Genomic DNA, 68,585 nt, shown 5'->3' on the forward strand with positions numbered 1-68,585 from the left:
ATCTGAAGGATCCTAGCAGTCTTCGGTTTGCGCTTGTCCTGGTCTCCATTTTGTGTCCCGTGTCCAATCTTGCGCTAGTCACTTCAGCATGGAATGCCAAGTAGCCCGGTCTCACACCCTGCTTCAGTTCATTTCTAGTTCGTCGGGCTTTGTTGATTGCGTTAATCTTCATCCGTCTGTCCTTGTAACCTTGGTCGCAATCACTGTTTGCCGTGCCCGCATCTTGGGATACTGCAATCGCAACGAGAAGCTACGCGCAGACGTCCTAGCAGTCTTCGGTTTGCACTTGTCCTTGTCGCCTTTTTCTGTCCCTTGTCCTCTTGCGCTAGTCGCCCCTACAGCAAGCCGGTGGATTTTACTGTTTCTCTCGTAATTGCTTCAAACCTCATTGTACTTGTTTCAGCAATGTGATGTTGTATATTAGAACAAAGCACATTATGTAACTGACGTCTGGATGCCTATGGATGCCCAACTTCGTTAAGGTTATTAATAACCGATCGCGCTGCATAATACTCCCAGCCGCAAGCAGATACGAAAAAAATTGTATTTCTGCTGCTCTGAAGACAATCCACCTACTTCACTCAGAAGTATTGCCTTAGCTTTCATAAGCATTATATGTATACACGTGGGACACGTGCTTTGTGAAGCTGAAATAAAAACATTGCGAAGTGCTGTGGTGAGCGCCTGGGTATTACATGGTCATTAAATCCGAAAATTTTTGGGTACGGGCGTCTGGTCGGTTGACTCACGAAAAAAGGCAGTGAAGATCACCGGTTGATATCCTAAACTTGAAATGGACAAAACACAACTCATTAGGTTATACTTTTGCCTGCATTCTTTCCACAGTCCCTGAACACTGTCCGAAGCGCTGTCCTCCTCACCAAGAATGCGACGTGGACTCGCTGGTGGACGGATTGGGATGCTTCAAAGCCAACTGCAGATGCTGTAAGCGTTATTCTCAGATTGCGCCCCGCCCCCCGAACTTAGCTATTTCAAAGATGTATGGTAACTTGGCAATAATAAACGTCCTTGAAAACACAGCCCTCGATTTTTTTTAAATGCGCAGAAGTCCACTGGTTTTCTCTAACTATGTATAAGCATTGTGCCACTTGTTCATTTACACGCAGCCTGGTGACATTATCAGTCTTATAAAACTTGATGTGACCAGTATAAACAATCATCAACCCTTATCGGTCTTTATCGACCCTATGTGTCTAGATCCCACCCTTATCAACTCTTATCGACTGTAATCAACCTTATTGCACTCGAACCGACCGTTATCTACCCTTTACGGCCGTTATCTTCCTTAACGCAATTGATCCGAACATTATCAACATGTATTTATTTATTTATTTATTGGTACCTCAAATACCCCATTTGGGGTTTTACATGAGGGGTGGGCATATTTACATAATATTTTCAATAAATGCCTTGAACGATGAATGACTGGAGTGGTGCACCGCTTCAGAAGGTAGATGATTCCAGTCTTTCGCTGTTTGAACGAAGAAAGAGTTAAGATGAGCGGAGGTGCGAGCTGGAGGGGGATAAACAGCCTTTGAATGGCCATGACGGGATGAAGTGCGATGCGCAGGCGTGATGTCGGTCTGATGAAGTAGTGAGTGATAAAATTTGTAAAAGAGGCACAGTCTTGCTGTTTTGCGGCGCTGCTCGAGGGTTGGAAGTTTCAGAGATGATTTAAGTTTAGTAACGCTAGTGTGGTAAGAGTAGTCAGAATGAATGAACCTTGCTGCACGATTCTGTATGGATTCTAGTGCTGTTGCCAGATTAGATTGGTGTGGGTCCCATACTGAGCATGCGTATTCTAGTTTGGGTCGAACGATTGTTAAGTATGCGAGTAGTTTTACTGAGTGCGGGACAAGACGTAGATTACGGCGCAGGTAGCTTAGTACACGATTGGCATCATTGCTAATGTTGCAAATGTGTGAGGACCAACTGAGGTTATTGGACAAGTTAACGCCTAGGTATTTATATGATGTCACAGCACATATTTCCGAACCGGCGATAGTGTAATTAGCTGACATAAATGATTGGCGACGATGGAAAGTAAGTAGTGATGTTTTTTTTGACGTTCAGGGACATTAGCCAATTGTTACACCAAGTTTCAATGACGTTAAGGTCAGACTGGAGGGCGCGAGAATCAGCGTCGTTAGTAATAGGACGATAGATTACACAGTCATCGGCAAATAAACGAATTTTGGAAGAACAGCCTATAGGTAAGTCGTTAATGTATATTAAGAAGAGTAGTGGTCCCAGGACTGTGCCTTGTGGCACGCCAGAGATAACGGGTGATAAGGTAGACGAGCATTGGTTAGCGTAAACGAACTGTTGACGGTTAGTGAGAAAGTTGCGTATCCATTGGAGAACACGAGGGTTAAGATTAAGACATGATAGTTTTAGAAAGAGCCGTTCATGAGGAACCTTGTCGAAAGCTTTTTGGAAATCTAGGAAGAGGGCGTCTATGGGTATGTTTTGATCAAGATGCGAGCTGATGTCATTAACGAATAGGGCTAGTTGAGTCTCGCAGGACATGCCTTTCTGAAAACCGTGTTGATTTGGATTAGAAATTAGCGGATGTTAGGAAGTTTACAATATGAGAATAAATTATATGCTCCATTACTTTAGAACAAACACTGATGAGGGAAATTGGACGGTAATTGTGGCACGATGATGATGATCCTTTTTTTGGTACTGGAATTATGTTACCTATTTTCCAGTCTTGCGGCACCACTCCAGATGATAATGATTGCTGAAAGATATGACACAAAAATACACTAGAGATGTGCGCGGTGTTCTTAAGCATTTTGGAATTGATGCCGTCGATGCCAGCTGAGGATGTTAATTTGAGGGACTCAATTAGCTTGGTGATACCATGTGCTTCGATTGTTATGTCAGGCATCGTTGGGTTGTTGAGGTAAGGACAGTCTGGGAGGTCAGTGTTAGGTTCAGAAGTGAACACGGAAGAGAAGACAGAGTTTAGTACTTCAGATACTTTATGGTCTGGAACACGGTTATTATCGTTATCATATAATAGTAATGGTTTACGGTTATTTGGGTTAATGTATTTCCAGAATTGTTTGGGATTGTTTTGCAGCATGTTAGGGAGTGTAGTTGAGTAGAAGGTTCGTTTAGCTGTTGCGGCTAAGGAATCAAACTCCTTTTCAGTGACGTAATATTTTTCCCAGGCCGGAGCGGTATTGGAACGCTTGGCTTTACGAAACAATCTTTTCTTTTTATTGTTTAGTCGTTTTAATGTGTTATTGAACCATGGGGACGAAGGTCGCTCTGTTAAAATGATGGTTGGTATGTAAGTCGTAGTGAGTTCGATCATTTTATTTTTAAAAAGCGTCCAGTTGGCGTCTACTGTGCGCTTCGGGAAATCTATAATGAACCAGTTGTAAAACTCGGTTAGTGCATTGTTGATGCTGATGTAATCACCTTTATCGTAGAGTGTTATTTTCTTTTTTGATTTTTTGCAATGAGGTAGCTGCCAGGATAATTCTGCATGTAGTACCGAGTGATCACTTGGATCTGGTAGATGTGTTATAGAAGAAACACTGTCGGGATGGGATGTTAAGATAAGGTCGAGTATGTTAGAGCACGGTTCGTTTTTCCGCGTTGGGGTAGACACTAGCTGCGTCAAACCAAAGGTGAGGCATGTGTTAAGAAAATTACATTCAATGTTATTTTTAGACAGTGTTATGGCTGGTTCGGACCATGTTATATCAGGAAAGTTAAAGTCACCTAAGAGGAGTAGTTGCGCATGATTAAATGACTTCGTAACAGTTTGCAGTGCCTCGTGGAAGTGAATAGTGAAGGAAGCTAGTTAGTTAGTTTAGTTTAATGGGGTTTAATGGCGCAAAAGCAGCTAAGGCTATGCTGCGCCAAACACGAGGTGTTCTAAAATACAGTTTATAAAGTGAAAGCCTGTGTTAATAATCTATATTTTATGTAAAAATCCAGTGTCGTCTAAAAATTTACGGACGTCACATAATGGGACTAGCGGGTCATCACCTAAAATTAAAGCAGGGTGTAAAGGTATGTGTAGTTGATATAATTTGTGCAAAAGTGTTCGTCTGTGTGTTTCAGTCTGCGTACATGTGAGTAATATGTGCATAACTGTTAATGGCTGTTGACATTTCTCGCATGTTGGTGTGTCTTCTTTCGTAAGTAAGTAATTGTGTGTGAGGTGTGTGTGCCCAATGCGTAGCCGGCATAAAACTACTTCGATGAACCGCTCTTGATGATAACACGACTTCCACTCGCCAACTATGGGTTTCGTGAGATGTAGCTTGTTGTCAGCACAATGGTCCCATTCGCGTTGCCATTTTACCGTGAAGGCTTTTCTAATTGCACGGATGCTATCACTATATGGGAGTGTCGTGTTTGTAATATCTTTGTGCGCTGCCATCAATGCACATCTATCAGCTGCTTCGTTACCTGGTATCCCAACATGGCTCGGGACCCAGCAGAAACGAATTGACCTCCCGTATTCGTTAAGCACCAACATGTTTAAAATGTCTCCTATCAGGGGTTCACACTCAGATTTCAGATGTAGTGCCTTCAGTGTGCTTAAAGAATCTGTGTATATGACTGCATGTTTGTGTTTATCAGTTATAATCTTTTTAACAACAACCCAGATAGCGTAAACTTCAGCCGTGAAAACAGAAGCATGTTGTGGTAATCGAATACTTGTTTCCCAATTTTCCGCTACGACCCCCACACCCACGTGATCTTTTGTTTTAGAGCCATCAGTGTAATATTGCATGTTATTTTGATATTTGTCCTGAAGAGCATTGAATTCTTGTATAATGTGTTCGCGTGGAGTATCTCTTTTCTTTAAATGTGCCAATGTCCAGTCGCACAACTGTGTGAAATCGTACCACGGGGCCAGCCGTTGTGGTTTCTTGGCAACCTGGAGGACTTCATGGGGAATGTCATAATCCCGACAGTATTGCTCATACCGCAGGACAAGTGGCCTAATCATGTTCGGTTTATTCGTGTAGTGTAAGCGTGAGTTGCATTGTGTGAGGATGTTGTAGCATATGTGTTGCGGTGATGACTGAATTCTGAGTACGTAGGAAAGAGTGAGTAATGCTCTGCGCTGCTGTAAGGAGGGTTCATTACATTCGACGTATAAACTTTCAATGGGTGAAGTTCTGTAGGCACCACTCGCCAGTCGCAGTCCAAGGTTATGTACTGGATCAAGTCTTTGGATGTAGGATTGTCTGGCTGAGCCGTAAACAATGGAGCCGTAATCTAAAAGGCTACGAACAAGAGACCGGTAAATACGTAAAAGACACGTTCGGTCGGAACCCCAGTGCTTATGAAATAACACTTTGAGGATATTCAATGCTTTATTTGCCTTAATTTTTAGTGCTTTAATGTGGGCAAGAAAGTTTAGTTTTTTGTCAAAGGTTACTCCCAGGAATTTATATTCTTGTTTTACCGGCAGCGCGACATCATTCAATCTTAAAACCGGGTCTAAGTACATCCCTCGTTTTTGCGAAAATAGCACTGTAACAGTTTTCTGAGTAGAGAAGCGGAAGCCATTTTTCTCAGCCCACTCCATTAGTTTATTTATTGTTATCTGGAGTTGCCTTTCACATGTTCGTAAGTTAGAGCCGCGGCACGCTATTTGTAGATCATCGACATATATGGAGTGCATAACAGAGGTGGGAATTACATTGTTGACAGAGTTCATTTTTATTATAAAGAGTGTTGTGCTAAGTACGCAACCTTGTGGCACGCCGCTCTCCTGGATAAATGTGCGCGAGAGCACAGTGCCTAGACGGATTTGGAATGTTCTGTTGGACATAAAATCAGCGAGACAGTTTAGCATTTTGCCACGGATTCCTAACGCGGCGAGGTCACGTAAGATTCCAAATCTCCACGTGGTGTCGTACGCTTTCTCAAGGTCGAAGAACACCGCCAGGCAGTGCTGTTTGTGTAAAAATGCTTCACGTATTTCGTGTTCAAGTCGGACGAGGTGGTCTGTCGTTGAACACCCTTTCTTATAGCCACACTGGTGAAAATCAATGGAGTTCCGTTTATCAAGCGTGAAGGTTAACCTTGCATTTACGACACTCTCGTACGATTTTGACAAACAACTTGTCAGGGCAATGGGTCGAAAGCTGCTTGGGGATGTGGGGGATTTTCCTGTTTTTAAAAAAGGCACAACTATTGCATTTTTCCAACATTTTGGCATGCTTCCGGATTCAAATACTTTGTTAAAAAATTTAAGGAGAGCATCTACGGATGCTTGGGACAGGTGTGCGAGCATAGAATAATGGATCTGGTCAGGACCTACTGCAGTTTTTTTGCCAGCACAGAGAACCCTGTTAAGCTCTTGTAACGTAAATGGAGCGTTGTATTCGTCCCTTGACGTACAAGTAGTTGGTAGTTTTTCTTTTTCTGCGGATAGTTTGTAAGTTAAGAACCTGTTTGTATAATTAGCCGAGCTAGAGACGTCATAGAAATGTTCCCCAAGTATATTCGCTTGTTCTTGTAGTGTTGTCTGAGTGCCTGAAGGTGTGAGTATGGGTATCGTGTATGGTGTGTAGTCCCCCTTAAACTTCCTGACCTGTTCCCACATCCTTTTGGATGTGACGGTGCTATTAATTGTTGATACATATTTTTGCCATGAAGATTTTTCTGCCTGTCTCCGAATGTATCGAGCTTTCGCTTTGGCTTGTTTAAAATTTAGAAGGTTGTTATGTGTTGGGTACCTGCGTAAGATTCCCCAGGCCCTATTTTGCAGCTTTTTTGCTATGGTACACTCGTGTGTCCACCAAGGATTTAGCTTTTTGCGAACAACGCCAGAAGATTGTGGAATGGCCTTTTCAGCTGCAGAAATAATACAGTTAGTAAATTTTTCATTAATTTCGTCGATGCTTAAGTTTGTTAAAGTGAGCTCCTCCAGCCTGGCACTTTCTGTAAAAACAGCCCAGTCTGCCATTTGTAACCTCCATCGGCGTGGCCTGTAGGATATAATGGGTAGCGTTGAGGTGAGGTTGATTATGGCAGGTAGATGATCACTGCCATATGAAGTCTCGAGTACATCCCATTTAAAATCTGTAAAAATGTCCGGAGAGCAAAAGGCTAAATCGAGGCAGCTAAAATTGCGTGAACTTGGTGAAAAATAAGTTGGCGCACCTGAGTTTAAAAGACAGATATCGTTTGACAGAATAAAATCTTCAACGAGTTGCCCTCTTTGGTCAGTTTTGACACTGCCCCAAAGAGTACAATGAGCATTAAAATCGCCTACTAAAACAAATGGTTCCGGTAATTGTTCTGTTAAATTTTCTAACTGTTTAGTAGTGAAGTGGGTGTGAGGTGGAATATACAGTGAACAAATGGTGATGGTTTTATAAGATAGAATGGTGACAGCTACGGCTTCTAAGGATGTATTCAATTGGACATTTCGGGTAGGAGTGCCGCCCTGTACGACTATAGCCACTCCGCCTGACAAACGGGTGGAACATTCGCGGTCCCTTCGGACAACGGTGAAACCTTTGAGAATTTGACTATTTTTCGCGCCGAGATTCGTTTCCTGAAGACATACAGCAACTGGTGAAAAGGTGTTGATGATGTCTTTGATGTCACCTAAATTGTGTATGAGACCTCTACAATTCCAATGGATAATAAAAGCCATTTTGAAATTGAAGGGTAAGAATTGGCACTATGGAATGAATAAGAGGTGATATGTTAGGTGACATGGAATTTAAAAGGCTTATACAAATGAGCGATAACCTTTAGGTTATCGCTTTCTTAATCTGAGTTGTTATTGGGATTTTGTCCCGCTTACCGCGCTCAAGAGAGCGCTTGTCCTTTGGTGTCAATGACACCGGGGTTTTTGCGTCGACCTCCATCGCTCTCTCTGAGGCGCTGGAGGATCGAGAGTTAGGCGCCGAGACACGTGTCTCGGGCCTTGGGGTTCGCTTGATCTTAGGGCCCTGCGGGACTGGTGTCTGCAGGGCGTTTGAAGAGGATGGAGCAGCGTCGGCTGCTTCCACCACGGGGGCGGGAGGGGTCACTGCGGGACCACTGCGCGTGGGCTCGGAGGACTCCTGAGGCCTCTGTGACGCTGCCCCCATCTGCGTCACATCGGCGTAACTTCTTCGCGGAAGGTACGACAGCCGCTTTCTAGCTTCATAGAACGAGATTTTTTCTTTGACTGTTAAAGCAATTACTTCTTTTTCTTTTTTCCAGCAAGGGCAGGACCGCGAATAAGCGGGATGATCTCCCTTGCAGTTGACACAAAGTGGAGAAGAGGTGCAATTGTCAGTTTGGTGATCGTTCGAACTGCATTTAGCACAAGTATTTCGTCCTCGACATGCATGCGAAGCATGTCCAAACCTTTGGCATTTGAAACATCGTCTGGGGTTCGGAATATATGGTCTAACATTTACCTTTACATAACCTGCATCCAGCGAGGTAGGCATTACACTCGTTCCAAAGGTGAGTATTACATGTTTTGTGGGGATTTCTTGGTCGTTCCTGCGGATGACAATTCTTTGGACTTTGGTAACATTTTGTTCCTGGAAACCTTCCAGCAGTTCTTCGTCGCTTAAGCCAATAAAATCTTCCTCTGATATTACACCCCTGCTTGTATTTAATGTTCTGTGCGGTGAAATTGTCACTGTTGCGTTACCAATACTGGTAAGTTCTGTGAGCTTTTGCGCTTGGTCTTTGTCATTGAGTTCTAGGAGGAGGTCCCCGCTAGACATTTTTGAAGCTTTGTATGTAGGTCCGATTTTTTCTTTTAGACACTTGGCCACTAGGAATGGAGAGAGCTTTCTCACTGGTACGTTGTTTTCGCTGTGCAGTACATAGAATTTGGGAAATGATGGAACATTGCTCCGAAAAGAGAACTGGAACGTTGCTTCGGTGCGGCATCTTTTCAGACGCCGATCATAGAGAATAGAGGTTTGCGCTGCCATGAGAAAATTGTGTATGTTCGGCAACAGCGCCGACCGCCCACCACGGAGCCCAACGAGGGGACGCGGCAGAGCTTGTGTACAAGCCTGCACGACGCCAGCCGTACGCCGTCACTATAACCAAATATGGTGTACCCAAGGTAGGATATCCACACAAGGTTAACCCTTGCCGCCGTGGAGAAAGGAAGTAAATGGAAGAGAGAAGAAGACAGGAAAGATAAAAAAGTGAGAGATAAAGACTAAGATTTGGGGAGAAAGAGACAGGAAGAGGCGACTATCGATTTCCCCCGGGTGGGTCAGTCCGGGGGTGCCGTCTACGTGAAGCTGAGGCCAAAGGGGTGTGTTGCCGCCGCCAAGGGGCCGTAAAGGTCCAAACACCCGGCATTGGCTCAACCCCCAGGATCCCCTTTTCCCCGGACACGGCTAAGCCGCGCACGGCTACACGCGGGAGGGTCCAACCCTCGTGTGCTCGGGTACGTGGTGTCGCAACACACCAAACGCCTGCTTACGCAGACGCCCCTGCGGGGAGTGAAGGAAGCATCTGCATCGGGGGGTCGATAGCATACACCGATAATAGTTTGTAGGTATGAAGAACTGCACAATACGAATAAGATTTCTAGAGGTGAAGTGATATTGATAATGGAGCAACAAAGGCTGCGATGGGCAGCTATCAGAACACCTCCTCCACGTTTGCCTACACGATCCCGCCTAAATATGTCAAAATCAGGAAGGAAAGAATTAAGCTCTGTGTTATCGACGGTAGAATTCAGCCACGTTTCTGTTAGTACAAGAAGCTTACAATCAGCAGAATCGATAAGGCTACAGAGTGCTTCGCGTTTGGGCAATAAGCTTCTAATGTTAGTATAAACGAATGATACAGGGATGCTATATGGTTTTGCGATAGTGCGTGATGGTAGCTATGAAGTTGATATAACTCTGTTTGTAGTGTTATCGTACTTGTAACTTCTGTTATCCACGATTAGTTTGTCGTACCGGAGTTTGAAAGGTTTCTGTTGCGACTTGCCGAACTCGATTAGTTGTTTACGTGCATGCCGAGTGTTAGCTGAGTAGTCTTCCGATATGCTGCAGCTGGACCCTCTAAGTTGTTTAGCATTTGAAAGAATGTGTTGTTTTACTTTGAAATGAGCTAATTTGATAATTATGGGTCTGTTTCTATTAGAGCTGTATCTGCCAATTCTATGAGCGCGCTCAATATCTACGGGATCCAACTTGATATTAAGGTTAGAAGCACAAAGTTCCACAATTTTCTTCTCCGATTCTTGCCACGTTTCACGCTCAGTATCAGATACCCCAAAAAACACAAGGTTAGAACGACGAGCTCTATCTTCTGAATCGTTTAGTCTTGATGAAATGTCGGAAATGGCTTTAGTGTTTGTATCGACCACTGTCCTGATGCAATTAACTTCGGTTTTTAGTGCAGTTATGGCGGAAACATCACCTTCAATTTTTGTTAGTCGCCTTTTAATGTCGTCAAAAATTTTGTCGTTCTGAGATAGTTTATTTCGAATTGATTTCATTTCACTTAGAAGAGATGCCTGACCTGAGTTTATTTCCTCCAATGCAGCCATTATGTCACAGGATGCCTGCGTTGAAGTGGAACGGGTGTTAGGGCCGGGATTTAATTCTATGTCGCTAGAGAGAGCAAGAAGTTGTAAGATGACAGACGTGCAGTCGCGAACAATGGTAATGCAGCAGCCTGGGCTTGGCAGCACTAGCAAAGCGGCATAGCGGGAACGACGCGCATAAATAGCGTAATTGGTTGTTACCTGTAATGCGAAAAGGCGTCCGGCGTCAGTGAACCGCATCGTCGGAGTGCTGCCAAGCCCACTGATGAGAGCGAGGGGGTGACGTGTTTTATGCGTGAAGGTTGATGTCTGTTTCGATGCGTCGGCTGAGGCAAAGTTGTATGAGGACGATAGATGCGATGAATTTCCGTTCAGGGGCGGTGCGGCGCAGTTGTCAACGGCGCTTGCATCGTTTTCGGAGCACTGGAGGGTAGACGAGGTTGGCCCGTCTGTAACACCAGCGCGCTGAGGGTAGGGCGAGCCTACACCACGCACGAAGGCATACAGCTGACTGTAGACGTGAGGCGGCGCTGAGCGTCGGTCGGCATTGGCATTCCCGGGCAGACGATAGAGGATGCTCCGCCAGGTAAGTGTATCCCGCAAGCCAACACACCGTAAGCCGGGCGTGCCCGCAGGCCTCGTGGCGGCACCAGGAGAACAGCAGGTGCCAACGGTGAAGCAGAAGCCTGTGAGCACCTGTAATGCGAAAAGGCGTCCGGCGTCAGTGAACCGCATAGTCGGAGTGCTGCCAAGCCCACTCTATCTGTCTGTATCTGTCCTTATCAACCTAATCAGACATCATCCGACCCTTATCAACTATAACCGTTCCTTATCAACTCTTTTGGGCTCAATCGAACCCTTATCAGCTGTTATCACTCGTCATCAACCTTATCAGAAATAATTCGATCACTGTAAGCACCTTATCCAGCCGTGCCAAATATTTATCAACTTATCATCTACTTATCGTTCACTACTCATTGACTGATTATCTGTGAGTGTTGTGCGACGCGAAGCGCGTGGGCCTTCAGAGATCGGTGCTACGTCGGTCGCTGAAGGAACGCCGCAATAGAAGGTACATGCCGCGACGACCGAAACGCATCAGGGATGTGGCGTGTTTAGCATTTGGCTGCGCTGATCCTGGCATCATACAATATGCGGACGTGCTCAGCAAGGTGAGCTGCGGTGACCATAGGATGGTAAGATCTCGAAGTAGCATAGAGTTGAGGAGCGAACGGAAGAAGCTGGTACATAAGGAGCCGATCAATGAGTTAGCGGTAAGAGGGAAAATAGAGGAATTCCGGATCAAGCTACAGAACCGGTATTCGGCTTCAACTCAGGAAGAGGACTTTAGTGTTGAAGCAATGAACGACAATCTTATGGGCATCATTAGGGAGTGTGCAATGGAAGTCGGTGGTAACTTCGTTAGACAGGATACCGACAAGCTATCGCAGGAGACTAAAGATCAGATTAAGAAACGCTAATGTATGAAAGCCTCTAACCCTACAGCTAGAGTGGAACTGGCAGGTAGATGACATAAGGAAGTGTAATATAGAAAGAATTGAGCGTGCTCTCAGGAACGGAGGACGCCTAAAGAAGCTGTGAGGAAGAAACTAGGAATAGGCAAGAATCAGATGTATGCGTTAAGAGATTTCATCATCATCATCATCAGCCTGGTTACGCCCACTGCAGGGCAAAGGCCTCTCCCATACTTCTCCAACAACCCCGGTCATGTACTAATTGTGGCCATGCCGTCCCTGCAAACTTCTTAATCTCATCCGCCCACCTAACTTTCTGCCGCCCTCAGCTACGCTTCCCTTCCCTTGGGATCCAGTCCGTAACCCTTAATGACCATCGGTTATCTTCCCTCCTCATTACATGTCCTGCCCATGCCCATTTCTTTTTCTTGATTTCAACTAAGATGTCATTAACTCGCGTTTATTCCCTCACCCAATCTGCTCTTTTCTTATCCCTTAACGTTACACCTATCATTCTTCTTTCCATAACTCGTTGTGTCGTCCTCAATTTGAGTAGAACCCTTTTAGTAAGCCTCCAGGTTTCTGCCCCGTAAGTGAGTACTGGTAAGACACAGGTATTATACACTTTTCTCTTGAGGGATAATGGCAACCTGCTGTTCATGATTTGGGAATGCCTGCCAAACGCACCCCAGCCCATTCTTATTCTTCTGATTATTTCCGTCTCATGATCCGGATCCGCCGTCACTACCTGCCCTAAGTAGAGGTATTCCCTTACGACTTCCGGTGCCTCGCTGCCTATTGTAAATTGCTGTTCTCTCCCGAAACTGTTAAGCATTACTTTAGTTTTCTGCAGATTAATTTTTAGACCCACTCTTCTGCTTTGCCTCTCCAGGTCAGTGAGCATGCATTGCAATTGGTCCCCTGAGTTACTAAGCAAGGCAATATCATCAGCGAATCGCAAGTTACTAAGGTATTTTCCATTAACTTTTATCCCCAATTCTTCCCAATCCAGGTCTCTGAATACCTCCTGTAAACACGCTGTGAATAGCATTGGAGATATCGTATCTCCCTGCCTGACGCCTTTCTTTATTGGGATTTTGTTGCTTGCTTTATGGACGCCTACGGTGGCTGTGGAGCCGCTATAGATATCTTCCAGTATTTTTACATATGGCTCATCTACACCCTGATTCCGTAATGCCTCCATGACTGCTGAGGTTTCGACTGAATCAAACGCTTTCTCGTAATCAATGAAAGCTATATATAAGGGTTGGTTATATTCTGCACATTTCTCTATCACTTGATTGATAGTGTGAATATGGTCTATTGTTGAGTAGCCTTTACGGAATCCTGCCTGGTCCTTTGGTTGACAGAAGTCTAAGGTGTTCCTGATTCTATTTGCAATTACCTTAGTAAATACTTTGTAGGCAATGGACAGTAAGCTGATCGGTCTGTAATTTTTCAAGTCTTTGGCGTCCCCTTTCTTATGGATTAGGATTATGTTAGCGTTCTTCCAAGATTCCGGTACGCTCGACGTCATGAGGCATTGCGTATACAGGGTGGCCAGTTTCTCTAGAACAATCTGTCCACCATCCTTCAACAAATCTGCTGTTACCTGATCCTCCCCAGCTGCCTTAAGTTAAGAGATTTATGCAATACCAATGACACCCGTGAAGATAACGGAAGAGGGAATAGTCTAGAGGAATTTGACATCCCACAAGTAACGCCGGAAGAAGTAAAGAAAGCCTTGGGAGCTATGCAAAGGGGGAAGGCAGCTGGGGAGGATCAGGTAACAGCAAATTTGTTGAAGGATGGTGGGCAGATTATTCTAGAAAAACTGCCCACCCTGTATACGCAATGCCTCATGACTCGAGCGTACAGGAATCTTGGAAGAACGCCAAGATAATCTTAATCCATAAGAAAGCAGACGCCAAAGATTTGAAAAATTAGAGATCGGTCAGCTTACTGTCCGTTGTCTACAAAGTATTTACTAAGGTAATCGCAAATAGAATCACGAGCACCTTAGACTTTAGTCAACCAAAGGACCAGGCAGGATTTCGTAATGGCTACTCAACAGTAGACCATATTCACACTGTCAATCAGGTGATAGAGAAATGTGCGGAACGCTGAGGGATAAGAAAAGAGCAGATTGGGTGAGGGAACAAACGCGAGGTAATGACTTCTTAGTTGAAATCAAGAAAAAGAAATGGGGGGCATGGGCAGAACATGTAATGAGGAGGGACGATAACCGATGGTCATTAAGGGTTACGCACTGGATTCCAAGAGAATGGAAGCGTAGCAGGTGGTGGCAGAAAGTTAGATGGACGGATGAGATTAAGATGTTTTCAGGGACAACATGGCCACGATTAGTACATGACCGGGGTAGTTGGAGAAGTATGGGCCCTGCAGTGGGCGTAGCCAGGCTGATTATTATTATTATTATTATTATTATTATTATTATTATTTGGTACAAAGATGCTGAGTTGTTCTGCCTAACAGGGGATTTGAACATTGATATCTTGAGCTCAAACAAAATTTCTATTTCAGATTACCTATCCTCTCTTTCAGCCTATGGAATAGAAAACACAATCACTGCCCCCACGCGTGAAGATTTCTTGTGCGGTCGTCAAGTTAAGTCATGTCTTGACCACATCGCTGTTCGTGCGCCGAATCACACCTTGACCTCATGTATCATTTCTCAGCGACTGGCTGATCATTATTTAACCGCCTGTCGTTTTTCTCCTCAGTCTGGAACTGTTTCATCAAGGTTCAGTGATGTTAATAAGATACCCGTGTTAATAACAGATGAAAGAAAGTTGGATGCATTAGTGGCATCTTTTCACTGGACAAGTTTAATTGCGGACGATTCAGCAGAGGTAGTTTACTTAAATATGTGCCGTAAACTAGATGAGCTCAAAAATACTTGTACGCGACAAATTACGCGTAAAAAAAGGCGGAATCATGATTGGCTTAGTCCTGAAATTTTACGGGCCATCGCGAACAGAGACTGGCTTTGGAGACGTTCCAAGCAGGCTCCTAAAAACGCAGACCTTCGCTCAGATTACAGAGCCGCCAGAAACAAAGTTGTAGCACTTATTCGATCAGCTCGACGCCTGTACTTTCAACAGCAATTCAAACGAGCATTTAAAAATCCTGCAAAGATGTTGTCTCTGATTAACCATCTTCGTGGGCAAGACGGGAATGCGCCTAGTTTTAATATTTCAGTAGAAGAGCCTGTCTCAAAAGCTGATACTTTCAATAAGTATTTCACGCTCGCAGCAGAAACGGCAGCAGCTCGACAAGGCATTAAATGCACTTTAAAAGAATCTTTGCCAGCTTCTGCATATCTTCCTCAGTTATCAAAGGAAGATCTTGCCAGATTAGTGTTTAGCTTCAAGCGGAGTAAGGCTGCTGGAATAGATGGCATATCGGCGGCACTATTGCAACGAAATTTTGACGCTCTTTCGGACATTATGCTCTTTCTGTTTAACGACTTCTTAGAACATGCCGTCTTGCCAGAAAAGCTGAAGTCCGCTATTGTAAGACCACTATTCAAGGGAGGTCAAAAGAACGCAGTTGAGAACTATCGACCGATCTCTGTTTTGCCTATCCTTTCCCAAATACTGGAGAAATTTCTATTTGAACGCATGATGTCCTTCTTAAACAAATTTGCTGTCCTTTCAAACCGTCAATATGGTTTTATCCCAGGAAGGGGCACCATACATCTTCTAGAGGAATTTGCAGACCAATTGTACGCAGCATTTGAGGAAAACTCATTTAGCTGCGCCCTCTTTCTAGACGTAAAGAAAGCTTTTGATACTGTTAACCATACTATTCTTTTAGAAAAACTGTACTTACTAGGCTTTCGAGGTCCCTTTTATGCCATTCTCAAGAATTTTTTGAGTGGTCGTTCTCAAATTGTTAGTTTAAACAACCAATCAGAATATAGTAGCAAGCTGCCTGTGAAGGCTGGTGTACCACAAGGATCCATTCTGTCCCCACTACTCTTTAATTTATTCACTAATGACTTGAGCTTAATAACTTCCAAGTGTTCCATATTTCAGTACGCAGACGACACTGTTTTGCTCACAAGACATATAAACTACGAGACTGCAGTTAATACGTTGCAGGAAAACGTGATTCATGTAATGAAATGGTTCGCTGATAACGGAATTTCAGTTAACACACAGAAAACCAAAATAATATGTTTCAGAAATCCGCTAAAGACAGCCCTTATAGACAAACAAGTGTTTTTACATGATCATGATTCTCTCTCTTGTCGTTGCGAACCCGTTGAATATGTAAATTCGTTCAAATACCTCGGGGTGATTTTCGATAGCAGTTTATCATGGCATGATCACTTGGCTTACGTTTGTACCAGGCTGCGGAAGGTTTCATGGTTACTCTTTAATATCAGATCTTTGGCTCCAATGTATGTAAAAAAAAACTGTAATTTATGGACTTGCGTATAGTGTTCTTAGATACGGAATTACCTTATTTGCGTCATGTCCTTCCCGTTGGCATTGCCGAATTGATAGCATCTTAAAAAACATGTCAAAGAGCATTGCATATAATTGTCATATCCCTTCCGGGGCCGACATTTTCAGCTTCTTACGTCTTCCTTCATTCCATTCTCTTTTTGTACAAACAGTTGTTCATCGCCACTTTTGGAATTCAGAATTTTTAATTAAATATGATCCTAACCGGAAGTTGCGAAATACCGTTCGATATGTTGTACAACGGAGTGTAACAAGGTATGGAAAGGCACGACGGTGTGCTTATGTGCCGGACATTTTTAATGGGCTACCAGAAGAACTTTTTGCTATAAACTCGATGCGGAACCTAAAAACCCATTTGAGAACACTGAGTTGATTCTTTTGTTCTTCTACAGTTGATGCTTAGACGTATGAGATTATGTATTATAAGCTTTGCTTCCTTGGAGTTAGTACGGATGTCCTTGATACTGGCTTTGTGATTGCCTTGTATTTCTATTTCTTCAGCTGAACCTATTGTTCCTTTCAATGTTTTGCTTGTTGTTGCCATTTTGTAACCTCTGCCGCAAACTGCCGGGCCCAGTCCTTCAAGCCTCCTGTTGGCTTTGACGGGCCTGAACCTTTCTGTATCCTCTACAAAGTGGCAATAAATATTATTATTATTATTATTATTATTATTATTATTATTATTATTATTATTATTATTATTATTATTATTATTATTATTATTATTTATTATTAGGTTTCTGCCATACAAGCCCACAGAAGGCTTCGGCAGACCTAGCAAAATTATATGTACAATTTGATTATTTGTAATAAAGATTATTATTATTATTATTATTATTATTATTATTATTATTATTATTATTATTATTATTATTATTATTATTATTATTATTATTATTATTATTATTATTATTATTATTATGAAATCATAGCGTCTGTACTTGCCCAGATGCTTATACGTAATGACCAACTATTTATTATATTCATATTTACTGAATATCATTTAATTACTGGTATATTAGAATGATCGATGTCCTTGGCGTTAGGTATAAAGAAGTAATCTTTAGTTGTGAAAAATTTACACTGAAAGGTTGCTGTGGAAACACTATGAAATATTAAAGTACTCGCAGCCTCCATGTAACTTGTGTACTGTTGGCAATCGTATGCAAAAGTGTATAGAATAGCAAAAAAAGTACAGGAAGCTTTATCACCTGCATTCTAAAGGAAGTGTCTGATTGTGCGTGAGTCACATTCTTGTAGACCTTCTGTAACCGCTGCATACAACTCATCTCTCAATTATTCTTTCTTCAGTGCTGATTTTAGCGTTTAGTAGACTTCGGGCTGAAGTGTCACCGCTTGTCGGCGTTGTGATGTACCTATCATATTGCCACATCCTATATGGTCGCCGCGGGTATGTGCCAGGCGATGAGAACGACGCTGAAGTAGCGCGCGAGTGGAAAAACAGAGACGACAACGACGTCGCGTTGACTGTTCTGATAAAGTGGTTTCATACGTGCTCTGCGCCGGCTTTCCCGTCTCCTACTAGGCTGCGACACTGGTGGAGGTGCGGGGTAGGATCGCCTCATTCTCGGCACCCCTTCGCGGAGCCATACCTCGAAAGCGGAATCACCTTCGTTCGTCGAAACTCCTGTTCACCGGTACAGTCGCCGCCTGCTAGGCCTGACGCCCGAGTTCAACCCTTTGCAGGGCTCTGCTGGAACGCGTCTACCTACTTCCGCCATGGCTACTGCAACTCCATCGCAGGTGACGCTGCAGCATCCTAAGATACCAGAAAGATTCCTTGGCGACGCTATTGAAGATGTCCAAGATTGGCTGGACCAATTAGAGCGTGTCGCCAGTTATAATGACTGGGGCTTACAGCAAAAGCTGTCTGTCTATTTCGTGCTTCAAGACAGTGCGCGGACGTGGTTTGTGAATCGGGAGAGAAGTTTGACCACATGGGATGCCTTCCGCGCGCAGCTGCTAGACACGTTCACTAGTACCGACAGAAGAGACAACGCGCAGCGCCTACTCGAATCCCGCATTCAAAAACCAAACGAGAGTGTTGCCATGTTTGCAGAAGACATGGCCCGCCTTTTCCGCACAGCAGACCCTGAGATGGCCGAAGAAAAGAAGGTACGCTATCTCTTGCGCGGAGTGAAGGAGGAACTCTTTGCCGGACTCGTGAGGAACCCACCAACGACCGTTGCCGAATTCACCAAGGAGGCTACCGCTATAGAACGAGCACTACAGCAACGATACCGCCAATAGGATCGCAAGAGCTCGCCGGTGAATGCTTCAATTCGACACTGAGAGCTGCGGCACATCTCTGCGTGAGGTCATCCGAGAGATTGTGCGAGACGAGATCCGGCAGCTCGGGATTTCTCCTATGACACCAGCGGTGGCTTCTGTCACTGATATCGTTTGGGAGGAAGTTCGACAGGCCTTTTCGTCGCCCGAATGGCAGGCGGTGCCGCGACGATTGACCTACGCGGAAGCTGTCTGTCGTCCACCTCCCACCACTTCGATGCTGCTGACACCATCAACCAGTACGACGCAGCCATCACCGCAACCCCCGACGCCCTATTTTCGGCAGTCACAGCCGCCGCCAGCTACGCCGTATCGCCGCCAGCCGATCACTGCGCCTCGGTCTTACGGCGAATTCCCTGCCGGCTACCCGCTTGGAAAGACCGATTTGTGGCGCACCGCTGACCGGCGGCCGCCATGCTTTCATTGCGGCGAAGCCGGACATGCTTACCGCGCGTGCCACTACCGCGCAGCTGGGTATCCAATGTTTCCCAACTGCAATTACCCTCTGTTTGATGCTACACGTACCTGCGACGAAAATTCTGCAAACTTTCCGCCGGAAGGTTCAGCGACGCCTCGATCGCGTTCCCCTTCTCCGGCTCGTTATACCCCACCGACCCGCCGCGATTTTTCTGACACCTCTAGGGGCAGGTCCCCTAGCCCGCGCCGGGGAAACTAGCGGCAGCGACCTTCGGGGGCGAGGTTGCAAACTGTCTAGCTTTCCGAAAGCCCCCATCGTCGACGATCGACGACTCTAAAATTCCGACGACTGCAGCCACACCCGCTGTAACCGGCGACGTCAGCGCCGATCTTGTCATTTGCATTGACGGCCACCAAGTGGCCGCTCGCGTCGATACTGGTTCCCATTTTTCGATAATCAGTCAAAAGCTGGCCGACAGGCTGCGAAAAGTGAAGACTCCGTGGACTAAGCCCAACATCAGAACTGCCGGCGGCCAGTTGATGACGCCGATTGGAAAATGCACAGCCACAATAGTAATCGCCGGTGCAACCTTCGTCGCCACCCTCGTCATTCTCTTTGAGTGTTGTAAAGAACTTATATTGGGGATGGATTTTTTGAGAGAGTATGGTGCAGTAATTAATGCCCGTGACCTCGACGTCACATTTTCTACGAGTTCAGAAGACGTCGACCCCGCGGAACACCAGCGACCCCGCTTACGTATCGCCGACTACGACGTCACCCTTCCGCCGCGAAGCTGTTCCCTCGTGCCTGTAATCTGCGACAACTTGAACACTGGGACTGGCGTCGCTGAACACATCGACGCGCTGGTACTGAGTCAAGGCGTTTCCATCGCCAGGGCCGTAATTAACGTACACTACGGACGTGCTGAACTCCTGCTGACGAATTCTTCCAGGGAACGTCGACACATTGTTAAAGGCACGGCTGTTGCTTACTTCGACGAATTTACCTCAATACAGGACTGCCTCTCAGTGGAGCACGCGACGTTCACCGTGGTTCACCGACGTCCACAGGGGCCTGCTCCTGTGGTTGATATCAGTCCCACCTTATCGCCCGTGGAACGCAGCAGCCTTCTTGAGCTCATAGATGAGTTTAAGAGCTGCTTCTCATCCACGTCACGAGTTAGCCAGACGCTGCTCACTAAGCACCGTATTGTCACCGAAGCCGACGCCAGACCAATTCGGCAGAATCCTTATCATGTAGCACCGAAAGAGCGCGAGGCAATACAAACACAAGTGAAGACCATGTTTGAGGGCGGAGTTATTCGGCCATCTAAGAGTCCTTGGGCATCGCCTGTCGTATTGGTGAATAAGAAGGATGGTAGCCTGCGCTTCTGTACCGACTACCGAAAACTCAACCTGATCACAAAGAAAGACGTTTATCCGCTACCGCGTATCGACGATTCACTGGACAGGCTGCGAAACGCACGTTACTTTTCGTCAATGGACTTGAAAAGCGGCTACTGGCAAATACAAGTTGATGAGAGAGATCGTGAGAAGACCGCTTTTGTGACGCCCGACGGCCTTTATGAAATTCAGGTGCTCCCCTTCGGTTTGTGTTCTGCGCCAGCAACGTTTCAACGACTAATGGACACGGTACTCTCAGGCCTCAAATGGCAAACCTGTCTGGTCTACCTCGATGACGTGATTGTTTTTTCCGTCACGTTCGAGGAACACTTGCGGAGACTAAAGACGGTCTTTGAAGCAATACGCTCAGCTGGTCTAACATTAAAACCTGCAAAATGCCATTTTGGCTTTGAAGAAATTCAATTTCTCGGTCACGTTGTTAGTCGTGAAGGTGTCCGACCTGACCCTGATAAAATCTCTGCCGTTGCTAATTTCCCAACGCCATCCGCTAAAAAGGCCGTGCGACGTTTTCAGGGCCTTTGCGCCTACTACCGATGCTTTATTGCGGAATTTTCACGCATCGCATGGCCATTAACCCATCTCACCAGAGAAGATGTCCGCTCGTGTGGGGCGAAGACCAGCAACGGGCATTTCACGACCTACGGCAACGGCTGCAGATGCCTCCCGTGCTCGCACACTTTGATGACGACGCTCCTACGATTCTTCATACCGACGCTAGTAATGTCGGCCTTGGCGCAGGGCTTGTACAGCGGCAGGACGGCACCGAAAGAGTGATTGCTTACGCCAGCAGGACGCTATCATGGACGGAGGATAACTACTCCACTACAGAAAAAGAATGTCTCGCACTGGTGTGGGCCGTCCTGAAATTTCAGCCATATTTGTATGGTCGGAGTTTCAGCGTTGTCAGTGATCATCATGCACTTTGCTGGCTGACTAACTTAAAAGATCCAGCTGGTCGGCTTGCGCGCTGGAGTCTTCGGCACCAAGAGTTCGACTTCACGGTTGTCTACAAATCAGGGAAACGACACACCGACGCCGACTGCCTTTCTCTGTCTCTTGTTGAGACTGCAGTGCACGACGATGATGACGCGGCTTTTCTAGGCGTGGTAGATGCTGTCGCCGTTTCACGCCACCAACGCGAGGACGCAGAACTGGTTCCTCTTTTCGATTACTTAGAGGGAAAAACAAGCAGCGTGCCGAGGTTATTCGCGAGAGGGCTGCATTCGTTTTGCTTACGCCACGAAGTTCTCTATAAAAAGAACTTTTCACCTAATGGCAGCAGCTACCTACTCGTCATTCCCGCATCTCTTCGTGACGAAGTCCTACATGCCTGTCAAAACGAGCCGACCGCTGGTCACTTGGGATACACCCGCACATTGGCAAGGATTAGGCTAAAGTACTATTGGCCAAGACTTGCGTCGATCGTGAAACGTTACACACAGACATGCCTGGATTGCCAGCGCCGCAAAGCCCTACCCGGCAAGCCAGCTGGACTGCCGTATCCTGTTCAGATACCGCAAGCGCCGTTCTAACAAATTGGCATGGACCTTTTAGGTCCGTTTCCACTGTCTACTGCCGGAAATAGATGGATAATCGTCGTCACGGATTATCTTACTCGATGCGCCGAAACAGGTGCTATCCAACCTGGAACAGCAGCCAAAGCAGCGCCATTTTTTGTCGAAGCCGTCGTCGTAAGGCATGGCGCTCCCGCAGTGGTCATAACAGACAGAGGAGCTGCGTTCACGGCTGCGCTTCTGGATACCGTGTTGTGACTAAGTGGTACCACTCACCGAAAGACCACGGCTTATTATCCCCAAACCAATGGGCTGACAGAACGTATGAATAAGACACTGGCAGACATGATGAGTATGTACGTCGAAGTCGACCACAAGAACTGGGACGAGATTTTACCATATGTTACATTTGCGTATAACACGGCTCGTCAAGAGAAAACACGCGCGACGCCTTTCAACCTCGTTTACGGACGCGAAGTGACAACAATGTTGGACGCAATGCTGCCACACGAGTGCGGTGACGACGAGACTGGTGCCGAGGAGATTACGCAACGCGCAGAGGAAGCCAGGCAGCTTGCGCGTTTGCGAATCCAAGAACAGGAATACGATGCCCGACACTACAATATTCGGCACAGACCCGTCACATACAACGTCGGTGACCAGGTGTGGGTCTGGACTCCGATTCGTCGGCGGGGGCTGTCTGAAAAGCTCCTGCGAAGATACTTCGGCCCGTACACAGTTCTGCGCCGCGTCAGCGATGTTAATTATGAAGTTGGCCCCGACAGTCATAACTGCTCCAAACGCCGGCGGCATCTGCCCGAGGTTGTGCACGCGCTCCGTACGAAGCCGTACATTTCCTCATGACCTCAACTTAGAACCGTCTGTACACAGCCTTCGGCGGTTGGTGCACCGGGACGATGCCTTTTTTTAAGTGGGGGGGGGGGGGGGGCGGGCAATTGCCACATCCTATATGGTCGCCGCGGGTATGTGCCAGGCGATGAGAACGACGCTGAAGTAGCGCGCGAGTGGAAAAACAGAGACGACAACGACGTCGCGTTGACTGCTCTGATAAAGTGCTTTCATACGTCCTCTACGCCGGCTTTACCGTCTCCTACTAGGCTGCGACAATATCTGATATGGGGCCTCACCGCGAGACCGTCAACAACAATCCCATCAGTCTGATCTTCGCGAGATTGACTTCAAGTAGTCTTTCTGCTTTTCCGTTTGGAAAACAAGTAATCGAACATTTTTCCCATTATAGACAGCCATTTAATTTAAAGAAGTCATGACGTAGTCGTCCGAACGTTCCCAGTTTATCCTTTGTAACTCAGAGTAAAATGTTCAGTTGGGTTATTCCCACAAAATACTGGGCTTTCGGCGCACATTTTAGGTCGAAGTTTCAACTTAAAATCGCCGACTCCTCCCCCCGACAGACACTATGATTTTGGCATGGCTGTGTGACGCCAGTCACTGAGGCTTCCTCTGGTTGGAAACGAATCGGACGTCTTGTATCGCACCCTTTCCCATTCTTACGACGCCACGGGTGCGCCGCTTGTCAGTTGTACCCACAGTTTCTTCACTCGCGCGGTAAAATGCAGCAGCAAACCACCGAGATGCACATAAAAAAAACGACACATGGAAGTGACGATGTTTTCAATCGGCAGCAATCACTTCCGGTGTTTGCAGCGCACACAACTACGGCCCTTGAGATCAGCTTCTGTTACTCGTGGGAGCCATTTGCGAGGGTGCCAATTCATTACCTCGCTACTAAAAGTCGCCGACTGCTTTATGCTTCAACTGCGGAATAAAAAATCAAATACAAGATTTCTACTACACTGAATGCCCTCAAGTTTTACCAACTTGCTAAGGGTGGCGCAAGGTTTGATTACAATGCATATTTGTATTGTTGTCATTTGGCGTCATGGTGCCATCGCCCCTTTAAGCTAGCCCTTGAGGTAAATTTCTGTCATACTTTATAAAACGCACTAACTTGTGAAATGTCATTGCATGGAAGCAGTTCAGTCCAGTTGTAATACACTTATTGCACGTTGCCCTATTATGGTAACGTAATCTATCGGCTAAATTTCTTGAAAAGTGGTCAAACAAGGAATGTGTCTAGAGCCAACGTTTCGACAAGAGGGCTTATTGTCATCGTCATGTCGAAGGCACATCCCATGTTTGACACGTTTGACACCTGAATAGGCCCGTAATGTGTCCGTTTTCCTATGTTTACATCCATCTACTCGGAGCTTCATGTCGTGTCCTTAGATTTTTTGGGAAGCTTATGTGCCGTCTTTTCTCCCGTTCACAGCTTCCATCAGCCCCGAGTCATCGAGAAGGAACTGCAGCAACTTCTGCCCGCCAGGCGAGAAGTGTCACTCTTACGCTGCGGTTGACGCCCAGGGTTGTCCGCTTCCCGGATGCGTGTGCGGTAAGCCCCCATGTGCGCGTGTGGTCGGTAAAATTTTAGCGCATTGACGAGCTCTCGTAACTGTTGCTATTACTCTGCGAACACCCATCACTGTCGTATTTGGCGCAATTGGGCGATCGTAGCCCACTCACTAGCCTGCGTGGCTAAAAATGAAAGCTAGTTTAAAACGCACAAGCGCAACACACTTGGTCGTGATAATGCCAGCAGAACTAAGAGCAGGTCGTCTTGCGTGCGAACCTTTGATTACACAACCGCTGAGCCCATTCGAGATTATTGGACGCGAATAACGTGATTATTTGCGAAAAAGCCGTCGTGAGTGCAACGTACGGAAAAGGGCGCAAATAGTGATACCAGTGCAGCACTAAGAGTAACGTGCTAACGGAGAACCGGCGAGTTTACCGCTTTTATATATATATATATATATATATATATATATATATATATATATATATATATATATATATATATATATATATATATATAAACGGGCTGTCCTTTGCAACTGTGAAATAGGATGGAGCACACCACACAGAGAACGAGCAACCGTATATTTGACGTGATTCGCTTATGCTTATATATTCAATTGCGTGTTAACAATCTTATCAATAGAAATAAAGGTAAACGTACAAGTGCAGCACACATACGCGTTCCTTTTGCATCCTCGACGCCTATTCAGTCAGTCATCAGCTTATCACGCTGTAGTGACTGGGCTTGTGGCATACAGTACGGTATCTGTACATTTATCTAGCGTGTTCCGTCCCGTTTCAAGGTTTTTCGCGTGCTGAATAGCGCGTTTATCCAAAAGAAAGAATGTCATAACCATCTGGTACCAACAGCAGTCCTACTTACTAGAGGTCATATTTTGTGTTGTGTGCAAGGAATCATCTCAGTACTGACTTTTATGGCACAAGTCTACTTTCCATCCATGGTTACTTCTTGTGGTATAGGCATATTCTTACGCAGTGGCATGGGAGTTTTTTCAGACAGTTTGTTTTCTTAAATTTATTTGTCAGAGGCGTAAATGTGTAGCCTACCTAAACTTCTATGCTGCCTGAAAAGCTAGCAATATGACAGTGCTCGAAACATAACAAATGCAATATTTCATTATTATATGTATTCATCTGCTGTTAAAAGTGTATATACGGCTGCTTTGATCATACAGAACTTTCAAAACTCGCCTGTGCATGGCAGAAGCCGTATTTCTAGTAATTGAGCTTGATTACTCCAACAGGCGAACTATACTCTCTCGAGAAATCGAAATGCATTATCAACTAATTAAAGAGATTCACTGCCTAAAATTTTTATACTGAGAGACCTTACGGTACACATTGCAATGTACAAATGGTAGCCGGTGACTGCGCAAGGCGCATTCAATTGGAAGGAATTTTCAGGGTGACAACAGTTTCAAGATACTCCTTTCTTAAGTGTGCGACGACATATACATGAGCATTTTAGTTTTCGTGCTTCAATGCATAAAACGGCGATTTGTTAAAAAAGGTCACTGGAATTAAATGCACTTTTGCCGCAGGTATCACGGTGCGCATATCGAAAGCCGTGCGATCCTTAGAAGTCGTTCCAAATTGGTGTTGCTTGCGATCTCACCGGCTAGAATTTGTAAATTGCAGGGTGTGCCGTAAAATAAATCATTCTAAATATTGTTGATTTTTGGTTTATACGATTACGAGCATTTCGATTTATCCTGCGCTGAAAGTCTGCCACGTTGAGTAATACAAACTAAGGCCTTCAATTGCGCTATCGGCCACAAGCAATCTTTAAAAATTCTGTGTATTCTAAAAAGAAACACCCCGTATATTTAGCAAGCTGAGATCCGCCGATATCTTCAGCTATCGCGTCCTCTTTCTCTTGTTAAACTAAGCATGTGTACGTTTATGACAGCCAGCATATTTGCACGGTTTGTGCAATATTTTTATTGAAAATATAGATCCTGAATACTAACAACATTTTGGCAAGTGATGTGTAGCCATGATAAAAAACTCATTTTTTTTTTATTTTTTGCCACGCACCATATCTTCTTTTACTAAAGGTCTTCAATTTATTTTGCAAGTTCAAGTTGTTTGCGCTGCAGAACATCAATAATGTAAAACATGTTCGGTTTAATTTCTCAGTGTTCAAGAGAACAGACTGGTGGGCTAGTTGCTACTGCATAAGTTGAGGCAAAATTAAGCTAACGATCATTGTGCCAGTGCGCACAAGCAAACATGAACACATCAAACTCGATGACCGCGGACACTCGCTGTCAAAACGGCGGCGTGAGGAAGCGCGGCAGCAGCAGCGAGCCAAGTGACCTTCGTGCTGTGTATCGCTTCAACGTAAAACTGAACGGCGAGAACACAGCACACGCAAAGCTACGAGCCGTATAGGCCGACCTAGACCGTGCCCCCAACGCAGATCGATTTAAAGATAAAGCCCGCGTGACCACGGGCCACCGCACCATACGAAGTTGCTGTCCAAGTACAACGCCCCCTCCCTCCCCTCCCCCCGGTGTCATGAGCGCGATGGAAGACGGCGCGCTTCCTCCCCGCTTTCTTCCCTTGCGCGCGGGAGATTGAGCCGCGATCGTCGGCTCACCCTCGCATTCGCACACAGCACACGGCGTGCAGCGACGGTGTTATCGCCCTTGACTCTATACCGAAAATCACGGTGACGGCGACGGCAAAAATGCGCTTGGAGTGCCCATATGATTGCTATCGAAATAAAAATACTCACAAGCTCTTCGTACTGTTCATAAAGGATTCAAAATATATTCGATTTGGTTTTAAAAAGCATCATTCGCACCCTTGTGCTATTTTCTGTTCTTTAGGATGAATCAGTCGCTTAGACCGGTCCTCACTTATTTTACAAACATCATTTTCCTTAAGGCAGGTCAAGCGCACAAAGACACTTACAACGAAAAGAAGGTACAGCGCTTTGTTTGTCTTCTTTTCGCTGTCCGTCTCTTTGTGTGCTTGACCTGCCTTAAGCAAAATGATGTCATACCAACAAGCTCGGATCCATACCCCTGTTCACACACATCTTCTCTACCGCCACTGTTCGCAGTCCCTGACTGCATATCGCCGTGTCGAGTGGGAAAGCGATGCAAGCCGAACTCCCCGCTCGACGCGAAGGGCTGCTTCAAGGAAGGCTGCAAATGTGGTGAGCCAGAACTATTTGAAGCATAGTTTCTTAAATAGAGCTAGGATTTGTTTTTGTCCCTCCATGCCATTGTGATGCCCATGATGCCCCCATTGTGGATCGGTAAAATGACTTGATACCGGTGTTGGCACTACCATTAAGACTCACAACTTATGGAACTTGTCACACAAAACATCCAAATCACATCGCTGCCAATGCAAGCGCATGTCACGGCACAATTTATATGTGCTCTCTGCTAACGGCATGACACGGCGAAAGCCACAGCCGACTGGTCTCATGGTGCGTGGATCTGTGGGCATAATTTTTCATATAAAATACAGGCACACTCCACTCCGGTTGACATTTATGTAAAGCAAAGCATTCTTGGTGTGATTAGATCATGAACTGTGTGTGTGTGTATGCATGAAGTGCAGTTTTCTAGGTGTAAGTATCAAGTACTAAAGAGCCGCATGTTATAATTAGAAATAACTTTATTCGCAGCTAAATATTGACAGGCTGCCTATTATATACACCTATTTACATGCGGTACATCATACATATACTATTTGTATAAACTTTCAGTGGTGATCGACAGTGTCATTTTGCATTCGTAGTGTTTCTGATGCATCGGTTTCTACTAGATAACTGTAAATCAAAACGCGCCAAGCGTCTGATTGCGCTAGCATTCCCGCGAGAAAGGGCGTTCTATGCCGCTTGTCTAACCATGCGTCCGTGTCGTTTGGCATTACATGCCAGATACCCGCCGTGGTTGCTCAGTGGCTATGGTGTTGGGCTGCTGAGCACGAGGTCGCGGGATCGAATCCCGGCCACGGCGGCCGCATTTCGATGGGGGCGAAATGCGAAAACACCCGTGTGCTTAGATTTAGGTGCACGTTAAAGAACCCCAGGTGGTCAAAATTTCCGGAGTCCTCCACTACGGCGTACCTCATAATCAGAAAGTGGTTTTGGCACGTAAAACCCCAAATATTATTATTACATGCCAGATACAAGGTCCTGATTATTTCGCTGCGCCTGCTCGGAAAAAGCTTTTGCGCTCATCGCTGCACTGTTCTTGCTCATATTTTGCAGAACGATCGCATTTTGGAGTCTATGCCGTTTAGTATAACACTTTGCGCAGTTAATTGCCTGGTTTTTAAGAAAAAAGCGCAAATTTTCCTGCGCTTGTGGTGATGCGAGCTGCTGCCGCGACGGCGCAAGCATACACTCGTGTCGCGGCCTGCCGTCAGCTGCAGAAAGCAGCATTTTAGGGAAGGCTGCCACGTGTTACCCGCATAGAGTTTCTCACCATTCTGCCCAGAGGGAAATGTGGCGCTGCTGCGCTGTGGTATGCACGCGAATGCCAGTATATCGTGACTTCGGATTGGCATCGTACTCGGAGAGCCAGGCAAGCACTGTTTCGTCGATCACAACGATTATTTTCTGGTAAAACAGCACGCAAATAGTTGTTTTAGATTTATTATCACACAAGAACATGTTTTCTTTAACTATTGGAACTTGTTATTGCACGCAGAATTATATGAAACGTAAAAAGTATCAGTGGGCCGCTAAGTTTGGAGGACGAACGACAAGATTCGTGCTCGCTTTGGAAGAGTTTGTCGTCTGTTCTTGCTTTTCTTCGCTTGGTTAGGCGTTTTAGGTGAGTAAACTTCACTGGAAGATGTAATATGCGTGAATGGAAACATTTTATGAAGATTTTACTTCAGGAACGCGTTATTTGTGTAGTCATATCCATGTTTTGGATGAACCCTCTTACAACACCAGTTAGCACTAGCCTCGTAGACACATATACCCTAATTGCAATGACGGTACAGCGCTACTTAGGGAACTCCGATTTCACTTTAGGTGTTATAGTGAGAAACTCTCTGGCTACCCGCTCCTGGAACAGGCGTCAGCCCCCCCTGAAACGCCGCTTTCTGCAGCTGACGGCACACGGCGACACAAGTTTTTGCTTGCGCCGTCGCAGCACCAGCTCACATCTCCACAAGCGCAGGAAAATCTGCCCTTTCTTCTTAAAACCAAGCAATTAACTGCACCAAGTGCTATACTAAACGGCATAGACTCCAAAATGCGATCGCTCTGCAAAATTTGAGCAAGAATAGTGCAGCGGTGAGCACAAAACCTATTTTTCGAGCAGGCGCAGCAAACTATTCAGGACCCTATATATGCGAAAACGTGCCTGGAACTCGGCAAGAAAGCTTCGATTTAAAATCTTAAAGCCGTTTCATAGGCGACCTTGCTTATTCTTGAAATCAAAGACAATAGCGAAGCGCACGCGCACGGCGCTGTGGTGTGTTCCTCTATTCCTCTGTTGTCTCTGACCTGCTTGCTTTGAAACTTCAAGACACGGAGTGGGTATCGCAATCAATTTCACTTGTGAATGTGCCACTCCGCATAGGCCTCCCTCCCTGTCGGTGCGCCGATCCCGAGCAATCAGGTGAGGAGGGCTTTTTCTTTTCATTTTTTTTAGCCCCAGACGGCAGCCTTCATTTTATTATCTCCAGCGCGCCAATTCCCTGAGCGCACCAGTGGCTGAGCCGACAACATGTACTGCGACCAGAGCACCGCTGGACTCCGTTGTTCTTGCGGAAAGAGGGCGAGAGCGCGATGGAGATTCGCCGGGGACATACGGCAGTGTGTGGCGAGAAGGCGGCATCCTGAATATTCGTCTACAAGTTGGTGGATGGGTGGAAAGCGGGCCACGTGTAAACGCCGAAGGCGCGTTCCTGTAGCACGAAAGCGCACACCCCGGCACCACTCGAGCCTTTCACGCGCATCTGCCGTGTTGGCTTCTTTCGATTATGAACTGTTCGGAGCCGTGAAGAAGGCCCCCACGTGGTCAGCATTCCGATGAAGTGCGGGGGCTGCACGACGCTGTCCGGGCCTGAGTGTGCAGCAATCCAAAGAAGAGGTTTCAGGATCGCCTAGCAAGATTCCCTGACCTGTGGGAAAAGTGCATTGCTCTACCAGAAGATTACGTTGAGAAAGTGGACATTCAAATAGATAGGTAACACCTTTTTGTGTTATTACTGGTGTTAGTTCATTATTTACACAATCCAATTTTACGCAGTGTTACTGTCAAGCTACAAGCCGGAGCCAGAGCCGTTGTTATAGCCAGATCTATAACAACGGCTGTAGCGGCAAACTGAATAGTTTGGGTGTTTTAGTTTCTTACTTTAAGATATCGCACAGTTTATTAAGCAAGTATATATACATATATATATATATATATATATATATATATATATATATATATATATATATATATATATATATATATATATATATCTTGTGACGCTGCAGTTATCACGACATTTATTCCAAGTCGAAGATGCAGCGAACCGACCACGCCCACAGCTAGGATCACACTCGAGAGCCAGCCCCACAAGTGATGATGAAGAAGAACCCCATATGAACCCCACATGATGATGATCATGTACAGATGACAAAGAATAGCTTATAAATGGCCACGCTAATGTCCCCTCGCGCGAGAGCGGCCATCCTGGCCGCAATTCAAAGAGGCGGCGAACGCCTCGTGAAAGGCTTCATACGGGAAACGTGGACACCTCAGCGGCGCGGCAGCGGCGGTCCTTTGGAACAATAATTGGTACCCCGCAATAGTTCACCGGAGAAGTCTGCTACAAGGCTTTGTAGGGGCCGAAGAAGCGAAGCTGAAACTTGTCAAACAAGCCAGGAGTACGCACTGGTGTCCGGAGTAGTACTTCCACGCCAGGGCGTAAGCACACGACGCGATGAGAGGTGTCGTAATGCTGCTTGTGGTCCTGTTGCCGTGCTTCGGTGTTGTTGTGGGCGAGCTGGCGACAACGCAGAATGCGGGACACATTCTTCTCAGGAGGATGGACATTGATTTACAGTTGGCGCGAAGAAAAAGACGTCAAGACAGGAACAGGGCGAACGACCATAGACAAGGTAGAATGGCGAGTAACCGGTCGTGCGTTGAACGGCGGTGTTATACACAAAAGTCACGAATGGCAAAATTGCGTCCCAGTTTCTGTGATCCGGTTCGATGTACATGGCTAGCACGTCTGACAGCGTGCGATGAAATCGATCTGTGAGGCCATTGGTTTGCGGATGGTAACTGGAAGTAGTGTTGTGGATGGTTCCGGAGGCTCTGAGTACTTCGTCTACTAGTTGCGAGAGGAATGCTTTTCCACGGTCGCTCAGGAGGACGCGAGGAGCCCCGTGGCGCAGTATTAAGGATTGAAGTATGAATGCAGGAACTTCAGAGGCTGAGGCAGAACTCACACAAGTTGTTTCGGCGTAGCGTGTCAAGTGATCAACGGCTGTCATAATCCATCGTTTACTGGTGAGAGTCACAGGAAGAGGATCATACAGGTCGATGCCAACGACTTCAAATGGTTGCGACAGACAAGGAACCGGTTACAGTTGTCCGTTTGGAGCTTATCTAGGGAGCTTTCGACGCTGACATAGGGCGCAGGAAGCCATACCTCGCTACACTGGCGGACAATCCAGGCCAGTAGAAGCGACCTTTGATGCGGTCATAGGTTTTCTGGAAACCAAGGTGACCAGCAGTCATGTCGTCGTGAGAAGCCTGCAGGACATGAGCACGTAGAGAGCGTGTCAGGACAGGAACCCAGCGTTGACCGTCAGGGTGATAGATATGACGGTACAGGACGCGGTTGTCAGTCCTAAATTGCGTCAGCTGTCGACGAAGGCGGGCGTTAGGCGGACGCGAAGCTCCTTGAAGGTGGTCTATGATGCGCCGACAGTAAGAGTCGGCAAGTTGATGAGATTAAGAGAATTTGTTGTGGTGTGGAGGCATCTCGTCGACAGTGGCGAACAAGAAAGCATGGGAAGAGGGATCGTGCGAAAGCTTGTCACGGATGATAGTTGGAGGTCCATTGCATGGTGTCGTAGGAAGCGGACAGCGAGAAAGCGCGTCTGCATCTTGGTGTTTTTTCCCGCACTTGTAGGTAATAGTAAAGTCGTATTCTTGCAGACGAAGAACCCACCGACCAAGTCGTCCAGACAAGTTCTTCAGCGTTGAAAGCCAGCATAATTCATGATGGTCTGTAATGATCGTAAAATGGCGGCCGTGAAGATAAGGTCGAAACTTCTGCAAAGAACAAATGATAGCTAGGCATTCCTGCTCCGTGATGGTGTAATTCTTTTCGGCGTTTGTCAGAACGCGACTTGCGTACGCGACGACCGTCTCACCTAAAGTGTCCTCTCGCTGTAGGAGAATGCCACGTCTCAGCCGTCTCGGTTGCTACAGTAGGCGATAGAGAACGTCCGCGCGGTGTACCATAAGGACGGCGTTGGTCATGGAAGCTCCCTAGACGTTGGAAAGTAGCTCCGGGCGAGAAGTCATCTCTTTCGTATACGTCATATCCGCGACGCTCGTCTTGCTGGCGCTTGCGGCAAAAACGTGCTATGTGGCCACGATAGCAGCAGTAGTAGCAGATGGGACGAGGAGGACGCCACTGCGGATAGCTGGTTTGGGTAGGTGCGCTGGTAGTCATGGAAGCTATTCGGGCCGGTGTTGGTTTTGGAGGCATCGGTGGAACGATGACTGGAGTAACTGCGGCTACTTGTGCTTACGTTGGTGGGGCCCGAGGGGTTAGAGGGTCCGTGTACTTTGCACCAGCCATGGACGCCAATTCCTCCTTGATAACGTCTCGCAGATTGGTATCCGAGGCATGAGAAGGCATAGGTCATGCGGCTAAGCCCAAGATACTGTAGCTCTTCACGAATTAATGTGCGTATCATTGCTCGTAACGTATGGTCGTCGGCGGTAGTGTTTGCAGTGATGTCTGGCTGCAACCGCACTGATTCGAGTTCGTCAAGGCGCTGGCAAGTAGCAACGATATCAGCGACGGTAGCGGAGTTCTTGATGGCTACAGCATTGAAAGCAATAGCTCCGATGCCTTTGATGAGGTGGCGAACCCTGTCTGATTCGGTCATGGCCGTGTTCACGCGTCGACAAAGAGCAAGCACATCCTTGATGTACGACGTATAAGATTCCCCGAGTAGTTGCTTGCGAGTGTCGAGCGTCTTTTTTGCGAGGGCGGAACGAACAGCCGGTGTGCCGAAGATTTGGCGGAGCTGCTGTTTGAAAGCGCCCCAGTTCGTGAAATCAAACTCATGGTTGAAAAACCAAGTGTTCGCTACTCCTGTCAGATAAAAGGCGACGTGACGTAGCTTGGACGCTTCGTGCCAACGGTTAGCCGAACTCACTCGGTCGTAGTCGTCCAGCCAATCCTCGTCGTCTTCACCGCGAAGTCCAGCAAACAGATGGGGATCAGGCTGGTGCCCACTGACAACCCAATACGGAGAAGCTGGGGTAGCCGAGGCCGAGATGATCGAAGTAGAAGTGCCTATTGGCTCGTCCTGCGACATGCTGGCGGACAGCTGGCACAATCGGCGACCCTATCGAAGCTCCAGGAGGTTTAACGAGGAGTCAGAGGACGGAGGACCGAAGAGCACACTACCACTTGTAACGCAGCAGTTATCACGACGTTTATTCTGAGTCGAAGATGCGGCGAACCGACCACGCCCACAGCTAGGATCACACTTGAGAGCCAGCCCCACAAGTGCTGATGGAGAACCCCATATGAACCCTAAATGATGATGATCATGTACAGATGGCAAAGAATAGCTTATAAACTATATATATATATATATATATATATATATTTTGTAAACCCTGATGAAGATCGGTCCACCGATCGAAACTGTCGAAATTAAATACTTGTTCTGTTTACCTTGTAGCACCACTCAAGTTCTTTACGTTTGAAAGGTAGCCTGAAGAATCCCTCTTTGCCTACTAACACACATATATATATATATATATATATATATATATATATATATATATATATATATATATATATATATATATATATATATCCGAGAACAAGCCATTTCTTGCATGTTTGCTTGCTTGCTCTGAGTGTCCTTATACCCAATACTAAGGGCGCACATTAACACATGGACTAACGAAGGATGCAAGATGACCGCTGGTCCTGGATCCTTCACCTGTGTGTACGGTAATTTGCGCCCCTCTTCTAATAGCTATGTTTCCCCGGCTAACCCAGCCAGCAGTATTCCTAAGATTTCTTTAATCGAATCGCGCAGAATTGGACTGCACCCCTCGATGCCCGATTGGTATGAACTGCGAGCCGCACTCACCTCGGGATCTTCACGGTTGCTTCTTGATGGGTTGCTCTTGCGGTAAGCCACGTACAAAACATAATTCTCTACTGCTAGGAGTGAAGGTTGTTCTACTGCGAGGGCAAGTTGTTGATCTTTGATGTGCTTCTGTCTATAGAACCCTCGATGACTTCCACGTCCAACGCTATCGAGACATCGAGTAAGTTTTGACACCATCTTTCCTTAAATCGCCTTTAGTACGATGCTGGCTGCCATTGGGGGTTAATTTAGCTGGTTCTTAAGCACACTGTGAATAATATTTTGCACATGTATATAGGAGAGCAAGCCTTATGAGTGATACCGTGCCATGATAATATTTCGAACGCGTTGAATGCAATTAAAGACAGCATTAGCGCCCTCAAGAACCTGTTTGCAACTATCGAAATAGCCTGGGCAAGTTAACCATGACGAGTGATTAATTTCATAACTTGAAACTTTGAACAACTATTTTCCAAGAGATGAAAGTAAACCTTAATAGAATTTGTTAACAGTTAGATGAAATTGTTGATGACTTCTTCTCGCAGGTTTTTATAGAGGAGTAAGAAAGGGTTACAACTTTAAATGAAATTGTAATGTGCTTCTACTGCCTGAAGATAAAGTCGAGAAACAGAATGCGTCCATCGTATCAGCCCAGACAAGCGTTATTTTAATGCTTCCTAGCTTTCAGCAAAAAAAAATGTCTTAAGCAACTTTTTCAGGCTTACTGATCTTCGATCACCTAGTGTTGATCGGAGTGGATCTCCCTGTCACATAGTATCTCGTATGTAAGAAGTTTCAAGAGTTCGGCAAGAGTAATCTTAGAAAAACGAAGAATATATCTCGGGTTCAATGGCTCCCACTTACAGGGCAACATTTCCTGCTGGAATATCTCACTAAAAATTTCGCAAGTTCACCCGAATAGCAAAAGACCGGAAGCGATAACAAGGCGTATTGGGCTGACGATTCTTGGGCAGTGTACTAACCATACGAGGGGACAACAGGTGGGCACGACGCATCACGCGAAGAAATGCGGCGGCTCAGCAGAAACATAGCCGTGGCTGCCACCATGCGTCTCAGAACGTTAGCGTGATGAGGAGCGCCGCCAGTGCCGTTGCAGGCGTCGTACCGCAATGGTACCGCAATATGCATCAGCGTTGCGCGCATAAACACTGGCGTTCCTACTGTGCATCTGAGGCATACAGTGGTTAGTCCCTAACTGACGGTAAGCTTCAAGCTACTACAACCGCTGACATTTTCGGCAGCTTCCATCCTGCCAGTACAGTTGCGCGTAAAAGACACGCAAAGCACGGCGGTATTGGCGGGATGCTTTGCCATCTAAATCAGGACGTGTGGTCACTTTAGTTAGAGAGGCAGTGCATCGGCAGGCGGCGCTACGGGGTATCGCATTTTTCATCGCGTATTAACGGCGCTCATCTACAGTTGAACTGCGGTACAATATACAGGTTGCTTCACGTAACTTGAACCAAGGGTTTAATAAAAGTGGTTAAACGCAACTGAACGAAACCAACGGTATATGGTTTGCCGTCACGTGGCGCTCCAAGGGGTATCTTTCTTGTAGTGTGCTTAATTTGTTTAATTAACTAAGATCAGTTGTGAAATTTTCATAATATTTTGGTCAAGTGCGTTTCGTTGCGTTGTAGAGGGCATTCGAAAACGACCGCTACAATCTTTTGTGACAACGTACGTGCTGCGTGGCGATTTTTTCCGGCATTTAAAGGAAGCCGCGAAATATAAAATAAAACCATGTGACTGCGCGCCTGCGCAGTCACATGCAATACGACTGCGCGCATGCGCAGTCGTATTGCAGCGCCGTCAACCGCGCTTCATGCGAAAGAACCGTGCGCGCGGACGGTGGCGAAGTGAGCGGGCGCGGCTCTGAGCATCCTCTTCACAGTGCGTCAACACCTTTCACGGTGGCACATGGAAAGGAAGCACCGTCTTGCCTGATAAGCGATAGGCTCGACGCACGGTTGAGCGCGCTGAAATACGATAGTGCACGAGTGCAGTCATACACTTTTATTTAATATTTCGCGGGCTTTCTTCAAACGTCGGAAAAAACGCCATGCAGCATGTACGTTGCCACAAAAATTGCATCGGTCATTCTCGAATGTCCTCTACAACATAGCGGTACGCACTTGGCCCTAAAGGAAATATTAAAAATTTTTGAGTATTGACTGTAGTTATTAACTAATTAGGCGTAATATAAGAAGTACCCTAAGGAGTGCCGCATGACGACAAACTATGTCATTGGTTTCATTCAGTTGCGGTTAACCACTTTTTTTTTTTAATCCTTGGTTCAAGTTACGTCAAACACCCTGTGTAGTAGATTGTGTGGAATCGGGGAGCTCAGTGCTCAGACAAGCGAGCATAAACGCATTGGAGAAGTGTCCGGAAATCGGTGCATGGAGCTTAGTGTTCGCTGCTAAATGTTTCGCATTTCTCAATAAAGGTGGCAAGCTCTTTATCTCGTGCGCGGGATTATTGCAATTCAAGCTGAAGCCAGACCAAGACTAGGTTAATTGGACTCGAGACTCACATGAAAGTGCAGGAACGGAAACTTTGAACGATTGCTTCGTGAGCAGTGACCAGGTAACGACAATCGGAGGGCGCTGTCGTGCTGACTGAACAATTTATTAGTGCGGCATCGTTTCTTTCTTTCACGTAGAATGCACCGCGCCGTGTCCGCCAGGCATGCGATGTGTGGAGAACTCCACCAAAGACGAACGAGGTTGCTTTGCGCCTGGTTGCAGCTGTGGTAAGCAGCGCTTGCATAAAATACGTCTCTCGTGTGTTAAGCAATCGCGCTTATCCGGCAGTACGCATAATTTTTTTTCAGAGCTTGCCGCATGCACTTATTAACTCTACACTCCCATGGTACCTGAATTTCTGTTGCCAGTTGTATTGAAATATACCTACCAAAATATTGTGCACATTACGGCGCATGCCAATGTATAGATTCTGCATAGAATATATCTATATTTGACTGTGAAAAAAAAATGTTATTGTGATAACATTCTAACGAATAGGGAAAGTGTAATATATGCAGCTATAAAATTTCACACTAATGCGAGTCATCCTTTAGATGAGGTAGTATCAAGTTGTTCATGTGGAAACATTTACAGTGTGACCATATCTATGGTAATGAAAACGCGAGCCTAATAGTTTTTAGCCATATTATTGTGCTCGTTTTACCTTAGTCCCGTGATGCCTGAGTATAGTAGGCCTTTCGCCTGACCATATGAACCTCGCGGTCTAGACAGTATGATGTATAGCGTACATTGTGTGGCAACCTTCCTAGCGTATAAGACTAACTGTTCCAATAATGACACGAGCTCCTATGCCGATCTCTACTTGGCTATTATCCATATATCCTTCGGCAGATGTGCAGTCTCGCGCAGCACTGAGTCGTTTAATCGCGAGGAGCCATGTAAGAGTCGTGCCCAGTACCGGCGCGCAGTGGGCGTCAAGAACACAGTGTCCCTATGGCCGCGCACTAGTCAGAAAGTATTTCTGATCACCCGCCGCGGCAGCCTGGTCGGCGTTTTGCTGCTCACCACGACGCCGCGGGTTCGATTCCCGACCACGGCGGAACACATTTAGAGCGAGGCGGAACGCAGTAACGCTCGTGCACTGACATTAAGGCGTGCGTCAAAGAACTCGGGTGTTTAAAAGTAATCCGGAGCCCTTCACGTTATGCCTCAGGCGCGTTATGCTTCATTATGTGTATCGTCTTTTATTCACTGGTATATCGGTTAATACTAAAAATTAATAGTAAGGTGCAGCAGGGTGGTCGCTGGATGCTCACTGCTGATATAAAGGGTCAACTACGAGGAAGGCCTTTCCGACTCGTTTTTGACGTGGCGTTACCCGGAATTAGCGTGCTCATTTTTTCCAATATCATCCCGACCACGTTTTTACAGCGAAGCTTAAGCGATAGTTCCCCCATGCTCGTGTCAGCCTGTAGACACAAAACCCCGAAGATAGTGCAATACCTCGCCCGCCCGCAGCGGAGGTGCAGATCGCCATTAAGGGGCCCACATACACACAGCTTCGCTGGTCATCCTTTTTCAAAGAGTTGAAGGGGACCTAGTGCTCTTTTCTTTCTGTGTAAGTCCAGGTGGTAGACATTGGGCGCACTGTTAGGAAGTTTTGGAGCCTATTCTTTGACTGGGGCCAGTTTGAAGTATGGTAGGATAACTCTCCTTGAGAAAGCGGGGTATGTAGGCGTTTAAAAGATGTTATGATCGCGACAACATCCACCCGACTTCGAGATGGCTCACCAACTTAAGTGCACTGTGAAGTTTTATGGTGTGCGTGTTTTTCCGTTCTGTCTGCTTCTTTTTTAACTTCAGCGTCACACTCATCTTTGGTTCACATAGCCTACACTCATATATAGTACTAAGTACAGCTATCCTTTAATAGTAGCTTCTCGCAATAAACATTTTATTGAAGTCAGCAGTTTAAGAACAAATTTCTTCGCTACATGGCTAGAGGAAACATTTGTGACTTCCTTAAGCTTATGAAAAAAATCGCAGTTGTTTTCTGGGGCCCGTATTCAGAAACAGAACTTAAGTGGGGCGTCAATAAGTGCGGGAAAAGTACAAGTGTTAGGAAAGTTTTAGGAGAGTACTTCAAAAAGGACACTTAAGTATCACTTTTGAAAGTAACACTTTTCGAGTCAAGTATGTCGTCTGGTGCCGAGGATACGTAAATAATTTACGTCTACGATCGGTTCAATCGTAAAAATAATAATTTTTGCTGCAGACTAATGCGGATATAAATCCTTCAGTGCTTGCTCGCGCATTCGTCTGAGTAAAATACAAAGAACGGTTTAGTTTTAGCGCTTTACTCAAACTCGTCTGGCCACAAGTTCACATTGGTTCTCGCAGCCACTGCGGTTCTGTGTGTCGCCGTCGCGACTGTTTCTTGGTTTTGCTGACGAAACAGTGCGGTGTTTTGCGCAGTGTGTGTGCGTTACGTGTTTTGAACCCTAACGGACAATGGAGAAAAGGAAAACAAACTTTTCCGAAGAAGAACGCGCCGTGCTCCTGGAGCTCGTTTCGCGCCATCGCAGCGTGGTCGAGAACAAGAAAACGGACGCTGTATCCGTCAGTCGAAAACGGGAGTCATGGAAAAAAATCGAGGACGAGTTCAACTGCCGCCATAGCGTGACGCCGCGGACGTGGGGCCAACTTAAAAAGTGTTGGGAAAACCTCAAAGACAAGTGGCGCAGGTGTAACGCGCAAGACATGCGGGAGCGGTTTTCTACAGGTAAGCATTGCTTCCTGTGCAGTTACGACGTTATTGACGCAGATCCTCTTTCTGAACATTGCATAGCGTTCAGCGACCTAAGTCGTTGGTTTAATTCGCCAAAATAAGTACATTTTGCGCCCGCGAACGTCTCGCAGCTTGAGGCCCGAATCTCTTTTTTTTGTACCATTTGCGCTACGCAGTAGCAGCGTCAAATGAAACTCGAACAGCGGAGCGTGTGGCCCAAGCATAAGTGAAGACGTGGTGCGCGCCGTCCTGTCATCACCAGTGGCAGGCGCGCACACCCGGCTTGGCCAAGCGCTATCGGCTCCCTCACGCCGGCCACCGTCGCGGCTCCCAGTGATACCACGCTGCGCAAGTTTTCCGATTGAAAGAATGAATCTGACTTACAAGCGGCAAACCACACGAGCGAACGCATCTCTAATGGTGACGGTGCAAAGTGCACCAGGTGCACCACTGTTATTAGTTTCATTTGACGCCGATAGCACTTACGCTTTCGGCGAACTGTGCGGCAATACTCGCCGTAAGCTGCAATATTTGAGCTTCTGTTTTCTTTTAGTTTTATTTTCTCCCTTTCAAACAGAACAGAAGCGAAAATATCTCACGATCGCGCAGCGCCCAAACCTGGATGTGCGCGACTGTCGATTGTGATGACTGGACGGTGCACACCATATATATGCTTGCGCCACGCGCTCAACTGTCCAAGTTTCATTTTACGCTGATAGTACAGATATGATTCAGTGCCGGAATTACGGCATTTATTTGGCTCAGTGCTGCAATAAATTGCATGTAGTACAGAATGTAGTGTATGCCTATTACATTGTATACCTTCTTTCTTTGCACCCTCGTTCAACTTATGTCGTATTTTGTGATCGTGCACAAACTTGCTGCGCTCTAGAAAACAAGCGATATTGGGTGCTGCAATCGTATATTAGCACTTTCTAAAACGAGTGGATTTTCCCAACTAAGGCTTCAATTTCCGCGCCCTTGCTGTGTTTTTCCCTCCTTCTTTATTTGGAAAATATATGGCATTATATGTCAAATGGGTACCATGTAGTCATTGCATTGAAATGTTTTGTCACATTTGGCAGCATTGATAGACAAACTACGCTTCTCAAAGAGCGGTTTGTCCCTCGGAATTTACCGCTGCTTGGCCATCGAAAAAACAATAATAAGCTGGAGCAGCACAAAACCAGGGACATTCCCCTGCGGCGGATTATGCAGTGCTCTGGGAACAGCTAACACATAAGTCATGTGTGTCTCCGAATAAGCTATGGTATGGTGTGCCTTGACATTTCTTAAAGGTGCATATCTTGAACACCTGGCTGTGTTGCACACAGTCACAGCCAGCATAAAAAGCTTCAATTTATGTTTTCATATATGGTTGTGTAATCATTTCATGTGCTCTTGCGATATGTTAAACCTTGTCGTCGCACAAACTGCTTCCTTGCAATTCCAGGTGGCGGTACACCCTCACCTAGCCAAGCGACCGACGAGCTACAGCAAGTCGGAGCTATAGCGTCACACATGGCAGTTCGACTGTCCAATCCATTCGACAGCGACCGCAGCGGACATCACGCTGTGCCAGGCGAATCGCAGTCATGCCAAACCCAGTGCACACCTGCTGTCGTTGCACTACTGTCGCAGACGCAGAACGGGTCTCTAGGTGAGGCAAATGGTATTGTTTCTTATTTCTTTTTCCTTTTCCTGCCCACATTTCATGTCATTTACGCTAAACTGTTCTTTTACAACAAAAATTACCGAAATTTCTTGAATGGCACAGCGAATCATGAGTACTACATAAATCATTATTACACTTTCATGCGTTATGTAACCATGTTTTGTGTGCTTATGTATTGTCACGTAGTTGTGACGGTGAAGAAAATAGTCGTGAAAGTGAGAAGGACGAAACTGATTCTTTAGTTGGCGAACCTGTGCCCACAAAAGGAAGTTACACTCGAAGCACAACGATAGCGGCGAATACAGTCGGCGATCGTCGAAATCTGATCAGCAGGTCAAGCGCGTCCGCTTTTATACACGAGTCACCCAGCGTTCCAAAGTAATCGCTGGTGCTAACGTGTTACTACACAATTTGATTCGCGCAATAATGCAATAATAAATTGCCTTGAGCTGTTATACGTGGTGTCCTCAGTAGTTCACGCAAGCTCCAGTTGTCAATGTGACCAACCTGGAGATGAGGTAAAGCTAATCGAGAAGGAAACGAAAGGCGCTGAAACCCAGCTCGAAAAGCAACTATAGTTTCGCTGTATAGTTTGTATAACATATTCTCCCACTTAAATTGGCGACCTCGTGCACTATACAACCGTAGACCGTGTATAGGCATCAAGGTGTTCAGGGCATTGCAGAATGTTTAGTGTAGCAATGCAGGAGCCATCTTGCTTTGTGGTCACTTTTAACTCTTACTGCAGGTAGTCAAGACGCGGCTGATGAGCCCGACTACTGGTCATGGGATGATGCTGGAAGGCCACAAGCAGAACCTGAAACGAATGCTGCCCCATTACCGACCACCACAGACAGCCGAGAGCTCGTTCACGGTACAGCAAGCCCAGATGCTGTTGTGCCAGAGCCAGGTGCTGCCGCAACTTCAAGCGGTCCTGTGCCAGCTGGAACAAGACGCCCCGCGACAAGCAGCAGCCAGAGACAGACGGCGGTCGCCCTTGAACTGGCTGCCCGCCTCAGTGCCATCAAGGTTGACCGTGAAGAAAAAAAAAAGGAACATTTATTGAAAACGAAATGCATGCGCCTCGAGCACAAATACAAATCTATGCATAGGCGAGCTGAACATGAGCAAACTATGCAGCTTCTTCGGCTTAAAGAAGCCAACCAAAAAACAAAAGCAGAAATTCTAAAGCTTCAGCTAGAAGCTTTGAAGAAAAAGTAAACGCCTTTGTTATTGCTGTGATTTTGTCTCATTCCATTTACGTAAAATACTGTGCGACTATGCGATCTCTGATCCTGAAACCACTTGCTGTGTCTGGCAACGGAGACATGCCTGGTGGCGTTGGTTGAAAGGAGGGAGTGGGAGCTTGCGAAGCGGCGTTGTGTGTTGCCTGGCTTTGCGCAGGAGGTGGGACAGGGTCTCTCAGCAGGTGGCCGAAGTTGTGTAGTGCAGCACAAGCTGTGATGACGATGGGAACTGATCTTGTTTTTATCTGAAGAGTCATTTCAAGGCAAGGAAACCTTCGTTTCCATACTCCAAACGTCCTCTCAACGCTGCAGCGAGTCCTGGAGTGGCACTTGTTGTACCTAAACAAAGCAGTTTTTCAATTAAGTCCTTATTTTCGAACATAATTGTTACTTGGCCGGATTTTATAGTAGTGTTTGAAACTTCAAATCACCTGTGCTGAGGGCTGCTTTGTGTCTCTCGAAAAGGGGTCATGAGATAGGATCTGCAGGGGTACCCCTTGTCACCAAGTAGGATGCCAGGGACATTCCCTTCTTCGTACTGCACTCTGGCTCGACTATTATCGAAAATTCGGCTGTCATGTGCCGAGCCGGGCCAGCTGGCAACCACATCAAAAAATTGAAGCCGAGGCCCTGTGATTGCCTGCAAAACAAGCCACATTTTCAGCTGTGTTTAAAAACGGCTAATAATACGTCACACGCATCCCCAGAATATTTCATTCCAAGTGCACTCAAAAGGTAAGGCACGAAATGTATAAACACCTCCTTGAGATTGCAGTTAGCTAATTGCAAAATGTGTGGTCATTTGGTATATGCCAAATCGGTAGCGTTGCTTATTACACCATAATCTTTAGCCCCGACAGTTTCTCTCGCAGCTCCGTACATTGTACGACAGCGTAATAAACATACCTGGACATTGATGGAGAAGTACCCCTTTCGACAGCGAAAAACCTCCGCTTCATCTCCTCCGGGACTTCTGATGGGTACATGAGTGCAGTCAATGCACCCGCTCACACCAGGAAACCGTGCGATGGTGTAGTACTCCTCCATTACGGATGCCAAATCATTAGCATTTGGCAACTTCACGAGCTGCGGGAACAAAGTCTCGGCAATCATTCTTGACATTCGCGCAATTATTCGAGACACAGTTGCTTGCGAAACATTAACGAGGTCCCCGGTGACAACCTGAAAAGTTCCGGCGCCGTAGAATCGCTGCGCGATTAGCAGCTGGAGCAGCGGCGGCACGGGGTGACCGCGTTCGTTGTCTTTTGAGACCAGTGGCAGCATTTCCAACAGCCGTAGCACAGCTTGCTTAGAAAAGCGGTACCGCCACGAGAATTCTGCGTCGTTGTATACTTCCATTAGATTCTGTCGATCCTTAAGCCGTGGCCGTAATGGCGACACGTATCGGTATGCCTCATCCTCCGTAATACTGCGCACACGTCCGGCGAAATCGGCAAAGTCGGCGAGGCTGCCGTAGCAGGCGGCCATCTTGCTTGCTAGGCGAGAGTAGAGAAAGTCGCACTTAAGGTTGCCAATGACCGCACTTTACTTTCCGGCACTCAAGTGTCGATTAAAGTTTACCTTAAGTACAAGATTTGTCTATGAAACGCGTTAAGCATCGACCGGCTACTTAAGTGATAAGTTAAGGGTAAGTTCCGTTTGTGAATACGGGCCTAAACCTATTGACCCGTACTTAAGTTGTTCTGCTTTGTCGTAAGTTGGTACGGTCGCGTACTGACTGTGGTGTGGGGACTGAGGTAGATGGCAATAGTCAAGCTAAGAGCAGCTGTCGCGGCAGTTTAGAACTGAATAGTTTCTTATGCAGTCATTTTCTTCTTTCTTTCTTTTTCGATTTTTGTCAGAGAGTGCGCCCGAAGTGCTCCAGCTATGGAGGAAAGTATTTCCAACAAGAAGTACGACGTCAAAAGGTGCGGATTTGTAAGCAATATGTCACCGAGTACCGCGTTCTTCTCCTCGGATATTTTCGGAACCAGAGATTGTGGATGAGCGCGATCCACCAATATTTGTCACCTAACAATATTCTGCAGGCGAGATCTCGGACTCCTAAACTGCAGATTCCTGCGTCGGCCATTCTTAGGGGCAGCATTTTGCTAACATTGGTACCGCCCTCAGCTAAACTTCGTTCAAGAAAAAACGCAGGTGCGCACTGATATGACCACTACTAAGGGCAGAGCCAGAGTTATTATTGATGGAGACCGGGAATAACTTATAAATGCTACCAATTATTGTGCACTTGCTACAACGTCGTAGCAATATTAAGCGCGAATCGAAAAAAAAAGGAATCTGGAATACAAGTAGGAAGCTGTCGCCATGCCGTCGGAGCCAATGAAAGACAATGTCTTCCAGATCAAGTTGGGCGTGGGAATGGTGTGTACAAACCGCATAATTTCTGGCGAGAGCCGCGCTGGAGTAAAACATTTGATCGAAGTCAACTGGAGAATGAATTGGGTTCTAACTTTTTGCCGTCACTTATCATCGTCATCATACTCATTATGGTCATCGTCATCACTGTAATCATCACGATCATCATCAGCATCACAGTCATCGCATACTTGGTGGCCACAGTTGTCCATACCCAGTGGCCCAGAGGTTCATTGGAGAGCCAGACACACGCTTAGTAACTCCAGTCGCAAATGCACAGTGGCCCCAGTGGCACTTAGACTTACACTGCACTTTTTCCTGGATGTACGTACGAAAGAGGCTAGAAACAAACGTCAGAAGCTGCGTATCCTATACTGAAAAGTGATGGTAACTCGCCAAGAAAAACATTGTCTTCAAATTTAGCTCGGTGCCTCTGCACACTGGGAACGCTGCAAGTCGAATATAAGGGCGCCTGCTTGACTAATCGGACTCGCATAGGCTGAATCTAACAGCCTGACTATATAATCAAGAATAAAGCATTATTTGTTTACTCGAGAAGTCACATGACCAGGTTCGGCCAGCATAAGTTTGGCCGATAAGGACAAAAAAGACGGAGGACGAGAACACGGCTTTCCTGTCGTCTTCGTGCAAACTTATGCTGGCCGAACCTCCCTCTCCATATGCATCGACTAGCCCAACGAAATACCCGGTGATTACGCACACACTTCTACTTCGTACATGGTAGATCAATACCACTTGAAAGCACCTGTATACAGGTATGCAGGCCAAACGAAGCTTTAATACTCACTTTTCTTTTTTCAACTATGAGTGGTGAACCAGTTTTCGCGCGGTTCATGTCAGACAAACAGCTTCGACTAGGAAGATTGTTCAACGTAGTTGTGATGTTTTCCTTTCATTTTTCTGCGGCATGAGAACACACGCTTTTCTTAATATTTGCATGCCGCCTCCTTTCCGGAACGCCTGGTGTCCCCAAACTTGCTCCAGATCTAAAGTATCGTCTCTGTGCGGTGAACTACCCGTTTCATAGTAAACGTTCCCTTGGACGTTAAAGTACGGCTTGTCCGGCACATCGGCTGAAGTATTTCACTGCTAAATACGAAGGAGTGGATCAGTTTCCGGCCGCTTTATTATGCGAGTGGGACTCAAAAGGATTACCTACTGATGTTTCGGTATGCGTGTAAGGCTCATTGGTGGTCAAAAGTATTCAAGACCCCTGTGTTGTAATGTCGCTCGAAGCTAATGTGCTCCTCCGGAACGTTACATTCTTTTAGTCAATAAATAAAGCATATTCTTTGCCATTCTGATCCACTATAATGATTGATGCACTGAGCTCAGGTCATGTCTTAAAAACTGATAATTTCGCTACATTCTGTGAAGAATAACGAGATTTCAATGATTATGGTGTGGATTAATAATGTGCGGCCATGGAATGCGTTATTATCGTTCCTTTACTGACATTAGGAAACCGTTTCTTTTCTCTCTTTCTTTTTTTTTACACGAAAGCTGTTATTGCGACCATAAACCCTGAAAAACTTAAATGCCTGTTTTCACGGTTTTCTGGAAAAACACCACACTCACGGTTTTCATAATATGAGCAAATGTGGGAAATATTTGGGCCATAGGTAGGGAAATCTTTGAATGTGCGCATCAAATACAGGTTAAATCAAAATTGCTAAGCCTCTGTTTATGTCCGCTTAGAGGTGTTTTAAGGAACGCTTACAATGTTTCCCCACCTCCCTAAGAGGTAGAAAAACGACAGCAGATCTATAGTTACAGTAAATAGGGAACACTCTATTGGCGACTGAAACCAAAAATTGTAAGTTTGTACTTTAGTTATGTACGCTCAAAATAATTAGTGATTACTCCTTTTATCCCAATTTTCATGTGTTATACGAGTCATGCAGTTGATTTTTGCCTGTTTCCTCGGCGAACTATGCGAGCCAAGTCGTTTACGAACAACAAATGTTAGGTTTGTTATTTACATCACTTTACAAAAAGTTAATTATTCAACCGTTCCCCTGTGTCATACTGCCGTTATCCGCAATGTTTCTCACAGTCCTAAAATAGCTGTACAAAACACCAACTGCAAATTCAATGAAGATAGGTGGAATGTAGCGTTAAATGTGTGGCGAAACTTTCACGTTCCTAACCTAATTAGAAATATTGTAAATGGTCACCGAACCCTCGTTTCTTGTTTCCCATTTTCATGCAACATATGTGCTTTGTAGTTGGTTTATCTGGCGTTCCCTGTTGACTAAACAAGGCACCTTGTTTATATTTGGTGCAATTGAAGGCTGCTATACGAGTAATGTGTAAGCCAAGTTGACGGTGCGTGGCTTAATTGCAACATTTGCAATGAATTACTTATATAAGTGCTCCGAAGCGTTATATAAGACTGTTAAACGTTGGTGCAGAATTTATCCCGCTGTCCTGACATAACTACCAATGCCACCAAAATCAAATTTAGCGAACATGATGGAAACATTACGGCGAATTCACGTGCCAACCTAAATGCACGTGTATAAAATGCAGACTTTGTAGCACATTCCTTCCTGAAGCGCTCGAAAGCGTTATATGGCCGTGTTACGATATTCGTTCCGGTGTCCCGAGGGAGCTCTGCGTTACAGAAAGTTCATATTTCGCGAAAACAATTAGGTGCATGGTATGGGTTGTTTGTGGGGAAAATGCAAAGTGTTTGAGTCAATTACATGAGGTGCAATAAGTTAGGCATCCAAGCGCTCCAGAGCGCGTATTATTGAGTTTCGCAAGCGGTGCAAATTTCACACGCTGTTTCAAACGAACCAGTGATATAAAGGGGCAAAGTTTTTAAGGTATGTAATATAAATACACGTAACTTAAGGTTTTCTTTCAGTAGATCGAACCAAACAACTTAGCTGGAAACTGGATTGCAACATTGCGCAAGTCTATAGCCCTTCTTTCTTTTATTTATTTTTTTTTTGCATCACAGAGACAACGCAGCTGTTGGAAGAGACAAACGCCTCTACCACCCACAAAAACCAAGACAGTTATTCCTCGGGACCGCCAGACAGTCATATCCTCATTCCTGGTAAGCTGTAGGACATTCAAATAACTAAGTAGCCTATGCATATTCTCACTCAGGGTATTGAATTGCAAAACGCGAAATGCCAATTCAAAACGCAAAACAAGCCATTCAGCAACGCAATGCCTTGTTTTCGGGTCAGATGGCGGGGTTAACGCAAGTGCTGCTGGTCGGATGTCAAGGACTACCATGGACGCTATAACGTAAGGGTATTCTAATCTGTTACATTTCTATTTATCTTCGTTAGCGCTCCGCGATTGGTCATTTCGGGGGCCGCGCTCACTTCGCCTGTTGGTCACGAGACATCACAAAAACCGCGGAATTTCTCCATCTCAAGGCGATGTGCAAACACTGATTCTGCGTGGTTAGGCCGCACAAAATAGAAAGAAAACATTTCTTTTATTCTACACATTTGTTACCGCCACCCTTCCGTGATTGGCGCAAATGCTTTCTGGCCACGCCTGGCTCACCTCTCCTTTTACACGTCCTCACAAAACCACAGAAACGGACCAAGTCGGTGTGACTTGTCCGCGTTCGAGATGCATAAATATGCCGAAGAAAGCTGAACATTTTTTGCTGTGGCCGAAGACTGCCCCGTTCCAAAAAGAATAGAAGATGGGTGTCCACTGGTCGCTCCGGCGCTGTGTACTCGGAGCTGCCGGAAAGAAGTGATTTGTTTGCGTATAATAATAGTTCGAGCGTAAAAGTATGAGGTTGACAAGCCCTTTAACGCGCATGTACGACACCACTGGTTCAAATCTTCTTAAAGGACCATCCCTCTTGGCGGCATTTTTAACTCCCCGTTGCACGCCTCCACAATCGTCCACGAGCCACCACAAGTTATGGGGAATCGGACCAATCGAAGACACAGGTACCGCTCTTTCCCCCCGGTTGTCTACTATCGCAGTCCTTGCTCGGCCCCACTGAAACCCTCTCCTGTTCTGCGCGCTCCTCGCCACTCGTCAGCCTGTCGAGTTAGGCAATGCTGTTCGCTTTGAAACCAAACAAAGGTCACCGGCTATAAACGAGGAAAGCGTTTGACTGGACTTTCGAAACAACCTTGCACGTCACTGCCCGTGCTTGTGTCGGTGGTAACGTAAGTTTCACTTCGAGAGATTGGAACAAAATCAGAATTATATAACGTTACGTTACAGCACCTGATTTTCATAAATATAGGTTGTAAGTACAGCGACTGTCTTATCCCATTCTTCTTCTTTGTGGTCCTGTTTTCTCGCTGGTCCCTTGAAAACAGTGTGTTTCAGCGTACGCTTCCGAATTTTTTTAAAGATTGGCCGTGGCAGATAGCACAATTTTTGTTCATGAGCTGGTCTACCCGAATAGGCGGCGTACATTACTTGGGCAAGAAAATTAAATGCATAATCAACTCATACGCGTGTCACAGGGCGCACTTCGGATCGTGATCAAGCCCGATCCGGATCGAATTTTTCGCTTGCGATTGGGTCCTTTGCGCAAGCTGCGTGATGCAGCCAACTGCGGTCGAGAATTTCGATCCGGATCAGCCTTGATCGCGATCGAAAGTGGTCGTGTGACACCGCTATCATTAATAAAAATTAAATAATTAAACGTTTACCTAATTACATTATGGCCCATATTGCTATTTACAAATTGTGGCTGCGGAGTTCCCAAGACGGATCTACTTGGAACGAATTCTCAGGATGACACCAGTTTCAAGATATTCCCGAACTTCGTGGAGAAATGCCTTGGCATCCCAGTTACTTTCTTTTAAAAAATGTCGTTTTATGCATTCAAACACAAAAGCAACTGGAATGCCAATGCATGTCTCCACAAATCTCAGGAATTAATATCTCGAAACTGGTGTTATCTTGAGAATTCGTCCCAAGTGGATCCGCCTTGAGAACTTCACGGCTAGAACTTGTAAATTGCAATATGGGTTATAAGGTAATTAGCTAAAAATTTAATTACTAAATATTTGTTCACTCGTCGATTATGCATTTCAATGTTTTCTCCCAGTAGTGTCCGCCGCTTCGAGCAGACCACTTGATGAACTGGAATTGTGCTATGTGCCACAGGCAACCTCGGTGAATTTTTGAAAGCGTTTGTTGAAACACCTTGTGCATTTTCTCAAAGTTTACAGTACAACTTTCATTTCACATGTAAAGATAAAGTTAACTTTCGCTTTCAATTTGACTTTATTGTTTCGGCAGGTTCATTACCGTTATAATTTCGTAAACTAGTTTGCTGTTATCTTTTTGCAGGAAAGAAAATAATACATATATAAACTAAGGCTTCAGCAAATTTATGGGTGAAAGAAAAACATGGTGATAAGGGTGCTATTTGTTGCTGGTGTCGATGCTGCAACGAAAAGTTGTTTCTCAAAAAGAGTGCCACTCTTGTTTCCTTGCCAATCTTGCTCGAACTTCGGGTGATGTCAGCATCGCTCAACCAAGGCATTTCTGTCTGGCGACATTATTTTAAGCTTTCAATAGTCAAACATCATCCTCATATGGCAAGCGATAGTCACGAACGCTGAACCTCCGCTGCTTACCGCTCAAGTTTTCTTGAACCATCTTTTCCTGGAACCTTGCCTATCGAATTCCTTAAGGCAAGGACCAATCTCATCGGCTCAGTACATGAATATCAGTCATTTCTGTACTTACAGATGGCCGGAGGATCATCACTAATAGAATCACCTCTTCCCAAGGACATGCTGCTCTGAGATCAAAAGAAAAGACTTCCATAAGTATATTCTGGCCTCCCGAAAATGGTTCATCCGTGGAGGGCCAACCTCAGCATATCTTCGTTGACAACATTGCATTGTCGACTATACCTGAAATTCCCGGCCGAAGGGAGGAGCATGTTCCGCTAGGAGACGGAAACACCGGCGCATCATTTTCGCCTGAACTGCGAAGCGATAAGGAGGGAAGTGGAGTGCTTGAAGCAAACGGAAGCGAAGGCGGTGTAGCGACGATTCCTGAAACGCCTTCAACAGAGAGCGGCGCGGGTGCTTCACCTGCTTCCACGGAACGCGGTGATGCTAACGGCACGGGGTCCTCTTCGACGAACGTTTTATTACCGTTGGACGAAAACGATGACAACGATGACGGCTACGAGGCTTCGGGCAATTTTTCGGCGGAACAAACGAATAGTGATAGCGTAGGGAATTTGTCGCGGATAGACCTATTGGTGGCATCATCTTTACTGCGATATACTACGATTAGTTTGCCGCCGATTACTCATGAACAAAATGCCACCTCATTACTTCGGAACGAAGGAAGCAAGTGATGATGTTCAGGTACACCATTTAACCGGGGCAATAAATAACGCAGTGAACAGCGGAGTGAACCTGGCAGAGACTGATTTTGTTCAACTCGTAAAAAATAAATCGAGACGTGCCTGTAGCATCCGCATTTTCATTTTAGAAAACAAAGTAATGCGATCAACGCGATCTCAATGCGCCATTGCATGCAAGACCGCATAATAGGATACAACATTCGTTGTGACGACATAAATGTCTCAGCTTTTCGTAAACACTCATTGCTCCGACACAAACTACAATAAGCCGCGGATACTAGCAAACTTCACTCCTAAATTTGAATGCATGTGTAGAACCTGCCGCTCCCTCCAAGGAATTAAAGATAAATTCTGTAAGAAAAAATTTACTCGCCGTCCCGGCCCTGCGAAAGTGTGTGTCCAGCGAAACTGTTGAAATCCACCACTACAAATGCTGATGGGGGTATTCAATGTTTTATTGCTTTAGAGTAATGGTGGTGTGGACTAAGGGTAGTAATGGGAGTAACGGTAATTTTGGCAGCACGCCGCCGCTGGTTGTATTGCCGTCTCTTTTCCTTTTACCACTCCTCGTATTCATGCTTCTCATCGGGAATTCCAACTATGCGTTGCCTGCCCATAGCGGTGCTACTGCGGCAATCAGTTGCTAGGCTGGTTCTTTGATATGTGAAAGGCTAGTGAGGTCATTCGGCACGTCAGAAGCTGCCATCGCTGCTGCAGATTCCGCAACCGTGATCTTTACCAGAAAACCTATGCGGGGAGCGCTACGTGCTTCGCATTGTTATAAGGAGCGCTTGTCAACAATAATGGGGTTCGGATGCTTATTTCGTGCTTGTTCTTTATTGAAACGAATGCAGCACTACAGGTTGTACGCGTGATACCAAAGAATGTGTGCACTTTTCGCTTCAATCACTGAAGGTTTTTATTTCCGTGAGGACGCGCCGCAAAACATCCCGACCAACTTAAAACTACCAACACAAACGAAATTGAGCTGGTTTATTTATTCTAAATTTCCTTCGTTGTATTTACTATCCGAATTGATAACGAATGCTACGTGTTTGCTAGCTTTGCGCAAGAAAATATATTCGCCGTTCCTTCGTTTCGGCTAGTCTTCCTTATTTTTTCTTCGCTTGCTTATCCCTTCATTTCGTTTTGAAGAAATTCCGCCTTTCGGCAGAAGCGTTTCGTTAGAGGCGCAGAATCACAGCTAAGAATGATGGCGAGGAATCTGCCGGACTTGCATGTGACGTAGAGGCAATCCTAGTCAAGTAGGTCAAAACCACGGAATAACACGAGAGCAAAGACAATCAAATCCTTTGCCCGTATTTTTGCGCAACACAATATATTCACAAAGCTTTCACAGACATCGCAAGGAATGGCGCGTGCAATTGTTGCCGCTGCTTCTCTTCACCTTATTTTATTATGACTCCATTCAGTGAGGTTTTACACAGAGTGAATAATATACAATGTATAAACGTGTTTATTATCAAATGCGGGGGACAACGTCTTCGGCAAAGGAAGATAGGTTTGTGAAGGCTGTAATCAGGCCCCGCGCACACTCAAGTTCCCGCGATTGACACAGAAGGCGGAAAATCAACCGCGGCGCGTTCCAGCATGAAGCGGGCAAGTGGAGCTACTGTAATTTGTCCGTATACTTTATTTCGTGTGTTTTCTGCTACGGCCGCTCAGTGCAACTGGATATTGTGGGATTTCATCGTGTTTATTTTTTTTAACCTAGATAATTAGGCAGTATAATAGCAGGAGCTTGGTCGCGCAACCCACCAAAGGGGACGCTCAGGACATCCATCCATCCATATTTTATCTATAAATCTACACATAAAAATAAACATAGTTAACATGTCATTTTTTTTTACAAAATAAGTAGGTTATTGTTTTTTTACACTTTTGGTTAAAAGTCCGTGCTTTATTACTTGAATAAAGGTTTATGACCTCACTGGCTTTCGTTAAACAGCAGCTCATTCGTACCGACTGCAGACCGGGCCTTTTTTCGATTCACATTGTACGGCGGTAAGTGGACGTGGAGGACCCAGAATGGCGAGTCTAGAGATGAAATATACTTCATACTCTGTGCTAACCCTGGCATCATACAAGATGTGGACGTGCTCGGCAAGGTGCGCTGCAGTGACCATAGGATGGTAAGATCTCGAATTAGTCTGGACTTTAGGAGGGAGTGGAAGAAACTGGTACCTAAGAAGCTGATCGATGAGTTAGCGGTAACAGGGAAAATGGAGGAATTCCAGATCAAGCTACAGAGCAGGTATTCGGCGTTAACTCAGGAAGAGGACCTTAGTGTTATAGCAATGAACAACAGTCTTATGAGCATCATTAAGGAGCGTGCAATAGAAGTCGGTGGTAACTTCGTTAGACAGGATACCGGTAAGCTATCGCAGCACACGAACGACCTGATTAAGAAACGCCAATGTATGAAAGCCTATAACCCTACAGCTGGAATAGAACTGACAGAACTTTCCAAGTTAATGAACAAGCGTAAGATAGCTAACATAAGGAAGTATAATATGGATAGACTTGATCATGGTCTCAGGAACGGAGGAAACCTAAAAGCAGTGAAGAAGAAACTAGGAATAGGCAAGAAATCAGATGTATGCGCTAAGAGGCAAAGCGCGCAATATGATTATCAATATGTATAAGATAGATCAAATGGCTGAGGAGTTCTATAGAGATTTATACAGTACCAGTGGCACCCACAATGATAATGGAAGAGAGAAAAGTGTAGAGGAATTTGACATCCCACAAGTAACGCCGGAAGAAGTCAAAGCCTTGGGAGCTATGAAAAAAGGAAAGGCAGCTGGGGCGTATCAGGTAACAACAGATTTGTTGAAGGATGGTGGGCAGATTGTTTTAGAAAAACTGTGCACCTTGTATACGCAATGCCTCATGACCTCGAGCGTACCGGAATCTTGGAAGAACGCTAACTTAATCCTAATCCATAAGAAAGGGGACGCCAAAGACTTGAAAAATTATAGACAGATCAGCTTACTGTCCGTTGCCTACAAAATATTTACTAAGGTATTCGCAAATAGAATCAGGAACACCTTAGACTTAATTCTGTCAACCAAAGGACCAGCCACGATTTTGTAAACGTTACTCAACCATAGACCATATTCACACTATCAATCAGGTGATAGGGAAATGTGCGGAATATAACCAACCCTTGTATATACTTTCATTGATTACTAGAAAGCGTTTGATTCAGTCGAAACCTCAGCAGTCATGCATGTATTACGGAATCAGGATGTAGACGAGCCACGTGTAAAAATACTGAAAGATATCTATAGCGGCTCCACAGCCACCGTAGTCCTCCATAAAGAAAGCAACAAAATCCCAATAAAAAAGGGCGTCAGGCAGAGAGATACGATCTCTCCAATGCTATTCACAGCGTGTTTACAGGAGGTATTCAGAGACCTGGATTGGGAAGAACTGGGGATAAGATTTAATGGAGAATGCCTTAGTAACTTACGATTCGCTGGTGATATTGCCTTGCTTAGTAACTCAGGGGACCAACTGCAATGCATGCTCACTGACCTGGAGAGGCAAAGCAGAAGGGTGGGTCTAAAATTTAATCTGCAGAAAACTAAAGTAATGTTCAACATTTTCGTAAGAGAGCAGCAGTTTACGATAGGTAGCGAGGCACTGGAAGTAGTGAGGAAATACATCTACTTAGGGCAGGTAGTGACGGCGGATTCGGATCATGAGACGGAAATAATCAGAAGAATAAGAATGGTCTGGGGTGCGTTTGGCAGGCTTTCTCAGATCATGAACAGCAGGTTGCCATTAACCCTCAAGAGAAAAGTGTATAATAGCTGTGTCTTACCAGTACGCACCTACGGGGCAGAAACCTGGAGGCTTACGAAAACGGTTCTACTTAAACTGAGGACGACGTAACGAGCTATGGAAAGAATGATGGGTGTAACGTTAACGGATAAAAAGAGAGCAGATTGGGTGAGGTAACAAGCGCGAGTTAATGACATCTTAGTTGAAATAAAGAACAAAATGGGCAATGGCAGGTCTTGTAATGAGGAGGGAACATAACCGATGCTCATTAAGGGTTACGGACTAGATTCTAATTGAAGGCAAGCGTAGCAGGGGGCGACGGAAAGTTAGGTGGGCAGACGAGATTAACAAGTTTGCGAGGACTACATGGCCACAATAGGCACATGACCGGGGTATTTTGAGAAGTATGGGAGAGGCCTTTGGCCCTGCAGTGGGCGCAGCCAGGCTGCTGCTGCTGTTGTTGGTGATTATTATTATTATTATTATTATTATTATTATTATTATTATTATTATTATTATTATTATTATTATTATTATTATTATTATATTTTTCACACAAGCCATTTAGGCTTCGACAGGCCCGCTTACTATGTATTTTTTCTTGTGGTGCATAAATAAATATTATTATTATTATTATTATTATTATTATTATTATTATTATTATTATTATTATTATTATTATTATTATTATTATTATTATTATTATTATTTGAGAACGGGGTGGTTGTTGCGTTTGAGCAGCACCACGCCGGTTTGTTTTAATTAAATAACAACAATAATATATAAGCCAATTTACGCGTACAACATTCCACAGCCGCCGCCAAGTGTTTAAAGACGGTGAATTCTATCAGCTGCGCCGTTTCACTGGCATAACCGCTGCACGGCTTCCATGCCTAGGGATTTCTTCTTGAACACAGCGCACAATAAATCTTCCTAGTTGAAGCAGGCGAGATTTCAGAGCTTAAAGAAAATTACGTCGGCATGCCGTCGGTGCTGTTAAGTGAGAAGGAGCGCCTCTTTTTAGGCATAGTTGCCCAATAACGGTTGTTCCGATGCTGCCAATTCACGTGGTAACTCGGTCTGCAGACTACATTCGTAGTACAGTCTTGCCGTTGTTCTTGCTTTGTGCGTGACATGGCTTTTATTCGCACGAATGTTTTCACTACTATCGAGGAGGGGCTTCACGTATCTTCTTGGATTTGTTGTTTTTACGCGTGCGTATGCGTCGAATTGTATATTTACGAGCTCTTCGCGCGTCAATAAACCAATTGCAGTCAGCGCTTTGTGGTGTCTGTCAGTCCCCGTCGATTTATTTTTCACTGTGTTCAAGTAGACATGTATAACCAATGAGCCCTCCATTTCGTCGTAAGCAAGTTCGTTAGGGATTTTCCGCGTCTGGCCGCGTAATGACGTGTTGCTTGAAAAAAGATGTGCCAGTTAGCGCGAAAATTCATTGCTCGCACCAAGCACAGTCTGCTTGGAGGCCGCCCACGAGCCTCTGGGCGTGTGCGCCGGTGAGTAAAAAAACACTGCTTCGCATTTTTCAACTTTGAATTTCTCTGCGTGCGCTGCGGATAAAATAGATTCCTGTAGTCATATCCTAAAAGTGGAAAGTAATAATTATAATGGTATTGCTCTTCAAAGGCAATTCAATCGAGGCTCTTGTTATTTTGTCACGTTACTAAAATTTCTAAGACGGAGTACAGCATAAATAACAAATAGTTGGGGGTGTTTCTGCATAACTGATACACCACGATAAATTCACTGCACATTAGTGGCAAATATACTTACGTTAATTCTGTTAGATTATTTGAATTCGAGAGAATAAAGCGACTGTGTTTATTACGTACTATCTGGCCGCAAAAAAATTCATCTAACCAATGCTTCACTAAGCATCGCCCACACAAAGACACCATTGGAAGCTGTGCACACGCAAATAGTGTTGTTTGTGTATGTGTGCTATTCTGTCATGGAGCGTTTTGTGCACTCTTCCGAGTCTTGCATGAATCACAAACCCACCCACTCTTCCACCAGAAGTATTTTAGGATGCTTTTTTTCTTTCGAATCCAGCCTCCAAGACGCTGGGCATATTTATTAGCCCCGTTGGACTCTATTGTTTCTGGACGTACAACTCAGCAGCGAATGTGTCACCACTGGAAGTGACATCAAGGGCCAGAATCCTCACAAGGTGTGTTTCAGAACGCTTTAACTAGAACCGTGGTTTATTCATTTATTGTACTTACTTTTGTTTCGCCATTTCTTGCTTGCATGTTTGTCATGCCTTCATGATTTCATTTTTCAGAAAGAGAAACAGCTCTTCTCGGCTGTCGCTAAGAAGAGAACAGCGCTCGCCACAGGTAGTGCGTGCAGCCGAGGCTGGCCGCTGCAGTGCTTGCTCTGCAGAAAGACGGACAAACGAGAGATCATTCGTCAGCAAACTGGCCACGCCAAGCCATAGCAACGTCAACGATCACCGTATTGACGACAGGTCCTCTTAACCTATGTCTCTCACCATGCAATGTTTTCAAGTTTACCAGATAGAGGGATGTGAGCGCTATCACGAGAGCAGCAGTGTACAATTTTATATAATACCGAGTGGAAATGCTAAAATTTTTCATACAAGCTTAGTTGCTTTAAGGGCATGTTATGACAGAGAAGTAACATGTTCAGTCCCAACTTGTTTCTTTTCTAGTCTTCACAGCCATGACGACCAAAACGTAAATAATGTAGCAGGCTCCTACAAACTCTGTCATCTGCTCCTTGCAAATCAGCTTCGCGCGCATTACCACCAAGTATCACGTGCTTGCAATAATTTCTTATATTAAAATGCAAAGAATTCTAAAATGATCAAACGCAACGCGCTCAATGCACATTTGAGGAAACGATACTTCATGTTGAGAAACTCTGATAGCCACAATTCATTTTATTATATTATTTTTTTTATTTAACATACCCTCAGGGCCATATGTCATTAAAGAGGGGAGTGCTTACTAAGTAGTAGAGTAAAGCGAACAAACAAACAAGGGCACTGAGGTCTGGTAATATAATAATTCTCCTGATTATACTATGTTAGCTAAAGTTTTGCGAAAAGTTTGTCATCGGTGACCGCTACGATACTTGAGGGAAGCTGGTTTCATTCCTCAGATATACGGAGGATGAAAGATTGAAAGCAAGACTTTGTGCATCGTGAATTGATTCCTACCTTACTGCGGTGATCGGCGCTGATATTTACTGAAGCCGCAGTGTGAAGTCGTAGTGAAGTGCGATGTAATGGAAGCCTTAATAAGATAGGCGAAAGGGACGGACGACTCATTTGCGTTGGTTGGCGAGTTCAATAAGTGCTGGGTTAGTTTTCACTGAGGTTATAGTCGCAGTAGATTTAAAATAGGAAATTAGGAAACGATTAGAGTTATATTGTTTAAGTTACAGCGAAGTAATAAGATTAACGCGACTGTAATCGCATATCGCGATGCATATTCAAGTTTCGGGTGTATTAGAATCTCGTAAAGCTGTACTTTTAATGTAGAGGGTCCTTTGGAAAAGTTGCGCCGTAAGTAAAAGAGCATATAATTACCTTTGTTAATTAAGGAGCTGCAGAAGCCAACGATGATGAGAGAACTGACGAAGACGACAATCACCGATAGTCGTGTGCACGGGCTCCATCTTGTGTGCCTGTTTTCTACCAGTTGTATATCAATCAATCAATCAACCAATCAATCAATTCAGTATCAAAGACACTTGGCGGGTGCAGACAAAAAGCCATCTATCAGGCTTGACGAGGTCTGCACCCCCAAGCACTGGCAAACAAGGCGCATAACAAATGAAGCACGCCAACAGAAATAAACCGAACAGTCTACAGAATTCATGGGTATTTTTGTACGGTCTTAAATCAACTGCTAGTTTCATAAACAATAGTAAAAGAAGCATAACAACAAGTCATTGTGTAAAAAGAAATAGTAAAATAAAAAAGAAATACGCTTGAGCACACGACAGGTTCACATGAGTACATGAATACTGCATGAGATTACACATTCTGTTGCGAAAGGAAAAAGCACTTAAAAATAGAACATTACAGCAAAGCAAATAAGACATTTAGGCGTGGCATTGTGTTATATTTGGAACTGTGGATTATTAAGTAGCGCAGGTATCTGGTATTTTAACATCTGAGTGTCGTACATTGTACGTGTTCTAGGCACCTGCGAAAGCTATATACATTGTAAATATATTGTCAAGCGTCTTTTATCCCCGTAACATTTTGGCGGAGCCGCGGGTTTTTCAAGTTTCAAGACGGATCTACGCAGCGGACGCTCGTTGGCGGCATCTTTGGCGGAACAAGTCGATAGCACTTGCTTCGGGCAACACCGCCCGATACGCGATCACGCGTGCTGTCCCTGCCAGTTGTGCAGCCGACGCCGCTGACTTCCTTCCCGACGCAGTGATACTTCACCACGACGCTCCTCGACAACTCTTTGCCGACCGGGGCCGCTACGTTCTCACAGGTTGTCTAGGTCATCTTGCACACCTGCGCTACAAAGCACAAGTATACAACGGCGTATCACCCTCAGACCAATGCCTCATTTTGCCTTTACTGAGTGCTTCACTCCACCTTGCGAGTTTCCGCAGAATTATTAAGTCAAACTCCTGCCCTTACTTCTGAGTTGAGGATAAATTCGACTTCGCCTGCCGTCTGCTAGCCGCTTGGTTAGTTCAGATGGTAGAGCGGCTGCCCCGGATAGGCGGTGATCCCGGGTTCGAGACCCGGACCAGGACGAATTTTTCTTTAACTGCGAAGCTTTCCTTTCTAGGGACCCGTGTGGTTTTCCTTTGAAGCACTTAGCTACGTTTAGGTGGATTTCTCATTTTCCTTTTATTAATTACTTTTCTCCACCTTGCGGGTTTCCGCAGAACTATTACGTCGAATTACTAGATATTTCATATCTCTTTTGTTCCCTGCACTGTGAATTCCTAGAACTAATCCTGTACTCTTGGAATGTATCCTCGCCCCTCCCCTCTGCAATGTAGAACTATGTACCTTGAGGTTATCACAAATAAATAAATAAATAAATGCCTAGCATCATATGATTGTTGGAAAAAGTTTCGTATGAGCCAGAAAAACCCTTTCCCAATACAGAGCAAGGATGCGGAGTTTAACTCCATCGTATGTGCGGTTGATAGCTGCCATCCGGAGTAGGGTGACATACGACCCATTGTCAGCTATAACGATAGGCGCACCGGTGCAAAACATGCTACGAGCCCGTCCGCCTTTGCGCTTCTCCATGCGCCATACGTAGAAAGGAGGCGTTAAACCTAGGTCATAAAGGCCTAAGCCTATACAGAAAGGGTATAACAAGCAGTTTGGGACGGCCTCGCAAACACCCGACCAGTGAGGATTGAAGGTGACTGAAATGGACCCAAAACGAGAGGATGCGCCACTTGTGCATTAATTAAGCGTGCACGCGCAGCCGTCCCCCGTCGCCTACCTATGACGGCCTTACCTCCGAGGTTGAAGACTGGGCGTGTTGGTATAGCATATTATAGAGGCCGGATTGCGCAACATGCTGACGAGACACACAGAAGAGAAACATCACAGAGCGCTATTTGCAACAATAGGTTTATTTCCTTGTCAGTGGAATAAATACAGGAAGATTCTCAAAGAGGGAGAGCGCAAAAAAAAACTTTAGAGACAGGGTGATCCACAAATGCCAAGCCTGCTTTGTCATATGAACAATTTTGCTGCACTTGACATTGCAAAAAAAAAAAAAAACGAGGATACAAAATTTCAGATTAGCGCATTAGGAAATCTATTTCTTTTGCACTGAAGGAGACGGAAGTCATGCTTACGCACTTACTTCCCACACGAGCAATCTCAGCGGCTTCGATTATGTCTCGCGTCAATTGGCTGCCATTTTCGCTCACAATCTTGCACTTCCTTGGGTATCTTCCTGTATTTATTCCACTGACAAGGGAACAAAACTATATTGTTGCAAGTAGCGCACTGTGATGTGTGTTTCTCTTCTGTGTGCCACGTAAAAATGTTGTGCAATCCAACCTCTAATATGCCTTACCGCGTTGGTTATGCCGCACCGGGTATCGCGCGAACAAATGAACTGGAACCTTCCCGAACGTGAATTGTTGAATATATGCGTATAGCATTATATGGCTGTCGGCGTTCTGGGGAATGTATATTTTAGATAATGCAAATATGTGCAGCTGTCTGCTCGTACTCCTAACGCATATATAAGTAAATAACGCATACCACATCAGTATAATCCCCACACACACATTATTGCCACGCATAACACATTCCGCATCACGCCGACCGTAAGATAATGGTATATGCGTACCTTGGACAAATTGCGTTAAAGGAGGTCCCGCTTAATTTCCTTTCTGTGCCGGAAATTAAACAGCAGGCGAGCGATCGCTCAGCCATTTGCAAAGTTTTTGTACACACGTACGCGAATACATTTTAATCTGCACTGTAAGGAATCAGATAACCATTCTCCAGATGCATAATCAGTGCTGGCGACGCGAATTACGAGGTCGGAACCAACTAGTAAGCTAAATATACCTGGTAACGAAGCTTCCATAGAACCAAATACGTTCAAAAGATAACGTTTCCTCGGCGGTTCATGGGGCTTAGCGCATCTGTCTGACTAGGTAACACTTCCGCCGGAAGACACTCGAAAGGCGAAGCATGGATTGCGATAGCAAACTAATGGACAGCTATACACTCTTAAACAAAATCACACCCTTTGGGTTTAATCTTGCCACACAACAATAATCATCTGTCTTGTCCGCATTTACTGTCTTTAACGCTGCGGGCCCGGCACTTCCAAGTCACAAACGGCATGCGCGTTATCAGCATGAGATAGCATTCTCGAGAGGAAAGTAGCGAGCACGGCGTTTTCAAGAAAGGAAACGCCAGCAAGACAGATGACGATTATCGTTATGTGGCAAATATACACCCCAAAGGGTGTACATTTGTTTAAGAATGTACGGAATAAGGATAGTAGTTTTACCGGCCGTATAAACTTGGAAATGTTCGCTTACTAACTGAATTAGCAAGGATGGTGTGAGCGCGCACAAGTAAGCATAAACCCAACACACTTGATGAGCGCGGACATTCGCTGTCAAAACGCTGATATGAGCAAGCGCGGCAGCAGCAGCCAGCGAAGTGGCCGTCCGGTCTATCGCTTCCAGGCGAAAGCGGCGAGAACACAGCTCGCACAAAGGTATGAGCCGTCCGCAGATCCCTTTCAAGATACGGCGCGCATGACCGCGCGCGCCCGTGCAAACTACGCACTTGTTGACAGAGTAGAAGCCGATTCTCGCCCCCCTCCCTACCCTCCCGCGTTGCCTTGCCGCTTTCCCACCGATGGCGCGAGAGATTGAGCCGCGACGGTCAGTTGCCCTGGCACCCGGCGCACCCTACCTGCCGCAGGCGGCTTTCAAGATACAGCCGTATGATGCAGCGGTCCGGGCGGGCGCGCGCAGGCGCAGGGGCCGCCCGGAGGAGAAGCGCCCTTCCCGCCCCCTTCCCCTCGGAGCCTTGGGCGTTGCGGAAGTCAGCGCGGGGCGACGATTTTATCGCCCTTATACTTCGTACTTAACATCACGGCGACGCCGACGGCAACAAAGCGCTTGGAGTGTCCCTATAATGGCTATCGCAATAAAAATAATGTGACGTCATATCCATTAAAAACAGAAGTGACGTCATATTGTTCTCGAAGGCGCAAAATTTGTGGTGGCCTGCCTTTAGAGCTGTATTTTCAGGTGCTCCGCAATCCCACTCGATGGGCGTTTCGAGCTTTCAGCGCGGAAGGCACTGCAGAAAAAAGTTAGCCGTGCAGGTTTCGAAATTGCACCCCTGCATGGAACATACTTCCTTTGAAGGCCGACGAACGCTTTGGGTGGAGAATGCCGGTCGCGTCGTCGGACGCCAAGCCTGTCGGGCAACGCAGGCGCACTTTGTCTGGCGGTCGTAACTCACCGCTCTTGACTGACCAGGTGGATGAAAACATGAATTCACCAGCACCACCAAATTCAGACAAACATTGACAAGCAAAACAACTAGACGTGTGAGGGGGTCGTATTGTAAGAAGTGAATTCACGAGCCCACCTTTGTGCACACTTCAAGAGCTGCATTTCATTAGAAGTGACAGCGGCGCCAACGCCCCCTTTGATGGTGTGCGCGAAAAAAGATATATTTATTGATAATGATAAATTAAACAGAGTTGTCTATTCATTCCTCGCCGCGCGTATATAAAATTGATTAGAAATTTTATTGTCGTTCAGTAAATCAAACTGTGGCTCGTTTTAACTGAAAAACACTTTTTTCTTTCTCAATATCTGTTCCAATATTTGTTTCAATCGCTGCTCCCATACCACCCTTGCTGATTTCGGTGACTGTTGGTTTTGAAGCACTTTTCGCCCGAAGCTTCACGACCTATTTCGGTCGACCTCGCAACCGTCGTGGTCGGAGCAGGCCGTAAACCGGCATCTCCTACGCAAGAAAGCGTGCCTATAATCTCAATCAAAATTGTTGCACCGTTAACCTCGAGGCCCACCACTGGAGAGACCGGCGCCAACGCATCTCTCTGGCTCGGCAATTGAAGTCTTGTTCGTAGCACGTTGGAGGGTTGTATATCACGTGTTTCACTCCCAAAGCAATTCCGCTACCCACTCTCGCATCCTGGTCGACTGCTCGGTGCCGCAGAGCCGGACGTATTCGATCGAGTCCGGTGTGAGTTTTCACACATACACCAAGATGAAGCGGCAGGGAGATGCTCAACTGATACACTCTAAAAACAGTTGCACCCTTTGGGCTGTATATTTGCCACACAACAGTAATCCTCATCTGTCTCGTCCGCATTTCCTTTCTTTAACGCGGCGAGCCCGGTACTTCCCAGCACGAACGGCATGCGCGTTATCACCTTGACATAGCATTCCCGACAGGAAAGTAACGAGCGCAGCGTTTTCAAGAAAGGAAATGCGGGCAAAACAGATGACGATTATCGTTGTGTGGCAAATATACACTCCGAAGGGTGTAAACTTTTCTTACAGTGTAAAGTCACTGAAAATGAAATAATATGACGATCGTAGGAGCCGTGTAAGCGATGCGCACAAGTCTTGTAGCATGCTCGCTTCATGTGACATCAGTCAAAATACCACGCGCCGAGATGCATGGGACTTGCACGCGCGCACACGGCGGAACCGCGACTTGTGGAGGCGAAAATGCAAGCAGTAGACGTTCCACACATTATAATCAACGGGTGATGAATCATCATCCCGCGATAATTCTGGCGGAAGTGGCAAGCCGCACTTCCCACGACGAATGCTGTGAACAGTGCCGTTACTGCGACAAATGTGCGTATAGCAACGTTTGTGAAAGACTGTCGACTAAATAATCAAGAATTTAGTAGTGATTTAGTGGTAAATGCAAGGGAAATGCGTGAGCATTGCATAGCACCTCTTTGAGCTCTCGGACCCTTGGTTTAAACCATGTTCAGCATATCGCAAAGTGTTGTTCGGGAGCTCACTCAGCACACGTTCTGCCTCGTCGATGAACGAAGTGCAACAGGCGGCGGTTGGGAGCAGCCCCGTGTCAGATGCCCTACATGTGTAAGTTGCCCTAAACGTCTAGTTGACCGCAAATCCTAGGTCACCGTCGTTGTTTGGTAGCATTCAATGGAGGGCCCCCATTAAAATTTAGCTCAGGCATCCAGGTAATGGAGAAGTGGTGGCTATTCTTCTTCTTCTTCTTCTTTTTTTTTTTTTTTGCACCCGTCAGAAATCGGTGTCCTCGCTGCGTTGACGTCTGGATAGGCTTTGATGAATGGATGGGTGCTTGCTTTGTGGCAAACGTCCAATTAACGCCTTTGGGGTGCTGAGACGTAACAACGCACTTTGCATGGGTTAGCCGTGATGTGGACATTTCAAAACCACAATGTATAGACTTCAATGTGGACATTTCAAAACCAGACAAGAAATGGTTCAGTCAGTTCGTGTTAGAAAAGTTTAAGTGCCACACCAATCCAAGTCACTCAACTACTCAACAACGGCTGTGTATGGATGTAACTTTGACCAAGAGTCTGACTAACGCGGAGACCAAACCGATCACTGTATATCACAGCAATTACAAAACTATCGTCACCACCATTACAAAATCATGAAAATAAATACATTTATCCTTGTCTAAGCATGTGCGATGTAATAAAGCTTCGCTGGTCATGCACCTTCACAGAAACGAATAGTTCCTCAATTTTTTAAGTCATATCATAAGAAGCTAACAATCAATGACACCAAACACAATATAGATGAAATTATGTCTCTATTTCAAGCCGTATTTGTTTGACATTTCTTGTATAGTTCGTATGCTTTTCTTCTTATACCTCTGCCTTGTTCTGCCAGTTTCGCTCGGCCAACTTATTGCCTATACTGCAGTTTAACACATTTTATTCTCTTACTGCGCTATCCAGCTTCGCTGCATGGCCATTTCCGGTTATTTGTGGCCTCGATATTTTGAAGGTGAGCGTAGCCCTTCTTCAAGCGTCGTGCAAAACTTGTGCCTTCTTTCCTTTGTGATCTGTGAACCCGAATAAACCTTCTTTTCCTAATTTTTCTTTTCCTCGTCTTCCTTTTTGGTTTTTCTTTTTTCACCTGCACCTGAGATATTGTATTGTGCACTTTCTGGCTCATGACACTTTCCTTTTTGTGACTGATTTAGTGCCTACAAACGAGCGATGATAATAATAATGGCCGCGCGTACAGCTGAGAACCCTGTATAGAGGGCGCGCATAGTGGGCATTCCTCATTCTTGTCTCCAATCGGGCAAGGGTCGACGTTTCAATTCATCAACGGGGTCAGCCACCCAATGGCGCCTACGACCACAAATAAGTCGCGCCGCGCGGTCCCCATTACCGACGCGAAAACCGGAAAGAGAGAGAAAAAAAACGCATCACTCGTGGCCGATGACACAGACCGGAGGAGACGCCGCCGCAACGCCGATAAGGAACGAGAAATAGTTTCTGCGGTCTGGGTGCACCGCAAGCTCGCCCGACCCCGGAGTGTTTATCTAATGCTTGAGGAGGCGGCTGGTGAAACGCCGTCTACGGCGCCGCTGCACGAACGGGGCCAGAGATCGTGGAAACAAGAGAGGAGGGACATCTCACTGATCCGCCCAACGCCATTTCCACTGGGAACTAATCTTCAGGCGGACAGCTTATATTGCCTCGGGGGCGAGGGAAATCCGGAATTTGGATCATTTGACTAAAAAGAAAACGAGAAAACACGGGGCATAACATAAGCAAGAAACTCACGTGGACGCATATGTAAAGGCCTTTCGCAGCGGCCCAGCGAGGGTTTTTGATAATGCAATTCGGTTAGTGGCTGCTTCTTTTTCTTATTTTTTTTCGGTGAGCAGAAGTCGTGCATGCCGGTCGTCTTCATGGAGTGAACGTTTAGGATGTCCGCTGCTTCCGTTGTGATAATGCTGCTCACGTTCCAGCCCCACGTGGCCTGACGACGCAGTGATTCATGGTCGTAGGATGTCTGTCAACGTCCAGGTAGCGGTGCCTTTACAAAGAGAGAATTATGTGCCTGCCTAATTTTCAGATACGTGTAGTATGCAAATGTCTGAAGGCCACTGAATGATGAAGCACGGTGAATGACACTGCATGCCTTAATATACCAGCGCACTACGTGCTTATCGGCTTAGCTGTGCGACAGGTGTGCCACTGTTTTGAATTTTATCGCATAGTTAATTTACACCGAAGTTTCCCGCCAATTTCTAGCGAGTATAGGCAATGCAAATGAAGACATTGAGATATATTTGAACATGGTGAAAACTAAATTTTAATAGTGCCATGCGACTTCCCCACCGGCGTGCTTATCTGACGTCGAAACCCTGCTCATGTGCGAAATGTTACCAGGCGTTCCTGGTTTTGATTTTATACGCGACAAGAACAGCGTAAAAGCGCGAGACAGCAAGAGCGATAGCACAACGCGGTATTAATTGCTGCGCTCCATGCCGTTTACTGAGTTGTACACCAACTGACCCATATGCGTACCGTTCTGACTTCTCATTCTATCATCTTCCATCGTTCGAATCACGCCTTAACCCCCATAAACTGCTCATAGCCAGTCCTCAAATGACGGTTTTCTTGTCGTACATTGTTTTTACCACAGAAATGTTTACCATTTAGATTTATCATCAGCTACTTGTCATACTGTGTAAGGCACTGGCGCAACATCTGGCAACCATTTGAACCACAAAACGAAGAAAAGTGAAATTATGTGCGGCACAGGCAATTTCTCAGCGGTGTACCGATTTCTCTCTCGTTGAAGCTGTGCACCTGCGCGATATTCTGGCAGCCTTTTGAATAGGAAGACAGATAAGGAAGTTAACATCCGGTTAGCTACCCTGAAAAAAGGAAGAGAAACATAAGAAAGCCAGTAGAAGGCAAAGGTTGGCAGTGCAGGAGAATATTCACTCACACTCACCATAATTTTTCCAGGCCCCGCACTCACTCACGTTCACGCTCACCTCCACTCACACTGAGTGGCACTCACTCGCACTCACCTCCACTCACACTCACTGGTACTCAGTCGCACTCGTACTCACTTCCGCTCACACTCAATGGCACTCACTCGCACTCGCACTCACGCCTTTGAAATGAGTGCGAGTGAGTGTGAGTGAGTGCGCCGACCTATGGTAGAAGGACCCGGTCGCTATGAACGCATGCGTGCACACTGCGTGCGCATCAATATTACGCACACTGCGGGGCGGAAGAGTCGTGCACCTTTGCTTCTGGCGATATCTTTCAAAGAGAGTGAGTCGGTCAGGCACACAGTGTTTTCTCACAATTCGAAGAACGTCCTGCACG

At 45.8% G+C, this 68,585-nt stretch overlaps 1 protein-coding gene and 1 long non-coding RNA gene across 2 annotated transcripts; both read left to right on the forward strand.

Moving 5' to 3' along the window:
* Positions 1-852: 852 nt before the first annotated feature.
* On the forward strand, positions 853-27,758 carry LOC142582039 (uncharacterized). The gene is made up of 3 exons (XR_012828367.1): positions 853-945; positions 24,492-24,611; positions 27,669-27,758. It is a non-coding gene; the product is annotated as an uncharacterized LOC142582039 (long non-coding RNA).
* Positions 27,759-40,005: 12,247 nt separating this feature from the next.
* On the forward strand, positions 40,006-43,144 carry LOC142583347 (uncharacterized). Its single transcript, XM_075693767.1, has 3 exons — positions 40,006-40,226; positions 41,686-41,892; positions 42,656-43,144. Exons 1-3 carry the CDS (start codon positions 40,205-40,207, stop codon positions 43,126-43,128), a joined length of 702 nt encoding a protein of 233 aa, XP_075549882.1. The 5' UTR covers positions 40,006-40,204; the 3' UTR covers positions 43,129-43,144.
* The last annotated feature ends 25,441 nt before the right edge of the window (positions 43,145-68,585 follow it).

The sequence above is a fragment of the Dermacentor variabilis genome, chromosome 5, assembly GCF_050947875.1.
Source record: "Dermacentor variabilis isolate Ectoservices chromosome 5, ASM5094787v1, whole genome shotgun sequence".
NCBI lineage: Eukaryota > Metazoa > Arthropoda > Arachnida > Ixodida > Ixodidae > Dermacentor > Dermacentor variabilis.

Bases quoted from the DNA above. Each gene is read 5' to 3' on its own strand.
- LOC142583347 (XM_075693767.1), top strand. From the start codon at position 40,205: ATGCGGGAGCGGTTTTCTACAG. The intron at 40,227-41,685 runs GTAAGCATTGCT...TTGCAATTCCAG, and splicing joins GCGGGAGCGGTTTTCTACAG to GTGGCGGTACACCCTCACCT. The intron at 41,893-42,655 runs GTGAGGCAAATG...CTCTTACTGCAG, and splicing joins GACGCAGAACGGGTCTCTAG to GTAGTCAAGACGCGGCTGAT.